Source organism: Haliotis rubra, unplaced genomic scaffold (assembly GCF_003918875.1).
Source record: "Haliotis rubra isolate DU_JTF1 unplaced genomic scaffold, ASM391887v1 Scf1717, whole genome shotgun sequence".
NCBI lineage: Eukaryota > Metazoa > Mollusca > Gastropoda > Lepetellida > Haliotidae > Haliotis > Haliotis rubra.
In genome coordinates, this window is record NW_025765689.1 from 828 (window position 1) to 72,916 (window position 72,089).

Here is a 72,089-nt window from a genome sequence, read left to right on the forward strand (position 1 = left end):
ATCAGCTTGGCTGCGCAATCGGATATTATCATCTCATCCACCAGAGTAATTGGTACGTGCTGCAATGCTCCTCATTCACGCAACGGACGTGAAACATCGGCCTTCCACATCACATTGGTTACCAATGTGTTCTTACCCTAAACCTGCAGCACTTCCGTCGTAGTAGTGTTGGTGGGATCGGGTCCCTTTAGGGAGATGATCGTTTAGCAGGAAGCACCATTCTTTGATTGTTTTAAAGTCAAAGGCTTGACCCCAGCGAATCTTTCCAGGTTTCATGCTATTGTACACTCCGTTGATGTGGAATGTACCAACCGTCATTCGCATCATAAATAGGGATCTTCTCGCATGTGATACTTATCAATCATGTTTCTCAACTTGAATCACAATAGTCACTTTCATATCTAGGATTTTTCACAAAGCTTAGCTGCATCAATCGTTTCATGGCTGGTCCGGTTGTTCGGTAAATTTGGTTCCTTTTTCAGCCGAAGGCAGGGGCATTTTCCATAGTGTTTTTATCTGTTCGTTGATGTATTCCTGTATTCAAGATCTTCAGGAATTTGCTATCATCGAAATACTTGAAGCTGAAGCTCAATGTTGGGAGACTTTGAATCATTGAAGTCAAAGTTCCATCATTGATACAACGTCTTTAAAGATTTAGCGACTTCTTGTACAGAGCTCTTCGCTGGAGATACTTCTCCAACATAGATTCCACCGCAGAGGTTTGTTTAAGTTCTTGGGAATTTCATGTCAGGTTAAATTCGTGACTGGAAACCTATCGCATTGTAGTTCTGGATCATCCTCCCGACCAATGATTCCCAGTGTTTACTTTATCGAAGGTCTATCAACCAGCTGGCGTATGGCGTAAGCTTCCTTGCAGAGGAAGACCATGGCAGGCAGGTGTCAGCTAACGCACAGGACGAAGTTGTCTATCCTCACACAAGGGGCCGTTGGATTACATCACAAAGGTTAATTTACTAGTGACATGGATGTGGCCAATCTTTAATCTTTAGCTGGTAGCTGGGGTGGATATGATCCTGTTTCACGGGGCATTGTGATGCCTTAGTGAATAGCTTACAGGAGCCGAAATTTTAGGCGAAGCGGTTCAAATCCACGCACCGCAAACCCTTATCTTATTGCTTTGGATAAGTTCATCCTCGGCTGACATGGTGGACAGTTTCAGTTGAACAGTGGGGCTACTTGGTCAGATTCTGAGGCGTCGCTGGTCTGTTGAAGCACAAATGAGGTGTTATCAGACTGGGTATCGAGAGGCATAAGACAAGTCTCTATCTATCTCTGGATTTTCATTGGTGGTGAAAGCCACGCAAAATTTTCCATCAATCAGTGGTACCCTATCACTGGTTCGCTGTTTGACCACTTGCATGAACAATCAGCTGGTTTGTCATTCGAATTGGTTCTTCCATTTGAAGCACCACATCAGTTTCTCTAGGAGTATACTTTGGGACTTATAGTCTCCATGCAAAGAGTGGGATGGTAACGAGCACAATCCTACATTTGTCTCCCTCTTGGGGACAATCTCAATTGATCTGCGCTCAGCTTTGCCAAGCATCCAAAGCACATGCACCTCTCTAGCGCAAAGTCTTTCGCGCTCTGTGAATATATATGTTCAGTGTAGTTCTTACAGTTTTCCTGATTTTATCATGCTCCTTTGAGCAAATGCTGCACTCCATAAGCAGAAGCGCAGTCGCAGCTCCTGGAGTAAGTTTGAACGTTTGAACTGGAACCTGGCTTCCATCTGGTTCCTCAAAGTTTGGTTTCCTTTGTGTTCTTGGCTTATTGACGTCACCGGATCACATATATGGAATATCGGCCTCATCTTTGGCTTACAGAACTGCCGTAAACGAGAAGATTGGGAAAGCTGACTTAGTTTCTGCGCCAATGATACAATTCTTTAGCGAGTAAGCGATCCAATCAAGGGTGGTTTGTCAGGCGTTTTCCTGTTCTCCGTTCTACCGCCGTTCGTTCCGCCCACTCAAACTGTTATGCTATCCATAGCAACTTTACTATACACTGTAAAGAAAATCAGTGAACTTTGTAGGAGGCAAGGCCAGCCTCTAGTCGTCAACCTTTGGAAAGCTGAGCGGTTTGTTCTTCGAAAAGGCACCGCAACAGCTTAACCGACGTTTTCAAATCTCTTGTCATAATATAATTCCTTTGCTTTCTCCAAAGGCAAATGTCAGTATTCAATAGAATGAAACCTTCCACGCGGTCTTTAGCAGCTCCCGGTAAGATACCTCTTTAGGGTAATAAATGCACGTTCACCTAGGGATACATCTTCTCTCAATGAAAAAGTCTCAAATGCTGCCTTTCCAGGCAGGGGTATGTTAAGGGGTCTCCACCAAACACCTAGTTCAGGGGGTAGGTGTCTCGTAGAAAGGTTGATCTGGTCGCAAATATCCTAAATAATGTTCACGCGCAAAGTTCAGCGGGAGATTCTATAACAGTTTGAGATGGCACAAATTCAGGGCTGAAGCGTCAAGCCTTGTTGAGGCCTTTGGTCCATTTCTGAATTCATTTTCTTCCTATCTGACACAGGAATGATGGGTGTTTCCATCAGTGTCTGAATTGGTAATAATGGGTTATTATTCATGATAATCTTGTACATAATCATGAGCATTCTGTGTTCTCTGGCTATCTCTTGATCCACAAATATATCCTTCCCATATAACAATGTTTTGTCCCACTGCACCTGTCTGTGATAAGATGCTGCTGATCCCCAGCCTCAATATATCTAACTCTTTCTGTACTTCAAGTTTTCTCAAGTTCAGGAGTTTCTTCTTTTGGTTTCCAACCTCAACACTTCCTTCTTTTCACCTTCTTTAAAGCTGCCGCCCTAATACTATTTGATCTTCTACTTGAAGTTCCTCCAACAACATCTTTGACTTGACATTTGGCATACAAGCTTAGAGTTACAGATATGTTGATAAGACATTTTGATACTCAATTACAAATTTCACAAGGAATAAATTCAATAGACCACCGTTTTCTGCATCGATATTGGGCCAAGTGACAAATGGTCTTTGCACCAGTTCGTTCAATGTCACAAAAGGTACATTATCACACACGACAAATCTCACATTCAGGGCATTTGCGGAACGACGTGATACTTACCGGTTGATGTAATTTGGGCCAAAGTCATGGCACGTGAAGAGTCAAATCTCGCAGGAACAAATTGGCAACTCGGGATCGGTTTCCAACAGTCGGCAGTGTCTCTGCGAAGCCACATGTTCCCATACAGACAAAGGGAACAATTCTTATAACACCGATGATCGTAGCGCTGAATGCATAGTGAATTCCTTCGAAATCGTCCAACGATACCTTCTTGTCCTTCAATTGACACAGTATCCTCTGATAATGTTGCACTGTAATGTTTCCAAGATCGAAGAACAACAGGAGGTCTCGATTCCAGTCAATTTGTATTTCGCATTTGCACATATCATCGCATTCGCAGTCCAAAAATTCAATCCCGTCACGGGCAAACAGTCTCGCAATCATAACGACTGGACTTCCAATGTTCGTGCTGGCTCTGTGAGTATACCTGACTATAAAGTACGTGCAAGCATTGTGTAATGATGAAGCTGTATCAGGTACACCGACTTTGGAAATTCGCTGAAACCACATCGCACACTCATATTTTCGCTCGCTTGAAGCATCCAATACTTTTGGGGCTAACTCCCATGTATCAAACTGTCAGCCGCTAAAACGCAGTTACAGCAGTTATGAAGAAACATGCACAAGTTTTACCGACATTTAACATGGATCTTTACGATTACAAAGAGCATCGTATTCATACATCGGCCATATCTCTTTGCCCGTCAGAGTCCTGTTCATTCAGCCCCGTCGTATCTTCCAGGCTCAGGCAAGCAAATGGTGATTTTATGATTCAGTATATCACCGTTGAATCAATATATTAACCCTGAATGGTAAGTGATCACCATCTCGAGATGATTGCCAAACAGGATAACGGGAGACAAACTATATCTTGATATCTTCGGACAACCTGAAGGCGCAGACTCGAGATGTACAAATTACCAACGTTGTTGGCCACTTGCCGAGGTGGTTAATATTGTTCTCGTACCTTTGATTGTCCAATCAGAATTGATGCGTTAACCAGTTTATGATGAAAAGTGAGGATCAAATCAATGAATGTGTATCAGTTCGAATAATGCAGCGTATGGCATTGCCAACCTTAAGGGTGTTTAATGTTTGTTTTGTAGAAAGAGCTTCGACAATTGCACTAAGTGGATGTCCTAAGCAACCAGAAGAAAGAGGGAAGCCAGAATTTCGAATCAGTTTGTTGTTACTCTACCAGAAATATGTTACTAATATACCGTCTGATCTGACATTTATCTTCCGAAGAGCCGTGGTAACTATACTGAAGGCATTTGCCTTTGGGTAAGTCGAAGGAAGACAATTTCCAGAGCTGAAGAGAAACATAGCAGGCCGCTAGGAATCAGAAACATGTTGGGAACTCCTGCCAAGCAAGTCTTTTGAGTGAAGTATACATGGGATAGAAATTCATTCAATATCATTGGCCATACAACCATTATCTTTAAGGGCGGTAGGTGGTAGCCTTAGTGGTTGGTACGATTCATGCTCGTCACGTTGAAGACCCTTTCTGATTCCACATATATTGGTACAGCGATGTGGCATAACAAGTTTAGGTGTCGCCATGAAATATTGCTAAGCGCAGTAAACCTAACCCGCTCACCACGTCTTCATTTATCGATTTCACGCGGTTGCATTTATTCTTAATAGTAGAGAGGATGGGACTGATTGACCCCATAGTTTTGTATATTACTGCCGCAGCATTAGTTAAAACTTTACCTTCTTTTTGTGATTCGTGTTTCAGTAAACAAATAGGTATACATACTCCTCACTCTGTAATCTTCGAAGGTTGGTGCAAGATTATCAGGGTTGATGTGCCGTACCGTGAACTGGATGTAGTCGAAGATCAAAGCACCGCCAAAGCCAAACAGATCAATCCGGTGGCAGACCCTTCTTATCAGGATCCGCACTGATTGGTGAAGATAAAGATCATCACTGACTCGTTATATAACTTAACGCGAGATACGGATGGCAATACTGAATAACGCCTTCTATTTATCTCAAGAACGAAGTAAACTATCTCCTACAATTGATCAAGTAGAATAATAAATCCGATATGCATTTGATATAGCAATATTTCCATCATCGGGAAACAAAGTCTCTCTGATATTCAGGCCTTCCCATAAATATTTTACAACCTGATTTTCCTCTAGGTTCCTCTCGAACTTTCAAAGTCGTGGACATTTTACAGGTGGGAACAATATATAGCAATCAGGAACTCTTCCAACGCATTCTATTCTAGCAACTTTAAGCGACCTTCAATGTAGCCTGCCAGGTGGGTATGTCAGGATTCAGTATTATGGCCAGCATCAGATACAGCATTATACTTTTAGGTTCTAAAAACAAAGTCAGTTTGAAACACTTTATAAAGTTGCTTTCCTACTATTGAGGCCATTTTTTTACCTGCAAACATATGAATTGTTTTGGGTTTTTGTATTGGTGTATGGTGACAGACAGAGTTAATGCGAAGAGCAGTCTGGGGCGCTGGCTAATTCAACTTCTACACCACGTGTGTATGTGTGCCAGGCCAGCCTGGTGATTTGATAGCACGACCAACAATACATTACGTGATAGGCTCATTGCATACACCACACCATCCCGTTTGAGGGGTCTCTATCGTTAGAGTTCCACATCGCTGGCAATATTTCAGCCATATCGTGAGGCTAAACAACTTTTAACTCGGGGTGTCAGCCGTACTGAATCATTAAAAACCTGTCAGCGAAGGACAGGTACGCAAACCAACTAGAATATCACAGACAACAAGACGAAAAATAAGTATCCACATTACTGAAACTGGATTTCAGATTAGGACAACACAATATAATATAAACGGACTATGGATCGCCAACAACCGAGAGTAGATCACCACTCTAGGGACCATGGGGACTTGCACGGTACCTTTGCTACCTGCCTGACCCGGACCTAGTTGGTTTAAGCCGCTGGCGATTGCAGGAAAGACATGGCGACCATAACTCCACACAAATGCTGCGTTTACATATTCTGGTAGGTTGACCTCTGTCGTTTGCGAGTAACTGAACAAGAATAACCTGCCAATTTTGCACCTCATTCAGCCTTAACATATTATGTGGATTCTGGTGGTTTTATTTACTGGATGAAGTTTTTTGTATGAAACTACATCCCCTACCATCAACGCACTTTATCCATCGGAGCATAGGCGTAGGTTCCAACTCCAGGCTCACGTATGGAACATCAAACGAGCTGTGATTTATATTTAGCGAAGGAAATGCTATCGAAAAATGGGTAGGTCGAAGACAGCTTAGAGAACCGTGAGGGAAAAATTTAGGAATAAAACGTCAACGCCAATTTTCAATTTAAATATTCCATGGGCTTGGAAAGGCAATATCGTCAGGTAAAAAGCATCGAGTGAATTTCACTGAGATACCTGGGCCTGTGGTCAAACCACATCTATGACTATGCTCAGCAGCATTAAAAGATAGGATATGGTAACAATTTATTGCCCCTCAGCTTCATTGTACCCACAGATTTGTATTTTGTTTTTAACATCAGAGCATCACTAGTTACATATTACAGGCACATTAAAGGGGCAATAAACATATCACTACACACATCTAGGCTATCGATACGGACGATTGTCGGCATCCATTCCTAGATCAAAGGCAACGTAGTAGGATAAACAAGCAGTGATATGAAATAAGGACAGTCCGAGAACGGGCTAGGATTTGACGGACGGTCTTAATTTACAATAGCCAGCCCGACGGTCTGGTAAATTTTAGATGTACCATTCATTTAAATTCTTGGTGTCTGGTCTGACTATAAATCCATTTGAACGGTAATAGCCTTTGAGTTTCCCATCCACTGATATCTCAAACTGGGTTTTGGCTATATACACTGGAGACAAGTGATCATAACTAGGGTGATCAATGGGGAGACGTAAGCCTGTTTGAAGACAACATCAGGTAGAGGTGCCTTAGATCTTGATGGTACGGAAGAATATCAAAATAATTATTTTAAAATGTGGTGGATCACTTATTATTTGAAAAGGAATATAATAATAACATGTTTATATGTCCAGAAAACAGGAGTTCTACAATCGCAAAACGGACTCTAACTGGATTTCTACGATAATAACATAATTTACTTGCAGCGCCGTTATGAGAATGAGTGGTAGGTTGGTCTTCGTCAATGATAATTAGTCAACAGAGAGATTGTGATACGTTGCAGAACCACTTCCTTGGTGACACTGTACTAATAATCGTATTACTATATATTATTTCAAGCACAGCCATCATTAAATGGGCGTTTATATTGAATATACAGTAAATGCGGTTACTGCCACTCATAATGCCGCGCCGTAGTTCGCTCATTTTATCGGCAATTTTGATAATCCCATTCTCCTCATTAAATAGACCCAGGAGTCTCTCTTTCACAAAGCACTAAGGTGATCCCATCAGTCACTAAAAGATTGTGCTTAATGCAATGTAAAAGGAATAGGAGTTAAAGTTGGCATAGTAAAGAGGTGCTTCGTGTAAAGGGCTAGCTCCTTTGAATTTATCCTTTCTCCCCGATGAAGAAGGCGTACACTGGCGCTATTATACAGGCTAATTCATCCATTAGTATATATAAGACTGATGAAGGATAAGGTAGTAGTCCAACATATTTTGTATCAATACCTCATCATTGCAGCTTCCACAAAGGTACTGCTATGCGGGGCCCAAACCGAGCTCGTAGAAGTCCTCCAATAAAGATGCGACCTGCCAGTCCAAAGGCAGCTGCAGCGAAGATCCACTCACTGTCTTTGATCGATGGAGTATCGACTGAAGTATGGCCCGGACGGCGTATGGGACCAGGAAATACACACTGTTGAGATCAATTAAATTGTAATTGTATATTTTGTCCAGCCAGCAGGCATTGTATGTATGTAGGTAACTTCCTCAGAAATAGGTACGGCATATTCTGTCTTAATAACTGCTTATCAGCTTCTTCTAACTCTCAACATAATGAGATGGTAGAAAAAATTTTTATTAAACCGAGAACTATTACAATGCTTTATATCATTTTCTTGTTTCATATTTCGATGGCCGGTGTTTCATAAAAGAAACACATTTATTAAAACGCGGGAGAAACTACTGGGAGGCACTAATGTAAAGTAGAACAGACCCTTCGTTCTGTTTCAAGTACCCTCACAACCCTCGCTTACTTCCATTGATAAATATAGCCTTTTGCAGTGGCCAGTATCTCCTTAATACGATACGTATTGCTTTCTCCAGCAGCCCCGTTTTTCAGACCAGCTTTGATTCCAAATTCTAAACATACTAGCACAGCAGCAATGACTGCCCTCTGCTAGAGTGAGCCGAGCAGAGTGAGTGTTGTTTTACGCCACTTTTAGTAATATTCAGGCATCCATCACGTACAGGAATTACACCGATATTGCCTGCATTTGCAGGAATCGAACCCGGAGTCGTCGACAAACAAATCGCTTTAACCATTAGGCTACCCACCGCCTCGCTTCCCTCTGCTATAGATCTCAACAGAGAAACAAATACAACGCCTTTACATTGCCTCATAGCAAGTAGGCCTATCCATATCCACTGTAGGTGCAAATGTGCAGATGCCTATTCTACCTATAGATTATTTTTCTGCAGCGTTTTTATGCGAGACGCTTTCGCCGAATATGTAAATAAATTCTAATCACTCGATGTGATCAACAGTCTATCTCTTAATCATTGAGTTCAATGAATGGGTCATTGTTATCACACAATCTAAACAATCAGCCTTGCCGCAGGCGCGGATACAACATACGTTCATGCTTGCAAAGCAAATACGTTTCACGGGGTTAGGTGGATTAGAAAACCCCCGATTATTGTAATAGCTCCGCGTTCCATGCTGTGCCTGGGACGTTACTGATATCTACGCCGCCTACATGCTGTGGCACGCACGTGTATATGTCAGCAGATAGGTTACATGTCATATCAGCTCAAGGATCGTTACAGTATCTGCTGATGATAAGGTTATCAGTGGACGTTATGTATTATACAAGGCTGTATTGTTATTCAGTATCCTTTCTTGCTTGCCTATACTTAATCTACATGCCCTACAAACGTTCTACAGGAACGGGTGGTGCAGGTGTTGATGGTAGGGAACAGAAAGGATTGCCTATGTTTAGTGGAGGTACCTGGTGTCGTCACTGCAATGCAGTAATTCCCCTATCTTCTTCGCTATTTTGCATTTTTGACTTGGGTGAAATGACAACCCGGCGGATACCTTCACATTCCAATGAGTAATTGAGTTATATTAGCCAAAATCACTTATGAAAACTGTAAATTTATAAATGAATAAGGCAAACATACGCTATATACTTACATGTCTGCCAAGGACGAGTGAAAATAACTAGTTTAATACAGATTTACGCTTAAAACTAGCATACAACCACCTATTTCTATACTGCCGCAATACAATATAGAGAGCCGAGCAGCGAGGTTGCAACAACTGAAAGGGTATATCGCCATACTAGGGACCATTGGGACTTACAGTGCTCTTTCTACCATGCATACTCTAATTGATTTACACAACGTGCATACCGGTAAATTGTGTGGAAATGTCTGGTGATGTAAAGTACTGAGTGAGTGAGTTAAGTTTTACGCCGCACTCAGTCTATCCAGCCTATATTGGCAGCGATCACAAAATAATCGAGTCCTGAACCTTTACAATCCATTGATCAACGGCATGGGCATGTCCTCTTTTGCAACTCTGGGATACGATGACGTATGTCCAACCAAGTCCAGGCGGAAAGCGACCACCCGATCCGTTGAGTCGCCTCTTACGACAAGATACAAGTTATTTCTTTAGTGAGGACGCAGACCGAAGGCCTTCATCAATGCCGAAAATGAACAATGTTTAATAGTTATTGTATACCAGGGACTAAGTAGTTGAGTTAAAAGTTTGAGGCTGTGTTTCCGTACATGTCCAGAACTATAGCTACTGAAAGTTAGACTGTCACACATGGACTCTAGCCTTGTAGCTTTGCTCTCCCGGTGCCGGAAAGGTTGTTGTATGAGCATCCCGTTCCACAATGAAGTGGGATACAATGTCACGTGTCAACCATGCTCCAGCGAAGCCTGAACACGGTATCCCGTTAGTTGCCTCGGTAGACAAACATGGGTTGAAGAACCAATTCTAACCCGGATGTTCACCGGGTAGGTGGGTAACTTATGCCGTACAGAATCACGGATGGACACTGCTGCACTTCACACAGCCCCTCGAAGATTAATTACTGAAAACTTGTTCCGGTGTCATCGTTATGAGCATTTGATCCTGAAATACCAAAGAATCTTTGGTTTGAAACGTGCCAATATGGCTAAGTTGTACTAAGTCTGTTCTATGATAGCAGAAGAAGTGGCCGTGTTTCGAGAAAATGAAAATCAATTTACAAACCCCCATCATCTCGTTCAATACTCCGAAGTTTACAAATTCACGTAATGTTGCATGATTCAATAACCATGCCAAGAGAAACCATAAGCTACAGAAATGAAAATGATCCGATACAACAAGATTTTATGGCATATAAAATAATAATCTCTCGTCAAGTATATTTTCTTGACAGAAACGTAATGTATGACCACAATTCATTAATTTGTACTTAGAAAGGTGTGTAGACCTATTGACTTTAGTCATTTAGATGCTTAGATGAACCGACTGAGATATGTATGTATGTGGTAGTTGAATAGGTATGTTGGTAGTAATGTATAAGGCGTTGCTCGGGTATAACAGAAACTAAACCTTGGAGATCTCAGCTGGAATCCAAGGGAATATTATGCTGTTGAATAATCCCTGTTACATGGTGACACAGAATTTTTTGGACGGTGCTAAGTCCTGTCTTCAGATTGTCTCGCTTCCTTAGCATACACACACGCCTCTGGACATGTTGAGATGTGTATAATTCTTGGCAAGTGCCTCATCATGAAGTGCATTAATACCTCATTGGAAGACTCCTTGGTACAGGGTGGAGGAAGGAGGGAAGGACGAGATATTGTAACATAATGGATAAAGCGCTACTCCATTTCAATACATGCAGGAAATTAACATTTCTATTGGAAGTGTGGGCAAGTTACCTTATCACTGGTGTCCCATGATAGTTAGAGAGAGTAGTTACTAATATTTTTCGGAAGAGAAACAGAAACATATGCCGACAGGAAAGCAAATAGTACAAATGTTTTTTAGTTGAAACTCGTTCTCCAGCTCTTGCAATGTAATACTTAGTTTTGCTCACTTTGAAAAATTAAAAAAGCTGAAAATAAAGTTTCGTTAGTGCTAAGTTCTACGCTAACAAATCACTAAATGCACTAGTGAGTCATGCAATTTCTGGAAAATTATTCTCGTGTGAATGGCGGGTGTTACAGAGGTGGGGCAGGACATGCTTACTCCCGTAGAGAACACCTGGTGTCCTCCTGACATTCAATGATCCATCATGTAATTTCCCAGTTATGTAGTGCCTGTTACGCCAAATTCAATCTGCTTTGGCAGATAATCGAAAAGGCTTAATAATGTTACATATATTATATTATATTGACTAATATGTACTGTAAAGTTAGCAAAAGCTTTAAAAGCAAGCTTCTTACATGGTGAAGCAAAGCAAAACGCTTGAACATCAAAACATATAATGGTTTCACAGACCTTGGACTGCCCTCTCGTTCCATATGTTATATCTTAAAAGCTAAAATTGAAATTGATCAGTTACACCACGCGGCTGCTCTTCCGATGACGTTGCCGACAAGTAACTACTTCTACTACCGATACTACTGTCAGAGCTGCCAATCCCCTGATAGCCCCACTGGAGTGAGAATGGCTGGCAGCCCGGGTCCAGGTCTTCAGCAGGCCCCCGTCAGGTCCAGGTGACAGGGGGCCAGGGGAAATCTTTATTCACCATAACTACGCACACCTAGGCTATCTCTGATAAGGTTTAAAAATGGCATAATTACATTTAGACAGAAATTTACTCACATTTTAAAGAATCGAGTTCCGCTGTAGGGAAAAGATCTTAATATTCTTTTTAATGATTTTTTCATGACTTCATCATCATTTTAGAGATAATATTTTCCAACTGTTTTGAATCTAAATATCCGCGTGAGAAAAAATGGAAGCATGGCGTAGAGAGCGTAGGATTTAGTTTGGTTGTGAAATGTCACGTGCCGTCACGATGGATGTTGACAGGCACGCATGTGACCTGTGGCTAGAACATGGTACTCCACCTGTTGTAGTGATTCTTTTCAGAATAAAGCCTCAAAACACATGCATTTTCGTGGACTATATAACGGTCCAGCTCCATATACATATACCTGCGAAAAGAAAAACAGAAAACACGAGCGGTCATAGCTGCAATCTATGGTAGACTGAGTTAGACTGCGGTTCATACATACCATACTGTGCGTCACCCATCGCTGTTCTGCTTAACAGGTCTGCTGTGTACACGTATCAGCGCCAACACTCCACATGTCAAGGTTGGTGATAACATGAACGTCATCCTACAGTGAAGCCAGGGGACAGCATACAAGGTAGCTATTCATTCATGGGAGAACATAAGTCACCACTGTATAGTTATTGAGCAAGAGATGCTGCAATTATTTTTACATTTTTAGGCACTGTAAATAAGCGCGTTTTCCGTATCTATATATTGTGGAGGCTGCGATTACAATACATAGAGAGGCCGGAAAGGAAATCTTGTCTCGTCATCTCCCAAAACAATGTTTCGTCACCTCTGCAAATTGTACCTTGGCCTCCTTTGAGACTAATCCTTGAGGAGGAAAACATGTGATTTCAACATTTAATTTAACTGAAATAGAAAATGTAACCTATTTTCGAATCTTAAATGCATGTTGTTATTTTACAGGAAATAAAAAACGAGTTTAATATATAATGGAGTGTTTATATGCTTATGCGCCAACTAGCAAAAACTTTCTAATTTCTTTGAGTGGGAAAAATATCTGTGCCAGCGAATTACTTTTCCATGCTCAATACATTTTGAAATATTCAGTTACTCGTACTTTCAAATGCTTTGCTTAAGAGCATAGACCTAGAAGAAAGCCACGCTCTTCGGCTACAAGGGCAGAAAATGTACTGTGGAGAAAGCTACTGTGAATGTGTGTATATTGTTAAGTGTAATGTCCTGGACGGATTATTTGTATCTGTAAGAAACATGTGGTGGTATTAATATAAACGTGTTGAATTCTATTCAGTGAATGACATACACTTATATATATACGAGTCTATAAGAGAGAAGGTGAACAGTTGTACGTACAACAGCTGCATCCCATTAAATGAGAGAGTTTCTATCCGAAACTTTTTGGTGAATCACCATGTATGTTATACTCATACGCAATAATGGCTGCCAGCCCTCAGCCTATCAATGAGTGAGTGAGTGAGTCAGTTTACGCCGCACTCAGCAATATTCCCAGCGCTATGGCGGCGGTCTGTAAAATAATCAGTTCCACCAGGAGACATTCAGGGATCAACGGCATGAGCATCGATCTGTACAACTGGAAACCGATATGCATCAACCGAAGATAGCGAGCTCCTGACCACCAATCCACGTTAGTCGCCTCTTTACGACAAGCATAGTCGCCCTTTGTGTAAGCATGGTTTCTGAAGACCTATTCTACACCGGATCTGTCACGGGTCGCTTATCAACAAGAATGAAGGGGTGACAACCATTAGTGGCATGGAGTATATGTATGTATGTGTATGCGTGTGCGAGCGTGCATGATATTCTAAAATTCTGCACCTCTACCCGAAATGTGTCGTAACCGAGAGAACGCTCCACGTGTGCAGATTCTACATGCAAGGTTATGCTAATAGCGATGTTCGCCACAAAAGCCTAGCAGACATTTGATTATTATTCCCTGGTACAATTGAAAAGAATTAGGTCAATTCTGAACACTCACAGAATATCTAGATATTAACTGATTTTCGTTTAAATTGCTATATTATTTAGTTTGAATTCGTATTTTATTTATTCAGTCGTCTCAAAACATATATTCCCAAATCTGATTTTGTAACAACCTCTTCAAATCCAATCCCACATACTGGACGTATGAATTATTCATTCCGATCTTACATTACCAAATTCAATGTTGCTGTTGTATGTCGATGCCAATATTGGTTCGTGCCAAGCTTATGCAACGAGGGACAGTTCAGAGTTCATAATACGCATCTTAAACTGTGAAGGGTCTACAGCTTGAACCTTCTGTGTCTAGAGATAAAGAGTGATCAAGACGGAGCGTCATATCATAAAATGGACGAGTTTCTATCCATTGCCAATTTTCATCTAATATATATATTTAGTTAACTGAATGAATCGGAGTTTTGAGACGTCGTAACGAGTGTTTTGCACAGCATGATCGTGGTGAAAAGTGAGATGATATGACAATGATCGGCTGAGATGCACTCCATATATTAAGCTCATGTCCCAGTCCCGATAACCTTTATCGGGATTATCATTATCAGAAACACTCATGGTAGCATTTGCTGGGCAACGTTTCATCTTTCATGGTGATAATACTCGATTGTACCTGTCTCACTCCAAAAGCAAAACACCCTTGCCTTGTCATGCCGTAGCCAGCATTCAGTCGTTAACATTCACCTTCGAACATATCTGGGACGTTACTGGTGGACACTGATGCGTAGAGCATGGGTCGAAACAAGAGAGCCTTGATTCGTTGTATGTTCTGATCTAGTGATTTGGCAATCTGATCGCTTCAAAGTACTCTTCAGAGTGTGGATGGGCCGACGCCTTTTGACAAAGATGTCCTAGATCTAGACGAGTACCTCAACGAATTCTTTGAGTAGCATTTTAGAAGTTTAATAAAGACATATTCTATGGATCACATTGTCATTATGTCGTGATTGAGACGTCTCAATACTGATTCTTGTACTTCTGTAAAGCAGGAATGAAGACTGTCTCAAGCAGGTCTCATTATCAGAATTTGGAATACTTTCAATTGTTGAACCAGAAATACGTAACATGCTCTCGTCAATAACCCGTTTGCAATACACGTGTCCTTTATGTGACACGACCATACATCTTGGCAAAATAAGGACACATAGCATCAGGCTGCACTTTAAAAGAAACTAATTTAGCTATAATGATGCAATCTGTGAACATTTCCTCAGCTAAATACCCAGAAATTACAAGAATGGCGAGGATCCAAAGTCTTCCAGGAACCATTTATTGTTCCTTAAACGGTTTAGGAGGAGTAAATATAAAAGTAAGTAGTGAGACGTTCAATGGCATCACAACATGGTTGTTATTTCCAAATTACTGGGCTCGATGATGTATTCCAGAAACGTAGGAATGAGTGTTTCGAATCTCGATTCGCCATGATTATTTCTAGGCCTTATAAACCCGTCCTCCTCGGATTCAGCAAACAGGGTACCTGCATCAGTCCAGGCTTTCATCGCAGCTCACGCAGACACGCCATAGATATAGGATACTCTTCCATTCACGTCAGATATAGGATAATTTGTCTTTCAGCTCATTAACACATACAGTCAGCATTGCATCAGCAACAGGCAGACAGGTCAGTCATCAGGTCAGTCAGTCAGGCCAGTCGTCAGTCAGGTCAGTCACAGACAAGTCGCGGGTCAGTCAGTCAGGCCAGTCAGTCAGTCAGTCTGGGTCAGGGTCGGTCATTCAAGTAATCGGTCAGGTCGGCAGACTGACCCACATACAGACAAAGTTGTGGTAATGGCCCAACATACATGCGTTTTACTAGACAGAAAACCCATCAGGAATCTTTTTATTTCCAAACACATTATGCATAATAAAAGGAATGAATTCATTTTATAACATGTTTGTTTGTTGAAGACCGTTGACAAAGCTGTCTTTGTGACAGAGGATGTTTCGAATAAGTTTATCCAGAAACTTATGCCTTATATCTAGGTAGACTCTGATACTAAAGTAAAACGTGTACTTTCATCTTCAATTAAATTAAAGATTACTTGTTTTTGCAAAAAGACAGAATCTTGATTCATAAAGGACATTGTTATATCTATCAACTGATCTTCAAAGCATAAAAATATAGCATGTAGTATATATCGGGCATTTTATATACAAGAATATCCTTATCACCACCACCGATTACAGCTTCTGTCCAACTTCTTCTATCATATTTGACTGAAATGAGACTCCACTATTGAAATACATATATAGAACGTCATACTAGTGCACTAGGATGTTTTGTATTGAACGAGAAGATGGCATGGGAGCAGAGAAACAACGAGTCCGAAGGATGACGTTCTATATTTATCATATACCCTCTTATCTTTCATTAATCTGTTTCTTAATAAAGAAAATCATAGTCTAGCGGCAGGCATTCAATACGGAATATTTCAGCAGTCAGGTTCTGCCTGCGACGGCTACAAATAACTCCATACAAATGTTCTACTCAAAACCGCCGTAATATTTTAAAGGAGATATAAAAAATCTCTGGGGACTGTGCTGTGATCTGCCGTTTGGTTATAGATACATCTCGACGTTATCATTTCACAACCGTTTGTTTTAGTATGCATGAATCACAGACCGGCTGTCTATTCCGGAAGTTGAAACCTCACTGAAACCATGACGTTCATGTAGTGCCCTAGTTCAGTGTTGCCAGCACCACCAGAAACTTCAGAGTTCAGTAGTCCGTTCATCTCCCAACTGCCCACACAGCAGTAGCCTATCTCAGTGGACAGGTACGTTTGTATTTTATCAACACCCATCTATGACATTTGCATTTATCTGATAACTGAAATCACCCAACCGACGATACTGAACCTAAATGTAAGACTGTGTTGTGTTAATTTCAGGACAGCGATGGAAATTCAGGTTATACTCAGTGTAGCGCTGGCGCTTTTGTCAACAAAGGGTAACGTTTGAATACATTTGGTATTTTGATTCAGTTACACCGAAATATTTAAATTTGTAGTAAAGATTAATGACATTCTGTGAACACAGACTTTGTGGCAGTAATGCAATCGCCTGTACACTTGTTTAACTGAACCCATTCGTGCACGTGAACCTTGTCATTTCTGAGTGTAAAAAATATTTCCTGCCTTTTGTTTTCTGAGTAGCGATAGTCACTTCAGTTGTGTTGGTTGTTATGAAAAATATTGGCTGAGTATACTACTCTGGATATCATAAGAAGTTTACTGATTTGTCGTACATGTATAGTGAACGTCCATCAATGGGAGGCAACATAATGCTGTCAGTAGAATACTAATGTCAACACTGATGACACCAGAAGGCCCTGCCTTTAGCACGAGTAATAGAACCGAATTGGGAATCTGGCTTTGTGTTTTGATGGATGTGTATGATATTAGATATAATTCATACAGGATATAAATATATTCTAAAATTGTATTCACTATTCAAATAAACAGTCAAACATGAAATTAATGTTTACAATGAACGTGTCTTTTACAGCGGATAAGTGTATTGAGGACCAACAGTGCTCACACTGCTCACGTTCAACACAACACTGCAGTACAGATTGTTTTTCTGGTATTTCGGCATCAAATGCAAGTTACCGTGTAGCAATCAATGCATAAACAGTAAATGTAACTTGTCACAAGATGGGATTGATATATGCTTAGACGGCTGTGTACCTGGTTTCCATGGTACTCGATGCAATGTCCCGTGCATACTTCCGAGGGGAAACTGTACAAAATGTCCTCGAAGATGTGATGGAACATTCTGCCGTCTCACATCATCTTGTGTTTCTGGATGCCATGACCAATACTATGGGTCTAACTGCAAGAATTGTTCACACAGATGTCGACATTGTAACAGGATAACAGGCAGATGTGACGTGTGTCATGATCCTTATCATGGCCTGGACTGTGAATACTCATGTGAACATTGTTCAACAACTGATTGTGTACAGACATGCGCACCTGGATTGTATGGACGTACATGCTCTAAAAGATGCAACAGAGACTGTTTGGTTTATCCCACCACTAATACCAATGATACTTTGACAAGTAACAGTTCCCCCTCCTGCATATCTGAATGTCAAAGATACAGTGGCGAGTGTATCAATGGTTGTGCAGATGACTGGTCTGGTCCACACTGTTCCTCGCCAATTAAATGTAACCCAAACTGTTTGGGTTGCAAATGAGGTTGGTGCCTGTGTTGAAGGATGCCTGTCTGGCTACTTTGGAGATAAATGTAAGCCTTGTCCGAGGACCTGTTTCAATCACACATGTTACCAAAACAACGGGTTGGGTCTGGACAATGGATGTATCCATGACAATATGGACAATCCTGTCAACTATTCTGCATCCACTGCCCGAGGTGCTTGTGATCCTAGTAACAGGAATATGCGGTAAGGCATAACGCATTTCTATATGTTATATCATTTCTTGTTTGAATGCAAATTGTGAGTAGTGTGAACAGTAGGGCATGGGGAGCAAACGACTGGTGTCAGTGAATTTCATAGAATTACCTAAATGAATAAAAAACAAATGATTATGGAAACAAACATACAAACAAACAAATAAAAGTTATATATTTTGTACATGTTGTCTTAATGAATATATCGTTTCAAAATCCTTTACTCGGAGTTGAGAAAAATGAAGTTTATATTTCAGTCGAACAGGATGTGGGAATTCATATATAGCATACTCGCCTCATATCAATTTGTATCAAACTTGGCATATATACCAACTACCCAAAAGCATCTTTTCCGAAATGAATTAGACGGATATAATTACTACCTCCGACTTGTGAATTTAAGTCTATTTACTGAAAGATGAAAACATGCGGACACAGGTTCAGCTCACGACGTGTCAATAACTGTTCTATTTTCCCTCCTCTTTTGTGCAGATCATGAATGATGCCACGATTGGAATACTGGCATAAATTCATTTATTCATTCGCATATGTTCTTGAAACTCAAAATATCATCAGTGCAATCAGTTGAAATGAAACATTTACCAATTCTCATTTGCGAAATTCATTTGTAATGAACACGGAATTGGTTAATACAATTCATAGATGTACTGACAACTGTTTTGTTTTATTCCGGTTTTCAGTTGCCATTCAGGGTGCCATGAGTTATGCAACTATTGGAGCAACCACTGCACTGATTTTAATCGTTGGAATCATTGCAATCGGGTGCATTTTTTACTTCAAGAGAGTCGCATCAAAGAGGTCAGCATGTACACCTTGTTGACGTGTTGCGCAAATGTCAAATAGAGCTTGAGCTAACATTTGATTGGAGGAGATATTATGTGTGACATATTTTATTATGCAACATTCCTGTTAAGTTAAGATCGTACATCTTCGGGAACTAGAACTGTCGTCAATCACAGTATCTCAGACAAAATGTATTTGTTGTCAATATAATAATGATATAAATGCAACACAGTTTACAATTTACTTACATACCTTACATAAATATATTAAGATTACGGAACTAACTTATTGAATATCACAAGCTTCCAAGAATATGTTCTGAAACAGGCAGAACAGCACAGCAAACTATTAGACAAACCAGCTTTGTGATACTTGTTTGCTTGTAATCAATGGTAACTTGTAGCAGTATACTCTGTACCCATGTGTACATTTTCAGGGATCGGCAAGCAGATGAGTCCATATTGACACAGAGATCAAGACAACTGAAAACAGGAGATAACTACACAGTGCATCAATACGTGGATATAGACGATTACGATGAAGTATCTCAGAGGCAATGGCAGCTACAAGGACGGGCAGAGGAAGGAGCTTACGATGAAGTATTTCAGCTGCATGGACAGCAACAAGGACCGACAGAGGAAGAAGACTACGATGAAGTATCTCAAACCCATGATCAGCAACATGGACCGGCAGAGGAAGGAGACAACAGTGATCCTGCACTTCCTGCTTTGGCTGACAACTTTCCTGAGCCACATGACAGTGAATATGATGATGGTATTCCTGTACTACCTGTGTTGGCTGAATACTTTCCCGGGGCACAGGCTACAGAAGAGAGCAATGGAGGTGACACATTACCTGAGTCAGTGAGTGGTTCCCAGTCATACACTCCCTTAATGAGGGATGTGTTTGTTGATGATGCGAGAACTGTAGTCACGTATATATCACCAACTGAAGACAACACATAGAGTAGCAATGGAAAATACTTTATGCCTGAAATACCGATACATTAAAATACGCAATGTTGTAACCTTTGTTTTACACTCTGTCAGAGTGTTTTCAACACATGTTGACTATATGAACAGGTCACCTAGTCACATGCTGTATCTTCACAGAAGGCTGGTTGTGATTCATCACCATCCTAAGACCAGTAGCATCTGTAGTTAATGTCATTATGACCAGAGTGTTGATCTGTGGTGTTCGACAACTAACAAACCTTTAAACTTGTGCGCATGATATAGGTTCACGACTACCTCGCCATGTTTGTTTTATACGCCTATCACCGACATTCTATAACACAGCGCATCACGGCTCAGATATCCACGAGCCTCTGTTGTCTGTCTGGTGACAGGAATACTATTCTTTGTAATGCTTTCCGCAGGCATCATGGGGATGAAGCTTGGGAGTAAAACAATCAGACAAGTAGTGGACATCCCCGTTGGAACTGTTGGCTACCACTTGCTGAACTCTTGCACTATGAATATCAATCAGAATTTCTGTTCTGAAGGCAAAATCTAAACAAAATAATTTGGCCAATAGGTTTAACTTAATCCTGAGGGATATTAATGATCTAAGACATGGTCGAAATCGTATCTGCTCTGGATGGATATTTCACGCCAACGTGAAAGGGTTTTATTCATTTTGTGTATTTGTTGGTGATCATCGTCTGTGCTGATTTAGCTGTCTTGTTAACTATATAACCACCCTATGAAAATAAAACTGCAAACTGTCGCCAATGCCCTTAATTACTTCCTCGCTGTTTAGTGTTTCAGTTTCAGGCTGTGATATACCAACCTATTTTCTGTCCTTTGTCGACAGGAATAATACAATGATTACCATGTTTCACCGCTGTATAGCTGTAACATTGACAACACGATGTCAAATTTCAGCTCACTTACTCACCTCAGTTTCAAGAAAACAGCTGTGTGACCACGCCAGGAGAAAACTGTTTCAGGGAACGTGTAATCCTCTGGAACTGATATTTTAGTTTATTTTATAAAAAGATAAAATACAAAGTACATAATCAAATACAATTGATGGATGGACGTACTTAGTATACATACATATCATAAATAAATTACATTCTCTCCACAATTATGCATTGTACAATATGTATGGCCCCGAAACAAATAGGGGCGGTGGGGTAGTGTAGTGGTTAAAGGCCCGGCCAAAGACCCGGGTTCGATTCCCCACATGGGTACAATGTTTGAAGCCCATTTCTGGTGTCCCCTGCCGTGATATTGCTGGAATCATATTGCTAAAGGCGGCGTAAAACTAAACTCACTCACTCACTCACTCACCGAAACAAAGAAGAACATAACATGTATCAATGTGATATAAGAGCAATTATTGCATGTCCTTATGGAAAAGTTAGTTTGGTTTTAGTTTCTGAATCAAAATCATTTGCTTGTCACGCCGAGAGGAACATGAAACGCGGTAATTCAGCCCCGACATGTTGGTTATTCTGATATTAATGCAGAGTATGTTCATGGGTCCATGACCTAGTATCCAAAGGGTTCTTAATTTAATCCGCCCTTTTACCCTGCCAGGTAGTTGTGTTACCTGTCAGTTATCCCACACCTGGGAGGGCGTTTCTTTACCGGAACTACGGTATACCCTCGTACTTCGGTCCTGACGATAAGGGATGTGCGAGAGGTACCGTGTCAGTACCCGAGGGCCCTTTGGACCTTTACCGTAGTTCCTCCAGCAACCACAAGACGATGATCTTCGTTCCACAGTTTTATTAACACTGCGTTGCTGGTCCAACCTACTCTATTTGTCACATAATTAGGAGATTTCAGCTGGAAAGCTTCAGTCTCAATCGAAATGCTGGTGCTTTGAGTTTGTTTCTTAGTACGAAAGTTAGTGAAAATCAGATGACAGCTGGTGCGCCCTAGACCCCAGGCGTGGGGTTCCTAGGTGCACACTCCTTCTCGGCTTCAGGTCTCGCACCTCTCTCACGTCTCTGAGCTTTGCTCCATCTTAAAGCTGGGTTCCTACGTCACAGCCAACACCCTTTTCCATTTTTCTATTGGTCAATAACCCATAACCTGACTATCTATTACTCTCCCCCACCTCTATGTCGTACCCCCCATACCATATTTGTAAGACCGTGAGGTGGATTCTAGGAATCTCAGAGTCTCTCTCCCCTAACCATATATGACTCGTAGAGTACCAAGAACTGGTAGCTGATCCCCGGACACGCCGCTCTGTCTTGATAGTGTAGCAGTTTTTCCCCTACCTAAGCTATGAGTCCCCTCACCTTGCCCCCATCAGCTCCAACGACCTACTTTCATGTTTATTACCTCCGCTACTGACTTCCTACCTAACAACGTTATTAATCACTTCATATCTTAAATATATTATTAAATGCTCTCATAATTTGTACCTTATCACCTCTTAATCACCCGCCATTACTTATGTCAATTGTATATCTATTATTGCAGCAAGTACAATAATCTCATGCCTATTGTGCGACCCCCTTTCTGACTAAGAGCGTGCCCTCACACTCTAAATTCTATCTTTATCAATATTATAATTTCATGCCTATAATACGACCCCCGGTCCGACCAACAGTGTGCCCTCACACTCTAAGTTCTATCTTTATCAATATTATAATTTCGTGCCTATAATACTGGTTCTCACACTTCACTCAATGATCAATACATCATATACTTTAGGCCACATGAGTGTTTACGTTCAACCCTAAATGAGCAAAGACGATATTTCAAGAGAATTTTGATCAGTTTGAGAGGCTTTATGAAAGATTCATCCTCATGACACTCTACAACTTCCTCATATGCTTGCATATTGGCAAATGGCGAAATGACACATTGGTTGTTTTGGATAACCGAAACATTGTCTGTGATACATGTAAATATTAACGAATGTGTTTGTGAATTCTTCATTGGTGTACCGCTGCTCAAAATAAGATTTTGATGAACATGGTCATGTAAGGGGAATGTCTACTGAGAGATATAACCAGCCACACTTTTCTTTACACACAGAAAGAAAGTATCGGAACACTTATGACTTCAACCCCTACGTAGCCATATATATCCATATCAGAATGATGTTTGTTTGTTTGAGTATTTTGACCCTTCAAGCGCACCATACATTGATTACATATGTGCATGCGCTACGATCAAATGCCAGTACCATATATAATACCTGCAACTGTCATTAAACAAGTACCATGTTCCAGTAAACTGTTCTTACACTTCGATAATTTGGGAAAAATAAATGGATTACCTTTTTATTAAGCAAAGAAGGAGCCTCTTCAACTGACAACTAACAACAAATAGGCAATTCATTGGTACGCGGAAAGTATGCATTTCAATCAGGGTTGTTTAGATTACAAGAGATGTTGTCGTCTATCTATCTAGAGAGCAGCAATAACGAAACCTAACCTGCTCACGTCAACACCACTACACTCACTATATCTATCTAGATAGAGGAATTGAGAACACGGGCTTTCTCACATCAACATTAAACCACACCCACTATATCTATCTAGATAGAGGCATTGAGAACACGTGCTTTCTCACATCAACATTAAACTACACCCACTATATCTATCTAGATAGAGACATTGAGAACACGTGACTTTCTCACATCAACATTAAACCCACCCACTATATCTTTCTAGATAGAGACATTGAGAACACGTGCTTTCTCACATCAACATTAAACCACACCCACTATATCTATCTAGATAGAGACATTGAGAACACGTGACTTTCTCCCATCAACATTAAACCACACCCACTTTATCTATCTAGATAGAGGCATTGAGAACACGGGCTTTCTCACATCAACATTAAACCACACCCACTATATCTATCTAGATAGAGACATTGAGAACACGTGACTTTCTCACATCAACATTAAACCACACCCACTATATCTACCAAGATAGAGGCATTGAGAACACGTGCTTTCTCACATCAACATTACACCACACCCACTATATCTACCAAGATAGAGACATTGAGAACACGTGCATTCTCACATCAACATTAAACTACACCCACTATATCTACCAAGATAGAGACAATGAGAACATGGGCTTTCTCACATCAACATTACACCACACCCACTATATCTATCTAGATAGAGGCATTGAGAACACGTGACTTTCTCACATCAATATTAAACCACACCCACTTTATCTATCTAGATAGAGGCATTGAGAACACGTGCTTTCTCACATCAACATTAAACCACGCACACTATATCTATCTAGATAGAGGCATTGAGAACACGTGACTTTCTCACATCAATATTAAACCACACCCACTTTATCTATCTAGATAGAGGCATTGAGAACACGTGCTTTCTCACATCAACATTAAACTACACCCACTATATCTACCAAGATAGAGGCATTGAGAACACGTGCTTTCTCACATCAACATTACACCACACCCACTATATCTACCAAGATAGAGACATTGAGAACACGTGCTTTCTCACATCAACATTAAACTACACCCACTATATCTATCTAGATAGAGACAATGAGAACACGTGCTTTCTCACATCAACATTAAACTACACCCACTTTATCTATCTAGATAGAGACATTGAGAACACGTGACTTTCTCACATCAACATTAAACCACACCCACTATATCTATCTAGATAGAGGCATTGAGAACACGTGCTTTCTCACATCAACATTAAACCACACCCACTATATCTACCAAGATAGAGGCATTGAGAACACGTGCTTTCTCACATCAACATTACACCACACCCACTATATCTACCAAGATAGAGACATTGAGAACACGTGCTTTCTCACATCAACATTAAACTACACCCACTATATCTACCCAGATAGAGGCAATGAGAACACGGGCTTTCTCACATCAACATTAAACCACGCACACTATATCTATCTAGATAGAGGCATTGAGAACACGTGACTTTCTCACATCAATATTAAACCACACCCACTTTATCTATCTAGATAGAGGCATTGAGAACACGTGCTTTCTCACATCAACATTAAACTACACCCACTATATCTATCTAGATAGAGGCATTGAGAACACGTGCATTCTCACATCAACATTAAACCACACCCACTATATCTACCAAGATAGAGGCATTGAGAACACGTGCTTTCTCACATCAACATTACACCACACCCACTATATCTACCAAGATAGAGACATTGAGAACACGTGCATTCTCACATCAACATTAAACTACACCCACTATATCTACCAAGATAGAGACAATGAGAACACGGGCTTTCTCACATCAACATTAAACCACACCCACTATATCTATCTAGATAGAGGCATTGAGAACACGTGACTTTCTCACATCAACATTAAACCACACCCACTACATCTACCAAGATAGAGACATTGAGAACACGTGACTTTATCACATCAACATTAAACCCACCCACTATATCTACCTAGATAAAGACACTGAGAACACGTGACTTTCTCACATCAACATTAAAGCCACCCACTTTATCTACCCAGATAGAGACAATATACATGTTATCAGTGTAACAGTGTGTAGTTTTCACTTCAGGAAAGTATCCACAAAGAGGTGAGCATATATATATATACCCACTTGACGTGTTCCTCAAATGTCAAACAGAACCTAAGCTGACAGGTCATCGGAGGAGATTATGTGTAATGACTTTAACTTTCATTATCAATGGTTCAACAGTTATTACAGCAACAGAGTCACGGAACACGACTAGTTCATTATTTGGTTTGTAATTGGCTCCAAGAACTCTTCTAAATAGATTCTATATATTGCATGCACTGAAATGCAATAAATTGTACGGATGTTTTGATTTTCGTAGTTGAGACATATGATTTACTGAGACTGATTCGTTCGATGCAGAGACGATGTCGAGAGTACTGAACGCCAATGGTGGCCACACTAGGTACTAACTTCAGCGCCACCAAGCGTCTTTGTGGGATCCTCTATCTGACTTTTTCCGACCCCTACCGAACATCAATACTGGGACATAACCTATGAGAAGTTTCGTTGCATTACGTTGATTATTAAAACCAACACAATGTATCATAATTAAGAAAACAAATTAGTTCAAATTCTTATATGCGCTTCTTTTTTGAGAGAGTATATTAATAAACATCGATGGCTTTTTAATTCTGCTGGTTTTTTTGTACGCATTGGCTGCTTGAAGGTAATGAGATGTTTCCATTTACGATAGTGCGAAGGAATCGACTTTAGTCTAATATCATTAAAGTAACTACATCTCAGTAAATAATGAAGTTCATCAGCTATTGAGGGGAAGTCACATAACTTACATGTTCTATTGTCTGTGGTTATGCCCTCCCAATGGCCGGTCTCAATAGTTTGAAGGTGGTCAGTTGTTCTTAATTCCAGAATTGGATATAAACATTGGTTAGGAGAAAAGAAGTAACGTTCTAATATTATAGTCTTTTATAGTCTTATAAAATATAAATGATTTGGGGCTATTATTTATTAAAGACCACCAACTCTGAATAAATTGGGGTTTTTTAAAAAACGAATTCTACCTTTAATGCCAGCCATTCAGTGTTATCACATTCTGGATTACAGAAAATATTACCAAGACGTACATGATTTAACGTACATTCGATAACATTTAACCACTTGTCTTAATAGTCATATTGCTTGATAGTCGAGACTTGTTATTCTCTGATGTTGATGCTTCATGTATTATTATTAATCCCTGTGTGCCACAACTTCAGTGTTTGATGTCTTCAAATCCTTTTGGGCACGTTCAAATATGTCGTATCGTGCCTACGAAGATTTCAAAGTGCTCAAGAATTGTTTGCATCAATAAATATGCCTTATGCTTGCCCGATGCAACGAACTAATCCAGATATTCACTGTGTAAAAAAGGGTTGTAATGAGAGCAACACAGACTAGCCTTTGTCCTGTGTGTGTGTTTACATTGTTTATACCTACACAAACTGTTGTACTTGTTTCTGATGACAATAATGCTTTTTCGTATTTTTGTTCCATGAAAACTGAAGCCATCAACAGTGACGACTGGCTTTAATAGTTTATGGATTGATGCTGAAACATTTGTGTCTACTACCACACCTTTATGGAATCATGCATTCTGATTGGTGAATCCTGCTGTTTGTTTGTGTGTTTGTGTTCAACGCCAGACTGAACAATTTCCCAGCTACTTCACGATGTAAATAATCGAGCTTCGAACAGACAATCAGTGATTGGCACCATGAGTATCGATCAACGCAAATAGGATACGGTCAGCACAGGAAACATATCTGCAAGTCTGCCCACTCAATCCTGATAGTTGCCTCGTATGACAAGCATGGTTGCTGAATACCAATTCGAGGCCAGATCTTCACGGATGAGAGAATGCTACTATTGATAGGCTTTAATTTCTCAAGAGGACCACCACCAGTGTCACATGAGTTCATAATATCACACATGCAGTTTCGATCACATAATGGTGTGCATAATTTTTATTTAAAATTTTAAAGTACATGTAATTTGTTATTTCTTAGTAATTTATTTGCATATTTGGCCTACTAATAACGTTCACGTGACAAGATTTTGCACTTAAATGAAATTCATCTATAAACTGTTCAGAGTTACAACACGAACACAATCTATGTTCAGTCTATTCATTTAATTAATTTTCATGGGCGAGATCACTTATCACATGGCTGCAGGTTCCGGCCGAGGAGAAGAAAATATACTCGGATATTTCATTAAGAAAACTGTTAGAAATATGATAGCAATTGCAAGTTGATAGATTTAACAAAGACAAAATGCAACTTGACTGGCGTCATACAAAGAGAGGAATAGAATTGGCGTGGCCTCCCTTTTTTGCAATCTGATCCTCTGATATGGCGTTTTCGACATTGTCAATTTCAAATTATAAAAAAGTCATAAGCATACTTCAGAGGTACAGATAAACTGCGTATCTGCGTAAATTACTCAAAACATTAAATACAAACTCAAGTCTTATTAAGTCTATTGCATACAAGTACGCTTGGATTTTTGTAAATATATTAGATCTTACATGCGTGCACGCAAAAATGTCAAATATTAGCTAGCGTACAGGTGGCGTAGATAAACTAACTGAGGTATATTGAGAGGTTCTATTTCATCACACGAACAAGGCAACTCGCAGTCTTTCTTATTCGTTTCTCATATTACAGATCAAATATAAATAACATTTAAACTTTATAATTTACAATTAATGGAAAACGACAAAATACCCAATTGAGTTTAAATGGGGTGGGTACAATTTATTTGGTTACTCAGTGGAAAATTGGGATACCCAATTGAGTTGAACACAAGCGAGTACATAACTCAATGACCCAAAACGTTATCTGTAGCTCTGATACTTACACCGACAAACATTGTCCTCCTGTGGGGGTACGTAAGTCACAAAATATTCAAGACAAGTCTATACTTACCAGATTTTTTAAACGTAGTATTTTTGTAATTTCGAATTATGTCTAGATTTGCTTACATTCGCCAGTGGCTGAAGGGATGGTGTAAATCCAACTAGGATCCATGCACGTAGCAAAGGGACTGTAGGTCCCCGTGGTCCCTGGTATGGTGATACCTTCAGTTGTTGGCGATCTATAGCCTGTTTTTATCTTGTATCGTCCTCAATAGTAAAACTGTTTGAGATTTAATTACTAGTTTTGAATACATAGATTAGTGATAGTCTAGTTGGTTATACTGCCCTTCGTCGACGGATATTTTATAATGATTATCCTGTTTTCATCGCTATTTGGCTGTAATATTGCCGATGACATGTGCAATTTTAACTCACTCACTACACGGACAAACAAATCTATGGTTATGGTGTAGCGAGTATCCATTGTTATACAATACCCGTCAGTCGCAAGGCAGGTTATAAATACATTAGCTGCACGTATCGACTTTGCAGCGAGTGTGCACAAAGCCGGGTGTAACGCGGGAGGGAAGGACAGGCTTGAATAACCGCAACCAGGAAGCTTTTCACCTGAACTGAAACTGTCTGTGTTGAAGAAAGACAACAGCAGTTTTAAATACATTAGCTGCACAAATCTGGGTGTCACGCACAAGGCAAAAGAAGGCTTGAATCACGTGATATTACCACTATCATTCCGGGACGCTACCGACCGGAACTGAAACTGTCTGTGTTACAAGAGAGAGTGGTAAGCAGCTTTACACTATGCTTTCATCTTAAAACCGACGAAACCGGCAATTATATGACTTATCACAGCTGGGTTGTACTCCACTGGCTTGAAGCTCTTCAAACATTTGTATCCTCCGAGGCAGTATGTGTATACCAGTGTTAACCCCTGTATGCCTGGGGGCGGACATGTGTCCCTCATCTACTACATATATCGTTCACATTAATACACTTTGCAATGTTGAATTTTGAGGGATATTTCCCGTTTTTGGGGTGTCACCGACTATCATCTTTGGCAAAGCAAAGATTTTGAAACTAACCTCTGGGTATTTTGGGTACACCGGAAATGTCGCCTTTTTACACACATTACAAATTCGCAGTGATATTTCGTGTATGTTTTGAAAGTTAAAATCGGATTGAATTCCAAAAATAACATATGAGTGACTACTCATGCCTGTGTTTCTTTCTTCAAATCACAAACGATACTTCTTAAACGTCTAGTTGGGATGGGATGTCGGTTGGGATGTTTAGGGAAACGCGATCGCGAACGCGGAAGTGTTCCCCCATACTGTAGTGTTTACAAAATCATATTTCACGAAGCCCGTTGATGTGACGCCTATTGCATTACGTATAGTTTACACCTTGCTGCAGCATATGTCTCACCGGATTCCCTCATCCATAAAAATTAAGATCCATGACAACGACGTTATATATTTATTCGGTTAATATTAAAGACCGTAAAACGAAAGTAGGTATTGATCGCTTCCCAAGTTCAGAGTGACACTTTGTCATTATGCCTTTTTTCACGCTCGTTCCATTGACTTGCTATGTTCGTGCACTGAGCCACACACAAGCCATTTGATTTCCTGGTGGGAAATACCAACACGACGCCGGTGGATTTATCCCTTAGGCTTCATAGCACAGAAACATGTTAAGAAAAAAATATGAAAATTATATTTCATAGTGGTTAGTTTTGTCTTTGTGATTTCTGTTTCAAACACAAGTTCTAAAATTTGATCAAATCTCGTCACGGAAGCGGGACAGTACGTGTTGACAAACAAGCTGCCTTTCAAGTCACATCTGAAAGTAAGCAAAACCAAACCGCCATTGACTAAGGTTGAAAGGAAATATGTGTCGAGCTAAAAATATGACGGTACAATACAATGATTTGGTAAATTTGAATATCATTATCAAAGTTCATACTATTCAGCTGCTTTCAGTTTCAATATTTTGACGTATATTTTGTCTTTCTTTAGATATTGTTTCATCAATCTAATTTCCTTATGTACATTTTGACTTGTTAATTATCGTGTGATATGTATATCATTGTCATAATCCATGTTTATACTTTGAACATTTTTTAACAATATTTACATCAGAAACTGACACTTTCAGTGCACTGTATTTCTAACCTTGAGACGTGGTAGAAAATGAAATATGTACGTAGTCTCTATGGTGTGTAATAATCATTATTGTAATGTGTATAGATAGGTCAGTGAACAGAGATTTCATTGAATCGCATAAATAAAACTGACTATATAACTTTAAGAAAGTGATTAATATTTTTCATTAACTGTACATGCACACACATACATAGGGAATTGTCTTGGTCATGGATTTTGTATATGGACAGAACAGTTATGTCTGATGATTCGCCAGATGTGTTGTCACAAAACGGTTCAAGATTTACTCATCGTTTCTTTCTGAAACTGTACGAGATTTACCATAAACTTGTGTCAAACATGTATCCGAGTTGTCCACATATATACACAGTAAACCTATCTCATAGTTTATCACTGCGGGATATTATTGAAATATTAATTTTATGTTCAGTCAAAAGATTGTCCGATTCTGACTAACCGACCAAGATTTTGCAGCTGAGATGTATTCTACTCAACATATTAATGTCGTCTTCTGCAAACCACCCACGTAATCTTTTTGAGTGTGGAACAAAGAGAAACTGATGTCGGAGTAGCACGGACAAGATGCTGATTCAGAAATTGGTGGACCTTTAAAGAGTCAGGCTCTCAAATTCTAAATAGAAGACATATATTTCAGGGCGACTTCTTTAGTCCTTTGCTCTTTCAACTCTTCTTACTCAGAGTGGACAACATTGACCGCCAAGGGAGAATCTACTCTGAACAAAACAGACGATCCGTCAGCGACATTATATGTCCTTTGACTTATCCATCTCACCCAACCCAGGCCAATTTCGTGATATACATCTCAGGTGTGTATTTCAATAATGAATACATTTTATTTATTTACAGGTGATCTGCCAAAAGGAAATGTCATCGCTAAGACATTGGATTTTTGGAACAATAGTATCTTTATGCTGTAAGTAACTTTGAATGTTTGAATACGTATTTCTTTAACGTCACCCTAATTGCAGCAGATGAGACAATCCAATGCACACAAAATATATATCTGCAAAATATATATGTGCACCATCTTTTCAAAACGGGTGTAAATAGACGACAAATCGTAACTGTAGGTTATATATACAATAGTCCGTATGTTGTGTGGTAAATGTAAAATAAAGCAAACAGTTCATGTGTGTATGTTCTTGTCACATTTGTACAATCAGAAGAGGACAAAAGACACTGGTCAGCAGGTATAACTATGTTTGTAATTATAGGATTTAAACAGGTTTATTTACGTATGGAAATGTCACTTGGAAACTTTAAGCAGCACATTGGAGGTGGTATCATTCTATATGTATAATGCTGTTTGTGTGGTTACTTCATAGACAGTTTTCTCTCGCAAAGCGAAACTTGACTTAGATATACAGAGCAGAGAATCAATTGTTATGACTGCACCTGAATGTTGAAAATGTATATATTTGTTTCTGTTGTCTCAATGCAGACAATTTTCAGGAGATTTGTTATGTTCCTTTGGTATTTATACGTTTCAGGTTAACACACACATTGTCATGACCACTGGAGCACCAATCGGGGATTCGATAACTGAGCATATATTTAATTCTCATTTACAACACACAACATCTACATGTAGGTTGTATATAAACAGATTAAATGTATGACATCATAGGATGTCATAAGTAGCCTATTAAATCTAGTGGGTACCATTTACGTTTGTTCATTTCTAATTTCATTACCTAAATTAGATATTGATGATTTACCTTTGTTTCCAATAAACATTCATCAATGTAGCCTTTTAACAAAGCAGGACTATAGTGGGAGAGTACAAGACATAGCTACATGTTTCCCAAATCAAAAGTCATACTAGTTATTTAAAAATGGAAATCAGCCTGTAAAAGAACTCTATGTGAAACCAACAAATGTGTATTCCGATATTAACTTTACAAATCACTACAAAGGTATTACGGTTGAAGTTCGAATTAGTGTAGCAGTGCAAATTCAAAGACAGTATACAAAAGCAGTGATTATAGCAATACAGACTGAGATACTAACATCCCTGTAATTGCAATCTCCACGTAATTGCTGTTTTCGTGTAACTTGAGAAGTAAAGATGCGACACAATCGACAACTATCTTGGTCAGGATATAGTGGAAAGTCCATAGGGTTGTAGTTCCCTGTAGAGCTGTTGTCTAAATGCTACCTATACGTATTACAATTCTACTGCATAAATTTGTAAAATTAGTTAATCTTTATATCAAATTCTTAATTGTTAAACATTTCATCGTTTGTTGATGCTTTCAATTTTCCTTGCGTTAAAGCTTTTGTCTAAACGGGTATGTAATCTGTTTTATGACAAAACTTGAAACGTGGATCACCTATAATGTGTTTCAGGTTTGGCTGTAGGTGATAAAGAAGAGTGCGAGCCTGGAAAATATGGGGATGGTTGTAGTCAAAATTGTTCTCACGGCTGTAAACCTTTTCCAAATAACGAAGTGCGCTGTCACAAGGAAACTGGAAAATGTTTCGAAGGATGCAAAGTGGGAGTGTACGGTGACCTGTGTGATCAACCATGCAACAGAAATTGCAAAGACCACATCTGTATCCAGCAAAATGGACACTGCGCTTTTGGCTGTATAGAAAATCACATCGGCGACTTCTGTGAGACTTCCCAAGGTTAAAGAAGTTTTAAACATTAAAATACGATAAGAGGAAAGTGAACGTATAATGCGAACGATGGCAAATGCAAAATTTTCTTTGTGATATTATCTCAATACATTTAACTCAAAAGCTGTATTGTAATTTTAGTAGATGTACAATGTTCAGAGTGTCATTTATAAAATATTTGTAAGAGGTGTGAAAAACATTAGAAGAACAGCTAAACCACAATCGTCTCTTCTGTTTGCAATTGAACTTCGAGGATTTTGAGTGTGTGTTCACGTTATCAGTTCTTTTATCCCTGTGCAGGTACTACCTATAGCAGTCATACAACCGTTACCACAGGTGTGACAGGCAGTTCCCAGGCTATCCTTCCAGCTGTAACCGTATCTGTCCTTATACTTATCCTTATCCTAATTGTCGTGGGCTTTGGGATTTTCTTCAGAAGGTAAGTTCTAAAAGACTGCTTCTTTCGTTCATTTACTGTTTATTGAGATAATTGGCAATATTCCAGCTTTATGAAAGTGGACTGTAATTAATTCACCATCTGATAATATTTGCCAATCAACCAGACAATCCACTGATTCATATCGTAAACATCGATCCACACATCAGGGACAGGGTGACGGCATCAGTCATGTCAACCATCTTAAATCAGATCCCATTAATCGTGACAAAAAACAAACCTCAATTACAAATCATTGTCCCGATTACAGTGATGACAAGCTATAGGGCAAAGTTATGTGAGTCATGATTTAGAGTGAATTGCGTGTCAAGGATAAGAGTGATCTGTGTATCCTTTGGCTGTCATCGTCAGGTTTAGTGGCACCAGGTGTCACAGGTGATACGAATAAGAATGAGTAATGGGCAAAATGTCCAGAAGTGTATGTTTTCATTAAACATGATTTATCATGAAGTAGAGACACAAGGGGGTTGTACCTCCGATAGGTCACTACACGACCTGTGACAGTCTTAAAACTGTTAAACCTTTTTTGACTGGCATGGATTGCTGAATACCTATTTCTAGCCAGATTTGCACGGGACAATGAAATTGTGCGCTGGTGGAGGAGACGCATCGAAATGGCAAATCTTTAAGAGTTTCACAATCTCGAGGTACGTCACATGGAAACAAACTTAAACACTCAACTCAAACCGTATTCAACATTCCTTTAACTAACTGTGATGAGAAGTTTGTTGTCACATGCACCTCGCGAGTCAAGTGAGTCAAGTGTGTCTTGGTGGGAGTAATTGGTTGTTGGTGTAGTCAGGAAGATGAGAAAAAACACATGTCACAGTTGATGCCAAGAGGAGTTATTGATATGTATAAGTGTCCCAAACAACAGGTCTGTCCACATCCGAGATACCTAGTGCTCCTTCTAAAAATAATATCATGTCTAGTTTCGTACATCACGCAATTTCAGACTACATACATCGTTTTGTTGGCAATGTATTAATTGTACACCACAAACAACAGTAGCATCTCACAGGTTCGCCCTGGCGTCCTTTATCGTACAAGTCTCCCTGACCTCAAAATGACGATGAAAAAAACACGAATCACAATAATTGTGTCTCTTTTCGACATTAGTCCTGCTAGATTGCCTTAGTGAGTGAGTGAGTGAGTTATTATTTAACGTCACATCGGCAGTATTTCAGCCATATCGTGACGAGAACATTTGACATTGAAATAGAATACAGATAGATATTGCAAAAAACCTGCCGACGAAGGACAGTAAAAATACTAGCTTATCGCAGATATGAATATAAAACTAGCGAACAAAGCTAAAACATTCCAATTAAAGAAGACAAGACAATGTAAAAAGGGGCTATAGATCGCCAACAACTGAAGGTAGATCACCATACCAGGGACCATGGGGACTTACATTACCTTTGCTACCTGCATGGACCCTAGCTGGATTTACACCATCCCTTCAGCCATTGTCGTTTACACCGATAATTAGCCATACATTAAAATTACAAAAATACTACGCTTAAAACACCTGGTATACTTAAATGTACTTGAAATGTTTGGGACTTACGTACCCTTTCAGGAGGACAATAATTTTACAATACTTCAACCCCCCCTTTGAGGATACAGCCACTAACAATCTAAGTTACTAATCAAATCTACCAATAATTAAAATACAGATATGTACAGAACATATTATTCAAAATTCAATCATTAAGTCAATTTCTTTTAAAAAGCCAATAATTAAATGAAAATTAACATTGTTAAAAAGATCCTTAACTGTTTTCACATTAAAGTATTTATCCCTTATGATGGAGAATTCAACACAGTCAAGCAGGACATACTTGACACTGGTTCTCTCATCACAAGGGATAGAAAACGGAGGATCCTCACCTTTCAATAGGTATTTGTGAGTGTATCTAGTGTGGCCAATACGACATCGTCGCATGATGACCTCTTCAAATCTGGACTGACAACCCAAGTAAGTGTAACCGATATAGGGTTTTATTTCATGTAATTTATGGATACCTACTTGGGTGTCCCACTTCTTCTGCATCAGATCACGGATGTAGGTTCTAATGCAAGCTTTGTAATCAGAGTAAGGAATAAGAAGTGGTGTCACGGATTTGTTGAGTGCTGTCTTGGCAGCAAGATCAGCCATTGTATTTCCAGAAATGCCAACGTGGCTGGGTAACCAACAGAAGACGATGTCGCATTGGCCAGTAGCAAGTTCATTGTACAATTCAATAATTTCTAATAAAAGTGGATGTTTGCAAGAAAGATTTTTAATAGCCTGAAGACACGAAAGAGAATCAGAAAAGATGACATATTGTTTATATTTACGGTGTTTATTAATATATTTAAGAGCTGTTAGTATTGCGTTTGCTTCTGCTGTGAAAATTGAACTGTCATTGGGTAACCTGGAAGAGATTGTTTTTGACCCAATGACAGTGGCACAAGCAACCGCGCCACCATCCTTGGACCCATCTGTAAAGAAGGATTTATCTGTATTATATTTATTTCGTAATTGACTAAATTCTTGTTTATACTGTAATTCATTTGTTTCTGACTTTTTAAATGTAGTTAATGTTAGGTCAACTTGTGGCCTAACCAATTGCCAAGGCGGAGAAGATAGAAGACGGGCAGGGGTTATAGTTTCAAGATCAATGCCGGCAGCAGAAATGAATGGTTTAATTCTGAGCCCAAGAGGCGGAACAAGAGAAGTCTTTTTGTTGTACAAATCCTCATAAAGAGGATTGAAAACACAGTTAAATGCAGGATTAGACTCGTTAGAATATAGTTTTGTTATGTACTGTAAGGATAATTTTATACGCCGTTGTTGAAGAGAAGGCTCATCGGCCTCGACATAGAGATTGTCAATAGGAGAAGTTCGAAAGGACCCAAGACAAAGTCTCAGGCCTTGGTGGTGGACAGAATCTAAAAGTTGAAGGTTGCTTTTGCAGGCTCCACCATATACGATGGAGCCATAATCAAGTTTTGAGCGGACCAATGATCGATATAGATGTAGGAGAGTGGCTTGATCCCCTCCCCACTTTGAAACGACTTTCAGTAAATCAAGGGCCTTCAGGCATTTAGTTTTAAGGGATTTAATATGCGGCAGAAACGTTAAATGAGAATTAAATATTAAACCAAAGAATTTGGCCTCCTTTACAACTTTGATGGGAGTGCCATTGAGAAACAGTTCCGGGTCTTTATGCGGTTTATATTTTCTACAAAAATGTATACAATTAGTTTTTGATTTAGAAAATTTAAAGCCGTTTTCAAGACACCATTTATTTATTTTATTTATACACAGCTGCATTTGCCGTTCAATAGTATGCATATTCTTACCGCGACATGAAATATTAAAATCATCCACAAAAAGTGATCCATCAATTGAATCATTTAAAACCTTTGACAAAATGTTAATCTTGATACTAAATAACGTGACAGACAAAATACTGCCTTGAGGGACACCCTGATCCTGATTATAATGGTCAGACCGGGTAGAACCCACTCGGACTTGAAATTGCCTGCCTCTTAAAAACTGTGATATAAAAAGAGGTAAACGACCCCTCAAACCAAAATCATGTAAATCCTTCAAAATGCCATGCTTCCAGGTCGTATCATAAGCTTTCTCAAGATCAAAGAAAATTGATACAGCATGTTGTTTAATTACTATAGCATTTTTAACAAAGGATTCTAAACGTACCAAATGATCAATGGTACTACGATTTTTCCTGAAACCACATTGTATATTTGTTATAAGGTTATTGGTGTCAAGATACCAAGTTAATCTATTATTCACCATACGTTCCATGGTTTTACAGACACAGCTAGTTAGAGATATTGGTCTGTAATCTGACCGATCTGTATGATCCTTGCCAGGTTTTGGTATTGGTACTACAATGGCATTACGCCACGAGGGAGGAAAATTTCCGGACGTCCATATTTGATCAAATAGATCTAAAAGTGTCATCAGACATGGTTCAGGTAAGTGTTTCAGTAGCTGGTAATGTATATTATCATCACCCGCCGCAGTGTCATGAGCTTGCTCAAGAGCAGTATGTAGCTCATGTAATGAAAACAATTCGTTATAATCTTCACCGTTATTTGATTCGAAATTAAGTTTTATCTTTTCCTGTTGTTTCTGGTATCTCTGAAACTCGGGGACATAATTTGCCGATGAAGAATTTTTGGCAAGAGTTTCGCCAATTTTATGTGCAATTTTAGATTTGTCAGTAATTAAATTGTCACCATCTTTAAGATGATGAACAGCAGACTTTAAACCTTTGCCTTTAATTCTTTGAACCATGTTCCATACTCTGGACATTGGCGTACGTGAATTAATTTTGGAGACATAATTCCTCCAAGATTGTCGTTTGTTTTGTTTGAAGGTACGACGTGCCTTCGCATTGAGTATTTTAAATTTATTTAAGTTATGGACAGTTGGGTGATGGCGGAAATAGTTCTCTGCCTTTTTCCTCGCTTTTCTGGCTTGCCTACAGTCTGTATTAAACCATGGTTTCCGTACATGTGGAGTTGTAGAGGACTTTAGTATACACTCATCAGCTATTTCATTTAAAACGTCAGAATAAACCTCAATAGGATCAGTTATATCACTGAAATATTCGGGTCTTAGTTTAGATGTGCATAACGTTTGAAATAAGGACCAGTCTGCCTTGGAAAATTGCCATCTTGTATAAGATGTAGAATCAGATTGATAAATTGCTGATAGGAAAGTTGGAAAGTGGTCACTTCCACAGAGGTCATTGTGGACTGACCAATCAAATTCATAGAGGAGGTTAGAGTCTGCAAGAGACAAATCTAGAGAAGAGTAAGTGCCGGTTGCAGGATGCAGGTAAGTGCTTGAATCGTCATTGTATATACACCAATCATTATTGGATATAAAATCTTCCAGTATTTTACCTTTTGAGTTAGTGTTTGTACCACCCCAGATCGGGTTATGGCCATTGAGATCACCCATTATAATACAAGGTTTAGGAAGTTGGTCATAGAGAGCTTGAAGATCAGACTGCTGGAGTGTCGAAGAAGGGGAGCATAGTGTAAAGGTAACATGAAGAGTAAGTCTCACTGCAACGGCTTGGAGATTACTTGAGAGTGTTACAGGACTATGGATAACATCCTGCTTAACAAGTATCGAAGACCCTCCAGAATTATATGCAACGAACTGACGTAAATTAAAAATATCTGTCTGCTTCAGATAAGTTTCCTGCAGACAGAAAGCTGATGGTGCAAAATCTTGGATTAATAGCTGTAACTCATTAAAATTGGACCTTAATCCTCTACAGTTCCATTGTACTATAGTATTATTATTTTCTGACCCTTTAGGTGTTCGATTTGATTTGGACGTTTCTGTTCTGGTCTTGAATTTCGATTTGGCAGTTTGTTTTTCATTTCTATCAGACTGAGAAGGAGTGATGGTTTTAGGAGATACGATTTGTTCGGTAGAAACTATTGTATCTGTCTGTGTAGACTGTTCAGGGGAGATAGACTGGGGAATATCTGTATTCACCCATGTCAGGTCAGTCTGACATGAACTTGACGCAGTCATTATTGGTGAAGATGGTCGTTTTGAGGATGTTTCAGGTGTTTTGGTGACGGAGGCGTACGTTTCCGTGTGTTCAGTAGATAGGACAATCTTTTTTGCTTCAGCAAAACTGATATTCTGGGAAAATTTGATTTTATTAACTTCCATTTGCCTTTTCCAAATTGGACATTCTTTATAAAAGGATGAATGACTTCCAGAACAGTTTGCACATTTTTTGTAATTACTGTCACAATCTTCTGTTACATGTGTATTCTCAGCACAGTGAGCACATGTAACAGTCAATGTGCAAGTATTAACACCATGTCCGTACTTTTGACACTTGAATCAGCGCAGAGGATTAGGAATATATAGGTCTACATTCAGATTTCAGTAACCTGCTTTGATTGACTTAGGAGGATTTGGAGCTGAAAATGAAACCAGATAGGTATTGGTTTGAACAGTCTCATTATTTTTCCGAGTTGTAAAACGTTTGACGAAAGATACTCCTTGATCTTTCATCTCAGATACAATATCGAGCTCAGTCATGTCTGCTAGAAGATGATCACGGTCTCGAACAATACCTTTGCTAGAATTCAGCGTTCTGTGAGCAGGAACTAACACCGGGACTCCGATAAACATATCAGTTGATAACAGGTTAGTAGCTTGTTGTTTTCTGCTACATTCAATTAGTAGCGATCCTGAGCGCAAGCGTTTGATGTTTTTTACCTCACCTGCAATGCCAGAGACACCTTTTGAAATAGCAAATGGATTCAATTTGAACGGAGTCTTGTCAAGAGTCTCTAGAAACCAAAAACCGAGGCCAGTAATCAATGAGTATAGAGGGACGTTGCTGATCATCATTTTCCAGTGGACGTTTGGTATTTTTGTTTGGGGTTTGGTAATCCATGATTGTTGGTATATTGTTTCGTCATCCCAGCTCCCCACCCACCACGGAGTGTCATCAAAGACGATGCTATATACAAGTGGATCTCCGACTTGCAGCACCAAGGATACTGGGATGATATACTCAAGCAGAAAGATTAAACAAGTAATCCATCTACCAGATTGGCCCATGAGCCATCGCCGTCTGGGCATAAGACTCTAGGCAATTTAAATGGTACATATTTCAAAATCAAGTGATGTTTTATAAACAAAAAATGCGTCAAGACCTAAAGTCAAAAATGTAGTACAGAATATAAATTTTGTGCAGATACAATTTAATGCACAGGGCTCGACATGACCAGCCGATAGAACCGGGCCCATTCTACCACCCGTCTAGGTGAAATAAGGGGCGAAGTGGTGTGTTGGGCAAAGGAACACTGTTCCTGGAACCAGTGCCCTCAACCACCAGCCTCCCGTCCTCCACCGACACAGGGGCGCAACCCACGGCAAACGGGTTGGTGGACCAAATATCCCCCGGGTCCACAACGGGGGGTCGAAGGGCGCTTAGCGTTACCCAGCACCCACCACGAGGAGGCGGCCCTTCATGGGTGCCGAAATTGCCTTAGTATGTAAGGAAGAAAAAAACCCTTCTAGCCCTGTCGATATATATGTTACAGGGATGTGTGAAACCAAGAATTTCACGTAATCCCTAAAAGAGTCAGTGAATTCGTGGAATTTCACGTATACCCTAAAATTTCAAGGTATTTCATGAAATTACTGACTCTTTAAGGGATTACATGAAATCCCTGGTTTCACACATTCCCTGTAACATATATACTACCATGGAAATGACGTAACACAGCATCGTTGATGCAGGATGGTTTTATTAAGGAGGGAGTACAGTTGACTTCAATGGCTCTGCTTCTGGCTCTCACTCGGGTGTGCTGCTGGTGGAGTTGCTTGGTTTGGGTCAGTTGTCTGTCTGCCTTGCCGTCTGCTGTCTCTGAAATAACCTTCGATATGATAGGAAGTAAATCGTGACTTATTTTAGATCGCCTGACACGCATTCATGACTACTTCCTTCTGGAAAGTGATCGATGTCCAATATCGCCAAGATATGTAAATTTGTTAACTGAATAATTATGTTAATCCATCTCAAAAGCCGGCACCAAACACAATTCATAGTAACATGCCTTTAAGAGGGTGGCAAGCTATGCAGTTACAAATAATGGAGTCGAAGCTGATGCAGTATTGCGAATTAGTCTTCTTCAAAGCTGAACTAGTTGTATAAACCTCATGTAAGTCATCTGGAGGCTCGGAGGTGTTGGCAAAGACGTGTCCTGAAGGTGTTTACATTTACCAATATTTCTCTTGTATTTCGTTCCTACTTTCAGGCGCAGAGAGAAAGAGAGGAAGAAAAGTAAGTTAACATATTCTGTTTTCATTTCATCGAGTAACCAATACCAATTCCAATCAGCATTTCAAGTACGCCTGAAGCTTCCGTTATTCTGTCATTGCCCTGTGTCCTCACGTCTCCCAGTAGAAATCTGTGAGAAGATTCCACTGAAGTTAAATATTTCATCAGGCGATTGATTTACTTCCTTTGATAGACAGGATGCGATGTTGTTTCTGATATCACCGACCTGTTTCTCTTGTTGATTTCGTATTTACGACTTTCAATCAAAAAGTAGTCGGCCTAACTACATTCCTGATGTCCAATGTTTGAAACACTTCCATTTTATTTTGAATGGATCATTAACAAAGCCATATCCAAACTTTCACATATGTGGGTAATGTGATTAACGAAATAGTAGTCATCACAACAATATTTCTTAAAGGTCACATGCAACGTAAAACACAACTTTGCAGATGCTGATACCTTTCGGTATGGACTTACCGAAACAAATAATCAAAAATGCAAATTCAACTTATAAAGTTGAAAAATAACGCGACGAAAAAACCGCGCGAAATCGGAGTTCAAACGATTCACTAATTTTCCCAGCGCTTGGGGGGAAAGTGGTTTTCAACATCTGGGCTGCGCTGCGCTAGGCTGCACTCATAGCACATGCGCAGTGAAATAGGTTCGCGCAGCTTGGAAGCGGGTTGTCCGGTGAATACTCGGTGAAGGCTTTGGCGTGAGCTATTTTTCTAATGTGTTGTTGATATTTCACAGGCGCGACCTTTTTATATGTTATGACAGTAGATTACCGATTTAACTGTTTATATAATTTCATTTGTCTATTTCACCACACGTTCTTCTTACCGAGTCACTTTCTCAGTTCGATACTTAAAAGCAATGTCATTATTTAGCGTTGATAGAACTTCTAACTTTGATATAGATATGTCGTTGTCACAGACAAAACTCAATGTCTTTTTTATTGACACCTATGTGTCTGCCTGCCTGTCTGCTAATGCCAATATTCAATATACAACTTCGATCACTGACCAAATGCAATTTGAACTTAACACCTATCAGGCTTTTCACCATAAACAAAACGCATTGATTTATGGCCCGAATTCGGTCTCTGTCACATTATGTAATTACACAGACAGGCAGGTGTGATACTTGTACACATGACATGTTATGATGTCTGTTGATTGCAAAATGTTATACACAAAAATGAGCATGTATTTACAAACCCCAAAATCTCTATATACACACACACAATGAACCGTGAGGGCATCTGCAAATGAACCAGCCGTTACACTTTAGTGCACACCCACCCGCTCTGACTGGGTTCGGTATCCCGGCTGCTTCGTTTCTTTGGAAGTAAACCCAAATACAAAATATTGCACTTTTGATTTGCAATTGTACGCTTATAATTTTGTTTATATGTTTTTTCATAATCAGCAATGTATATTACATGTCATGAATAAGTGATAATTGTGTTTATATTATGTTGTTTTTTTTGGTTGCATGTGACCTTTAAAGAAAATGCAGAAAATGAAAATGATCTGTCATTTGGTACCTCTTTGATAATGATATGCTCTCAGAAAATATCACATGAAATGTGTTCTGTATAGTTTGGGATGACTTACCGTCATAATCAAAATGGAAGATTTTGATTGCTTCATTTGTATTTAGACAGGGGCTGTTTTAAGGACACAACATTTTAGTCTTTGACAACATTTCGTCTAGATATTCAAGCTGGCAGTGTTTACAATATATTGAGAGTTAACACGTGTGTGACAACTCAGTATTTAGCTCGAACCCTTGGCAGCATGTATGAATTAGTGAAAACATGAGAATAAGTATTGTCCTTATGATTATGTCATTTGGTAGTGTCTCCAAAAGAACTTCTTTCAGTAAACAAGCGATTGTAGCTTCAAATTGCTTTTTTATGCACTTTCATGTCTCAGTTTGATTCTAGCGGACTTCTATCTATCTCAAACGTTTTGGGGGCTATCATGTTAAAAAGTCAAAATGGGGATCGTGGCGCTGGAAAATAGCAAAACCAGTTTGCTTGAGGTTGACAGATAGTATATAGAAAAATATAACATAAAAAGAGCTCTATTTGCATCATTTTCGAGGTGAAACACCCTCGTATTTGTGGGTTACCATAATCATATGACTTAAAATGTCCTTAAAAACAAACTTAGTCATTGTCATTGTGTCCACTAAACTTACAGTTGGAAATTTTGTTCTTAATAATACATATTAATAGGCCTAAGTTTGTGGTTGCATTCGTTTTGGTTTCTGCTTCAGAGAATAGATAAACATCAATATGCTGAATCAGTACACATCACATCTGATTTCCTTTCTCATCTTCAGGGGCACGTGACTCCAAGGTTAGGCAGAGTTGTCTCGAAGGTATGATACTTTGACAAGAATAAATTTTTAAACGTATCCTATCTCACGATTTGCACTTCTCTCTCTTGCTTCAACACTGAGTGGAACGAATGAGAACTTTCCCTGCAGGCCTTGTCCATACGCCCTTGTTCCCTAGGCTGCTCTCTTTTTTGGACAGGTCCCTGGTCCCTGGTTAAGCGTGTAGCACGCTCCCCTATCTACTCACGTGACTACCGCAGAGTGATCATTCTTCTTCGTGTCGCACCACTGTGTGGACGTTGTCAGTTTTCCTTAGAAGTTATCATGAGAAATATATCATGGGTAGCTGACCCTAAGTAGCACAATTTTGCGCGCAGTGTAAACAATATTTTCTTCCTCGGATCCCCACTCGTCATGTGTGGATTGTATTGGCCTGTGTTTCTGTAGCAAGCGCTGTCGGGAACGTGTTCCCTTATCAAAGACACTTTTAGAGCATATAGTCGAGCTTGCTCCCGTTTGCTGACAGACAGAGCTCGTTATACGCCAACAGGGCATGGTCGATCGATCACCCGACAAAACCCCACTTTCGACGACCCGTATTTACTGCTCGTCGTTCGAAGATTCCCATGTCGGAAGGTAATGATGTTTGTGCCCCAGGACATTAGGGACAAGATTCAGTACTAGTACTGGCCCAACCCAGAACTCTTCGCCAGTGGCAGCAGTTACTAGGGTGGTTGACGTCGGCACAAGTGCTGACTTACAGGGGCCAGCTGCAGTTTCGCCCTCTTCAGATGTTTGTGTGCATCCGGGACGACAACCCCAGGGGGTTGTTTCGTCTTCCTGCACAACTAGACCCAGTCCTTCGTTGGTGGCTCAACGGGCGGAATGTTTGCGGCGGAGTCTATATGGTGCCGTTAACACTGACTGAACACCTGTTCGTCGGCGCATCTCTTGTGGACTGGGGCGCTCACTTTCTCCATCAAGTGGCCGAGCAGTGGTCATCAGGAGAAAGGGCCCTTCATATCAATGAATTCAGCGCTCCCATTCTCGCCGTTCGGCATTGGGCAGTCCTCCTATCTACTGATTCAATCAGACAATTCAGTGGTAGTATGGTACATAAACCATCAGAGCTCGACAGGATCGGCAGCTCTGCTTCTGTGGACGTTTCGATTTTATCATGTAATCAGTTTACTCAACATAGTGGCCAGAGCCCAACACATTAGCTGTACGTTCTCTCCGATCAAATGACCAGTGTCTTTTGACAATTCCTGTGACTAGGACAAAAACATATGGTGACAGGTCACTTGAGATGGCTGGGCCTCATCTCTGGAACAATCTTCCATCTCACCTCAGAACACAACCAGATTTATCTGTTTTTAAATCAAATCTGAAGACATGTCTCTTTGGTGAAGCATTTGAACTATATGTGATATCTTGACCATCTTAGAGCCAGAGCGCCTTTGAGCGGATTACGGATATTGGCGCTATATAAGTATTTGTATGTATGTATGTATAGAGTAGCTACTGCTATAACATCTGTGCACAGGACATTGACCCGATTGTTGTATGACGATAAATGGAAGAAATTTGAACATTACTGTGTAATTAGGAGAATTGATTCTGCCAACACTGCATCACCTCAGGTTGTTGCGGAATTTCTCCAGCATTTACATTTAAAGAACCTTAAAGGTACTACATTGTCAACCTGTCTAGCTGCCATTAATTCGGTTCTAGCCACTATTGCTGGAACCAAGGTGTCTACTACCCCTGAGCTCCAGTATCTGATTCGTTCGTTCAGACTCACTGACCAGTCTAGGAAGCTCAGACCTCCTGCATGGGATTTGTGAGTTGTCCTCCGTCACTTGGTATCCAGTGACCATGAGCCACTACATGATAAGGAGGGGTTGGAACAAATAACGTTTAAACTTTCTTTTTAGTAGCATTAGCTACTGCAGCTCGTATTTTGGAGTTACACGCACTCAATGTGAAACATGTGCATTTTGAATGGAAACGACATTTTCTGGGACTGCCTTTTGACTTTGTTGCAAATAACCAGTTGCCAGGACAACCGGATAGGATGTTCACTATCCCACCGTTGTCAACCATCCTTGAGTCCATGCAGGTAGCAAAGGCACTGCAAGTCCCCATGGACCCTGATATGGTGATCTACCTCCAGTTGTTGGCGATAAATAGCCTGTTTTTATATTGTGTTATTGTGTATAGTGATATATTTTTTATGATAGCGTGCTAGTTTTAAATTAAGAGCTGTGATATTCTAGTAGTTTTACTGTCCTTCGCTGACAGGTTTTTATGTTTTCAATTTATTGATTCTTTTATTGATATAAATTAAATTGTTCTCATCACGATATGGCTGAGATATTGCCGATGTGACGTTAAATATTAACTCACTCACTCAACCATCCTTGAGCCAGATGATGTTGAAGATGTGTCTCTCTGTCCTGTCCTGTCATCTTCCTAGCTGCCTCCCAAGAGCGTCGCCATCTTAACAAGAGACTATTCATCGTGCTGTCTACTAAAGCTGAGGTCTTTCAGACATCCTTCCGGATGCGCTACTATACTGAGGGCGTACGCTTTTGCTGGAATTCCACCCCCGACCCAATTCATATGAGACCCGGGCGTTAGCCTCTACGATGGCTTTACACAACAACTGCTCCTTGACGGCCATCATGGAGGGTTGCTTTTGGCGCTCGGATAGAGTATTTTTCCTCACATTATCTGAGGGACTTACCCGTCACTGACGTTCAGGGTTTCCAACACTTTGGACACCTTGTATTGGCCCAGCAGGTGTCATCAGCCAATCAACGCAGATGAGTACAGTGCGCGTCAATTCAGTCGATCTCCAATACATACTGAATAAAATTCTGAATTGTCCTTCTGAGTTTTGTTCGCAATTCTTCAGGGATTAGAACTCTTCACTCAGTTTTATTGTGTGCAATTAGTGCCTATATACGGATCTACAGTTGTTAGTTCTCGTATTGGCGATGTAGAAGTGTTCGACAATCTCGCTTGCTGACCTCTACTCCACGGAGCAATCATGTCAGTGTAGTGAGTTCTTCCCGACTTTATTTTGGATTTCGTGGCGTTCTAGCTCCTAAGTACCTTAGCACACCGTTGTGACCTAACTGTGGTAAGTAGTGGAAGTCATGTCTTGTTGGTTTGGTACTGAACGTTAAACTTGGGAGCTTTCCGATTCAGTTTCATTTTCCCCTCTTCGAGATGGGGTCTGGGGAGTTGTCTCGAAGCAGGTACAGGCCCGATTATTAGTAGTAAGACTTTAATTACGGGGATACTCTGATAAATCGTGACAAAGCAAGGTGACTTGCATAGTTGCATCCCTTTGCGTAAGCAAGGGTTGCGGCCAAACACCACATCGCTCGGGAGCACCCACGCCTTATGAGCGTTCGTGCCTAGTAAGCCAAGGGCTTCAGGAGAACCCATCACTATGCTAGTTGGATCCGGCCTGTCTTGTTCCTTGCTATCTACGGTTGTCTTCAGCCTATACAGTGTATACTGTCAGTGCTTTGTCCTGGGGTAATCTGCTACCTGCCGTCCAACTGTGGGATAAGTATAAAAATTTGGAAATTAAGTTTTTTAAATATAAATTGTATATTTATATACTTATCCTATCTCACGCGATGGATGCCCGCCCAGCCTCCCCACTTCTCAGATTACAGTGGCTACAGTTAAGTATCATTGACTCCAATAAGAGAATGATCACTCTGAGGTAGTTACATGGGTAGATATGGGCGCGTGCTGCTATAAAGAGAGCAGCATGGGGAACACGGGCGGCGTATGGACAAGAGAGGCCTGCAGGACTCCCATTTGAAAATGACTTAAGACCACATTGAAACATCTTTTTGTGCGTTGGCGGAGCCAAGAGGTGTTCAGGGGGTTTTAACCCCCTGAACCATCCCCCCTTTCAAAATTCCTGGATCAGCCCATGAGTTCTCATTCGTTCCACTCAGCGTCGAAGCAAGAGAGAGAAATGCAAATCGTCAGATAGGATAAGTATATAAATATACAATTTAGAGTTAATATTTCTCAGTATCCCCTTTCAAGGCTGTTCCATCCAGGTTACAACATCCATCATCGTTCTAGGATAAAGCCTTCCATCATCAATTGCAGTGTAGCAGCAGCAACTTCCGACATTGCACAATAAACACCACCCTCAACATCACAAAAGCCGGAAATACTTGACCATTTAACGAGGACAGTCCCGGTTCTCTCTGCTAGAAGTTAGATATGTAATAATTAATTTTCATCGTCCAGGTAGTAGGGATGGTTTGTGGCCTTTGTCTTATCGGATGTAGTTGTTCACCAATATCTGCCGACTACATGTGAGGATGGTTTGATGCAATGCTGTTCTATATTATACATAACGGCTACCCCCCTATATCCATGATTAAAGTTAACTGCTTTAGAAAATGATTTCGCCTCAATCATAATCCAGGTCACAAGGTTTCTCTTTACATTGTTATATATTGTCTTTTGGACAATGCGTTTGTTCACAGACCCTCACAATATAGCTGGAATATTGCTGAGTGCGGTGTTAGACAACAAACAAACCGGGTCCGCTAGGAGATGTTGACATATGTTACTAACGCTTCTTGCAGATTCGTCACATGACAACTGTACGAGAGGACGAACAGTAAACATTAAAAATGGCGACCAAACTGCTTGAGTGAATGGGTTAGAATTGATGTTCAGTAACCCATGCTTGTCGTAAGAGATGAGTAAAGGGATCGGGTGGTCAGGCTCGCTGGCTTGGTTGACACATGTCATTGTATCCCAGTTATGCAGGTCGATGTTCATGCTGTTGATCACTGGATTGTCTGGTCCAGACTCGATTAATTATAGACCGCCGCCATATAGCTGGAATATTGCTGTGTGCGACGTAAAACAAAACCCACTCACTCACATAAGTGAATGAGGATGGTTTTATGCCGCTTTTAACAATATTCCCGCAATATCACCGCGGGGATACCCAAAGTGGTCTTCACACATTGTATCCAATGTCCTAGAATAATTTTTTTAAATAGAAATGACAATACCCTTTCCACATCCATAAGAAATCTCTCCTAAAACCAGGGTCAGTTGTTAATTCTGACTATATCATGGGTTTGTATTTGTTTCAACAATATTAAGTAAACGTATTCTGTACCCATTTCATGGAGTTACCAATAACAATTCCAAGTGTATCTTACAGTTCTGTTAATCTGGTGTCTCCCAGCGGAAATCTGTGGGATTTCCATGATAGATTCGGTGACATGTTATTGTCGTTAGATGCCACTGAAATCAATAATTTGATCAGGGTCTGAGACCCTAGACATCATAGTCGGAAATCCAGTTCTTGCCAGTATATATTGATAGCCCTAATTTTTGTGGTTTCAATATTTTAGACACATGAACATAGCATAGATGCACAACAATTTACTGAATCAATATACATTACATATCATTTGCTTTCTGATCTTCAGGTGCACGTGACTCCGACGACGTTGAGGAGGGATTACGCCCAGGTATGCCAATAGCGATACTTTGACAAATGTATCTGTTTCCTTTCAAAGCTGCTCCATCCAGGTTACAAAATCCATCATCGTTCTAGGATAAAGCCTTCCATCATCAATTGCAGCAACAAATTCCGACATTGCACAATAAACACCACCCTCAGCATCACCAAAGCCGGAAATACATGACCATATAACGTGGACAGTCACAGGTCTCTCTGCACGATGTTAAATGTGTAATTATTAACTTTCATTGTTCAGGTAGTAGGGACGGTTTGTGGCCTTTTAATTAACGCATGTCTTTCTTCACCAATATTTGCGGACTACATGTGAGCATGGTTGGATGTAAGAATGTTCCATATGATATATTCACCACAATCGCGGTTCAGGTCTCAATCAACGTTTCTCCTTGCGTAGTTATATGTTTGCTATCCTGTTTAAGACAAAATACAATACATTGAAAACCAGACAGCTCCAGAGTCGATACTCGTTTGTTCTCAGACCGCGTCACAACATAGCCGGAATATTGCCGAGTACGGTGACAAACATCAAATCAGATCCAATAGGCTATATTCACATATGTTACTAATACTTCTTGCAGATTTCTACACTCGACAACTCTACGAGAGTTCGAAAAGTAAAAATAAAAATGTCTATCAAACGTCTTGAGTGAATGGACGCCTGAACATCCGGGTTAGAATTGATCTTCAGTGACCCATGCTTGTCGTAAGAGGCGAGTAAAGGGATCGGGTGGTCAGGCCCGCTGACATGTCATCGTTTCCCAATTGCGCAGATCGATGCTCATGCCATTGATCACTGGATTGTCTGGTCCAGACTCGATTATTTACAGACCGCCGCCATACAGCTAGAATATTGCTGAGTGCGGTGTAAAACTAAACAATGAGGATGGTTTTATGCCGCTTTTAACAACATTCTCGCAATATCACGGCGGGAGACACCAAAAATGGGCTTCACACATTGTATCCAATGTCCAAGATTCTTTTAAATAGAAATGACAATGCTCTTTCCACATCCATAAGAAATCTCTCCTAAAGGACGACCCTAGACATCATAGTCGGAAATCCTGTCCTTGCCAATATATATATTGATAACTCTAATTTTTGTGGGCGCAATATTTTAGACACATGAACATAGCACAGATAAACAGCAATATACTGAATCAATATACATTACATATCATTTGCTTTCTGATCTTCAGGTGCACGTAACTCCGACGACGTTGAGGAGGGATTACGCCCAGGTATGCCAATAGCGATACTTTGACAAATGTATCTATTTCCTTTCAAAGCTGCTCCATCCAGGTTACAAAATCCATCATCGTTCTAGGATAAAGCCTTCCATCATCAATTGCAGTGTAGCAGCAGCCGGAAATACTTGACCATTTAATGTGGACAGTCACAGGTCTCTCTGCACGGTGTTGAATGTGTAATTATTACCATCATCAATTGGAGTGTAGCAGCAACAAATTCCGACATTGCACAATAAACACCACCCTCAGCATCACCAAAGCCGGAAATACTTGACCATTTAACGTGGACAGTCCCGGTTCTCTCTGCTAGAAGTTACATATATATGTAATAATTAGCTTACTTTGTCCATGAAGTAGTGATGGTTTGTGTATTTTTTCGTAACGGGACAATATCTGCGAACTACATGTAAGGATGGTTTGAAGCAATGATGTTCCATCTCCATGATTAACTGCTTTAGAAAATGATTCCACAACAATCACATTCCTGGTCACAATCAAAGTTTCTCCTTATATAGGTTTATGTTTCCTATCCTGTTTAAGACGAGATACAACAGAATACATTTAAAACCAGACCAATCACAGCTCCAGAGTCGATACTCGTTTGTTCACAGACCGTCACAACATAGCTGCAATATTGCCGAGTGCGGCGTTAAACAATGAACAAACCAGGTCCAATAGGGGATTTGGACATATTTTACTAACGCTTTTTGCAGATTCTTCCCGTAACACCTATACGCAAGCTCGCGAAGGGGGACACCAGAAATGGGCTCCACACATTGTACCCATGTGGGGAATCGAACACGGTCTTCGGCGTGACGGGCGAACGCTTTAAGCCCTAGAATTGATCTTCAGCAACCCGTGCTTGTCGTAAGAGGCGACTAACGGGATCGGGTGGTCAGGCTCGCCGACTTGGTTGCCACATGTCATCGGTTCCCAGTTGTGTAGATCGATGCCCATGCTGTTGATCATTGGATTGTCTCGTCCAGACCCGATTATTTACAGACCGCTGCCATATAGCTGGAATATTGCTGATTGCTGCTAAAGCTAAAATCACACATTTACTCACTGATCATACATTATTTCTGTTGCACAGTGTATAACACATCAACAACAGCATTATTGTGCGCCTGGTTAATCTAGGGTCCTAATAGTCCTAATAGTCGTTTTAAGTTATTCGAGATTTCAGTATCTCGATTAAAATGCTTCCATCAACCTATAATGCCTTGCTGTATACTGTACGTTAATCTTTATTGTACCATACTAGTTTTGTATAAACAATGTGATAGTCTGGTAGTTTGCTGTCCTATGTTGACAAGCATTTAAGTACTAAAATGTATTCATTTACATGAGTGAGTGAGTGAGTGAGTGAGTTGAAGTTTATAGTCACAGCGGCAGTATTTCAGCCATATTATCATGACTTAAAATAGTTATAAATTCATGATAAATGAGCAAAGTGTAAAAACCAGTCGAGGAAAGACAGTAAAACCAACTATTATGTCACAGTAATAAGAAATAAAACTAGCATATATCTCTAAAATAGGATTTCAAATTAGGACAATACGATATTAAAAAGGCTGAGGATCACCGACAACTGAAGGTAGATCACCACTGTAGGGACCATGCGGACTTACAGTACTTTGGCTACCTGCATGGACCCTAGCTGGATTTATACCATTCCTTCAGCCATTGATTGTACTGATGTTTAGCCATAATAAAACAACAAATATTCTACGATTTCAAAGGTATGTAGAGCTAAATTGACTCATTTATATGAAGCTTCAATAGTCATGATATGAATAGACAATTTGGGAGTATAATTTCTTAGTACATAATGTACAAATATTTGCACTTAAATTTCTCCCAAAACACATCTTGTGGTAATGGAAAGATCATACCTTTGGAAGTATGATTGTTGTCACTGACGGGGGTCTTAGCACTATATAAAAGGAAAGACGTCAGCACATCAAGTCCTTTTCACCAATGTTTACTGTATATACACTTCAGAATCATTAAAAGCCAATAGATTTACATACACAATGAGACAAACATGACAAAGTCAATGGGTGCTTCCGATGCTCGAAGAATCGTAATTTTTCGATTCGGAGTCTCCTTGCTCAGAAGTTATTCCGCTGACCGAATTTCTTGCGTCTATGTTGGTCACGTCACATTACAAGAAGACCAGTATTTGCCATTCGTGGCCAACTCGTGTTATACCGGGTCAAGACTCGGGTGCCTCTGGATGGATTTCATATATGAACTCAAACAAGTTAAACAATTCTGTTGCTGTTTAATTCCAACATGCTAAACATTACCGGTGCACACTAAAATTATTACCTATAAAATATTTAATCTGTTTCAAACATTGATGATGATGATGATGATGATTTGATGAAAACATATTCTAATGTTATATTACCAGCTGTTACCACTTTATATATCCGAATGTGTATTCCTAAAGAATAGCAAATGGGATTTTTCCAACAATGAACAGTCTGACAACTTCTGAAGGACCTAAAAAAACGTCAGTCTGAAATATACCTAGTGAAGTGATATGTATGCAGGGTGTATATTTTGCTTAGTTACATAGAAATATATTATTTGAAACCCGTAACTGTCAATAATTGCATTATTGAAAAGAAAATTCGCACGTAAAATCTGCAAAGCAAGCCCGCAAGATCGTCCAGGGAAACACTCGGTTGGAAGCACGAGAGCCGTTATGTGGCAAACGCACGTGTGTGTATTTAAACCGTTGTTGGCCCTATCTGTATTAAAGAAATTCAAATTTGGCAACAAAAGTATGTTAGTTATGCTCTTTGTAGATGCAACACGACGATATATATTTTTCATGATTTCTTAAACTATCATATGATGCCATAACCGAATTTAAGTACTCGAGAATATAATGTTTATCAAAGTACCTCAGCCCTCACGCGCATTCTGACTGGTTTCAATATAACTGATTCTATCCACCACTCAGGTCTTAGACTTTGTCCTCTCCAGTCTTTACGTTGAAGCAGATGTGCCTTTGCACCGTGTCAAAAACTATCATCGAATAGGTCCAACTATGCATACAATTGTTTTATTAATACTCTCCAGGAGGATCTGTATAACACAAAATCTTCACATGTTCCACCTCTTGGAATACGAATAAATCCTTTCCTTTCTCCTGCTAACATTGAACTAGAAATCATATCTCCTTTCTTCTTATCAATTGGTGAGGCCACAAGTCTAACACTGACTACTTAAAAACCAGACACAAATGAATTAGAGTATAAACAGTAATTTAATCAAATAAGAAGTAAGTATAATATATATTTATTTATTTACAGATTGATCTAAAAACGGCGAGGCTGCTGCTTGTGCCACCGTCATTAGATCTAGAACAATATTCTAGATTACTAGATAATAGCTCCATTTTCACAGATAAAGCAACCTCCGTGCTAACATATCTTAAATATAATTACAAACAGCTCTACTTCGACATTGTCCTCTGTTACCCATGTTGAAATTTCCATTGACACAATAGCTGATTCTGCTGCTAAGGCACCACTCGTTAAATTTGTGACACCACTTCTCATCCCATTCTCCGATTTTATACCTGCCATTAGATCTTACATCCGTGATCAAATGATGAAGAAGTGGGACTCCCAAGTTGGTATAAATAAATTACATTAAACAGACCATCTATAACTACTTGGGTTGTCAGTCATTAGAAGAGGTCATTGTTTGACGATTTCGCATTAGTTATACAAGATATACTCCTGAATGTCTATTAAAAGGCGAGGATCCTCTGGTTTGTATCCCCTGTAATGATAGAATCACGTTCAGGCATGCCCTGCTTGATTGTATTGATATTTTCATCACAAGGGATAACTATTTTAAGGTTTCAACATTCACGGATCTTTGAAATGTTTATTCAAAGTTAATAATTGCCTTTTTCATAAGAAATAGAGTTATTAGATAAATTTTGATGAAAACTGTTTAATTAGATAAATATTTTATAATTAGTACATGTAGTTTAAATTATCAGCTAAGATTGTTAAGAGCAATATCCTCCAAGGGGCTTAAAGTACTGTAAAATTATTGTCCTCCTGAGTGGGTACATAAATCCAAAAACATTCACATTTATCAAATAGAAACAGAAAAAAAGCAGTAATAGTGCCTTTTGCTATATGCCGGGGTTTGGCAATTGTAAAATATCCATGGAAACGATTTTTACTTTGTCTCAAAAAGGTGGCGATTGTTTTAACCAAGGTTGCATAGGTGCATTTTCCTATTTAGGAATATTATGAAAATGTTCTTGTTTTATGTTGCCATGACAACAAGTTTGACTTTGACCCTGTTAATAGTGGTGTGCTTCACTGGACCATATCTTTTAAAGTAACAGGTATTCTTTCATGGAGCTGTCTGGACACAAACACCAGGTGGGGAAATGTTGCTTGGGTTGTTACTTATGTTTTGCCATGCAGGTAGCAAATGTACTGTAAGTCCCCATGGCCCCTGGTATGGTGCCCTACCTTCAGTTGCTGGTGATCTCTAGCCCGTTTTTATATATTGTGAGGTGAGGTGAAATTGGGTTTAACGTGGTGCTTGAGAATATTTCGCTCAAATGACGACGCGTATGTGTATGTGCGGCTGCTTGTACTAGCCCAGACTGAAGCTGGTTTTATAGTGCTAGCCCACTGAGATACCATGTTATGTGACAATTCCGCATTAGTCATACAAGTTATACTCATGACTATCTACTAAAAGGTAGGGATCCTCCGGGTTGTATCCACTGTGATGATAGAATAATATTAACATAATACATTATTACATAGCCATAGCTGTTGCTTTGATAATAAACAGATTTAGTGAATCATGACAAATTCTACTGATGATATTTCCGTACACAATAGTATGTATATATTGTATGTATATATATCATTTAATCTTTTCGTTTTATGTGCTCCTCCAGATGGTCAGGATGTGATGAAAGATATACAAGAGATGAAAGGTACGTCGTATGATTGGAAGGTTGAATAAAGGCGATAAAGCCTTTTCCATGTCCATGAGAAATAGCTGCCAAAAGCAAAGTCTATTTATTCACATATCATGTGCTTATGAATCACAAAGTGATACCAGATGTTTGCAAAAAAGATCAGCTTATAGTCCCACCCTTCACAGGCACATTTTATTCAGACAGAGCATTGTAACTGGTTAATGGAGATTCTAATCACAATATGCATCCGTATTCTTAGTTATGAATTTGATTTAGCCATGGATATTTATATAAATGTGTATGCGATGCTCACAACAATATGTATTCTCTGTCAACAAATTCACATATTGGTTGCTTGTAGATGGATTACATCTTTAGCTTTCGGATCTTCACAGAAGCAAACACTTCAAAGACACAAAGTAGTGCACTATGTAGCCAGTATATGCTGTGACGAGTGTCCGGCAGATATATATTAATGACATGAAATTAGCACAAGTATACATTGATGCAGTGGGTCAGCCGTCCCCCACCTAATAATCTCAGATACAAAATAGGGGAAGGCAAAGTAATGTAACTATGAGTTGGTTAAAGATTTAACTGGTGGTTATTTGAGAAATACTACCGACTCATACATTTATGTTACAGAAATATATTGTTGGTAATATGAAAATACAAAACTAAATCTTGATATCAAGTGGTAACAACTGTGATGGTGTCATTAAAATGTTTGCAATTACTGAGATTTTCATTGTTAAATATTAACAGTAACTTGACCTCGCTTATGACACTTCCAATCCCGATTTTCCGCTTACAGTATTTTTCTGCGTTATTTTAAGTCAGTTCCTAATTAAGGAGGAATGTTTGAAATAAGATGCGACTTACATCAATGCAAGGGTATTTCACGATAACACTATGAGGGTGCAGGCGACTTACATCAATACAAGGGTATTACACGATAACACTATGAGGGTGCAGGCGACTTACATCAATACAAGGGTATTACAAGATAACGCTATGAGGGTACAGGCGACTTACACCAATACAAGGGTATTACACGATAAAGCTATGAGGGTACAGGCGACTTACATCAATACAAGGGTATTACAAGATAACGCTATGAGGGTACAGGCGACTTACACCAATACAAGGGTATTACATGATAAAGCTATGAGGGTACAGGCGACTTACATCAATACAAGGGTATTACACGATAACACTATGAGGGTACAGGCGACTTACATCAATACAAGGGTATTACACGATAACGCTATGAGGGTACAGGCGGATAACGATATGAGGGTACAGGCGACTTACATCAATACAAGGGTATTACACGATAAGCGCTATGAGGGTACAGGCGACTTACATCAATACAAGGGTATTACACGATAACGCTATGAGGGTACAGGCGACTTACATCAATACAAGGGTATTACACGATAACGCTATGAGGGTACAGGCGACTTACATCAATACAAGGGTATTACAAGATAACGCTATGAGGGTACAGGCGACTTACATCAATACAAGGGTATTACAAGATAACGCTATGAGGGTACAGGCGACTTACATCAATACAAGGGTATTACAAGATAACGCTATGAGGGTACAGGCGACTAACATCAATACAAGGGTATTACACGATAACGCTATGAGGGTACAGGCGACTTACATCAATACAAGGGTATTACACGATAACGCAATAAGGGTACAGGTGACTTACATCAATACAAGGGTATCACACGATAACGCTATGAGGTACATGTGACTTACATCAATACAAGGGTATTACACGATAACGCTATGAGGGTACAGGTGGATAACGCTATGAGGGTACATGCGACTTACATCAATACAAGGGTATTACACGATAACGCTATGAGGGTACAGGCGACTTACATCAATACAAGGGTATTACACGATAAAGCTATGAGGGTACAGGCGACTTACATCAATACAAGGGTATTACAAGATAACGCTTATGAGGGTACAGGCGACTTACATCAATACAAGGGTATTACACGATAAAGCTATGAGGGTACAGGCGACTTACATCAATACAAGGGTATTACAAGATAAAGCTATGAGGGTACAGGCGACTTACATCAATACAAGGGTATTATTACACGATAACACTATGAGGGTACAGGCGACTTACATCAATACAAGGGTATTACACGATAACGCTATGAGGGTACAGGCGACTTACATCAATACAAGGGTATTACACGATAACGCTATGAGGGTACAGGCGACTTACATCAATACAAGGGTATTACAAGATAACGTTATGAGGGTACAGGCGACTTACATCAATACAAGGGTATTACACGATAAAGCTATGAGGGTACAGGCGACTTACATCAATACAAGGGTATTACAAGATAACGCTATGAGGGTACAGGCGACTTACATCAATACAAGGGTATTACACGATAACGCTATGAGGGTACAGGCGACTTACATCAATACAAGGGTATTACACGATAACGCTATGAGGGTACAGGCGACTTTACATCAATACAAGGGTATTACAAGATAACGCTATGAGGGTACAGGCGACTTACATCAATACAAGGGTATTACACGATAACGCTATGAGGGTACAGGCGACTTACATCAATACAAGGGTATTACATGATAACGCTTATGAGGGTACAGGTGACTTACATCAATACAAAGGGTATTACACGATAACGCTAATGAGGGTACAGGCGACTTACATCAATACAAGGGTATTACACGATAACGCTATGAGGGTACAGGTGACTTACATCAATACAAGGGTATTACAACGATAACGCTATGAGGGTACAGGCGGCAAGGGTATTACACGCGATAACGCTATGAGGGTACAGGCGACTTACATCAATACAAGGGTATTACACGATAACGCTATGAGGGTACAGGCGACTTACATCAATACAAGGGTATTACATGATAACGCTATGAGGGTACAGGCGACTTACATCAATACAAGGGTATTACACGATAAAGCTATGAGGGTACAGGCGACTTACATCAATACAAGGGTATTACAAGATAACGCTATGAGGGTACAGGCGACTTACATCAATACAAGGGTATTACACGATAACGCTATGAGGGTACAGGCGACTTACATCAATACAAGGGTATTACACGATAACGCTATGAGGGTACAGGCGACTTACATCAATACAAGGGTATTACAAGATAAAGCTATGAGGGTACAGGCGACTTACATCAATACAAGGGTATTATTACACGATAACACTATGAGGGTACAGGCGACTTACATCAATACAAGGGTATTACAAGATAACGCTATGAGGGTACAGGCGACTTACATCAATACAAGGGTATTACAAGATAACGCTATGAGGGTACAGGCGACTAACATCAATACAAGGGTATTACACGATAACGCTATGAGGGTACAGGTGACTTACATCAATGCAAGGGTATTACACGATAACGCAATAAGGGTACAGGTGACTTACATCAATACAAGGGTATTCACGCGATAACGCTATGAGGTACATGTGACTTACATCAATACAAGGGTATTACACGATAACGCTATGAGGGTACAGGCGGATAACGCTATGAGGGTACATGCGACTTACATCAATACAAGGGTATTAAACGATAACGCTATGAGGGTACAGGCGGATAACGCTATGAGGGTACAGGCGACTTACATCAATACAAGGGTATTACACGATAACGCTATGAGGTACAGGCGACTTACATCAATACAAGGGTATTACACGATAACGCTATGAGGGTACAGGCGACTTACATCAATACAAGGGTATTACACGATAACGCTATGAGGGTACAGGCGACTTACATCAATACAAGGGTATTACAAGATAACGCTATGAGGGTACAGGCGACTTACATCAATACAAGGGTATTACACGATAACGCTATGAGGGTACAGGCGACTTACATCAATACAAGGGTATTACACGATAACGCTATGAGGGTACAGGCGACTTACATCAATACAAGGGTATTACAAGATAACGCAATATGAGGGTACAGGCGACTTACATCAATACAAGGGTATTACACGATAACGCTTATGAGGGTACAGGTGACTTACATCAATACAAGGGCATTACACGATAACGCTTATGAGGGTACAGGTGACTTACATCAATACAAGGGTATTACACGATAACGCTATGAGGGTACAGGTGACTTACATCAATACAAGGGTATTACACGATAATAACGCTATGAGGGTACAGGCGGATAACGCTATGAGGGTACTTTACATCAATACAAGGGTATTACACGATAACAGGCGGATAACGCCATGAGGGTACAGGCGACTTACATCAATACAAGGGTATTACACGATAACGCTATGAGGGTACAGGCGACTTACATCAATACAAGGGTATTACACGATAACGCTATGAGGGTACAGGCGACTTACATCAATACAAGGGTATTACACGATAACGCTATGAGGGTACAGGTGACTTACATCAATACAAGGGTATTACACGATAACGCTATGAGGTACAGGTGACTTACATCAATACAAGGGTATTACACGATAACGATGAGGGTACAGGCGGATAACGCTATGAGGGTACAGGTGACTTACATCAATACAAGGGTATTACACGATAACGCTATGAGCGTACAGGCAGATAACGCTATGAGGGTACAGGTGACTTACATCAATACAAGGGTATTACACGATAACGCTAGGACTTGACGAGGGGGATACATCAATACAAGGGTATTACACGATAACGCTATGAGGTACAGGTGACTTACATCAATACAAGGGTATTACACGATAACGCTATGAGGGTACAGGCGACTTACATCAATACAAGGGTATTACACGATAACGCCATGAGGGTACAGGTGACTTTACATCAATACAAGGGTATTACACGATAACGCTATGAGGGTACAGGTGACTTACATCAATACAAGGGTATTACACGATAACGCTATGAGGGTACAGGTGACTTACATCAATACAAGGGTATTACATGATAACGCTATGAGGGTACAGGTGACATCAATACAAGGGTATTACACGATAACATCAATACAAGGGTATTACACGATAACGCTATGAGGGTACAGGTGACTTACATCAATACAAGGGTATTACACGATAACGCCATGAGGGTACAGGCGACTTACATCAATACAAGGGTATTACACGATAACGCTATGAGGGTACAGGCGACTTACATCAATACAAGGGTATTACACGATAACGCCATGAGGGTACAGGTGACTTACATCAATACAAGGGTATTACACGATAACGCCATGAGGGTACAGGCGACTTACATCAATACAAGGGTATTACATGATAACGCCTATGAGGGTACAGGTGACTTACATCAATACAAGGGTATTACACGATAACGCTATGAGGGTACAGGTGACTTACATCAATACAAGGGTATTACACGATAACGCTATGAGGGTACAGGTGACTTACATCAATACAAGGGTATTACACGATAACGCTATGAGGGTACAGGCGACTTACATCAATACAAGGGTATTACACGATAACGCTATGAGGGTACAGGTGACTTACATCAATACAAGGGTATTACACGATAACGCTATGAGGGTACAGGTGACTTACATCAATACAAGGGTATTACACGATAACGCTATGAGGGTACATGAAGGACTTACATCAATACAAGGGGTATTACGATAACGATAACGCCGGATGACAAGGGTACAGGCGACATCACATCAAACAAGGGTATTACACGATAACGCCATGAGGGTACAGGTGACTTACATCAATACAAGGGTATTACACGATAACGCCATGAGGGTACAGGCGACTTACATCAATACAAGGGTATTACACGATAACGCTATGAGGGTACAGGCGACTTACATCAATACAAGGGTATTACACGATAACGCTATGAGGGTACAGGTGACTTACATCAATACAAGGGTATTACACGATAACGCTATGAGGGTACAGGCGACTTACATCAATACAAATACACACGCTATTACACGATAACGCTATGAGGGTACAGGCGACTTACATCAATATAAAGGGTATTACACGATAACGCTATGAGGGTACAGGCGACTTACATCAATACAAGGGTATTACACGATAACGCTATGAGGGTACAGGTGACTTACATCAATACAAGGGTATTACACGATTACATGAGGGTACAGGCGATTACATCAATATAAAGGGTATTACACGATAACGCCATGAGGGTACAGGCGACTTACATCAATACAAGGGTATTACACGATAACGCTATGAGGGTACAGGCGACTTACATCAATACACGATAAAGGGTATTACATGATAACGCTATGAGGGTACAGGTGACTTACATCAATACAAGGGTATTACACGATAACGCCATGAGGGTACAGGTGACTTACATCAATACAAGGGTATTACACGATAACGCTATGAGGGTACAGGTGACTTACATCAATACAAGGGTATTACACGATAACGCTATGAGGGTACAGGCGACTTACATCAATACAAGGGTATTACACGATAACGCTATGAGGGTACAGGCGACTTACATCAATACAAGGGTATTACACGATAACGCTATGAGGGTACAGGCGACTTACATCAATACAAGGGTATTACACGATAACGTTATGAGGGTACAGGCGACTTACATCAATACAAGGGTATTACACGATAACGCTATGAGGGTACAGGCGACTTACATCAATACAAGGGTATTACACGATAACGCCATGAGGGTACAGGCGACTTACATCAATACAAGGGTATTACACGATAACGCCATGAGGGTACAGGCGACTTACATCAATACAAGGGTATTACACGATAACGCCATGAGGGTACAGGCGACTTACATCAATACAAGGGTATTACACGATAACGCTATGAGGGTACAGGCGACTTACATCAATACAAGGGTATTACACGATAACGCTATGAGGGTACAGGCGACTTACATCAATACAAGGGTATTACACGATAACGCCATGAGGGTACAGGCGACTTACATCAATGCAAGGGTATTACACGATAACGCTATGAGGGTACAGGTGACTTACATCAATACAAGGGTATTACACGATAACGCTATGAGGGTACAGGTGACTTACATCAATACAAGGGTATTACACGATAACGCTATGAGGGTACAGGTGACTTACATCAATACAAGGGTATTACACGATAACGCTATGAGGGTACAGGTGACTTACATCAATACAAGGGTATTACACGATAACGCTATGAGGGTACAGGTGACTTACATCAATACAAGGGTATTACACGATAACGCTATATGAGGGGTACAGGGTATTACGATAACGCTATGAGGGTACAGGCGACTTACATCAATACAAGGGTATTACACGATAACGCTATGAGGGTACAGGTGACTTACATCAATACAAGGGTATTACACGATAACGCTATGAGGGTACAGGCGACTTACATCAATACAAGGGTATTACACGATAACGCTATGAGGGTACAGGCGACTTACATCAATACAAGGGTATTAATGATAACGCTATGAGGGTACAGGCGATAACGCTATGAGGGTACAGGTGACTTACATCAATACAAGGGTATTACACGATAACGCCATGAGGGTACAGGCGACTTACATCAATACAAGGGTATTACACGATAACGCCATGAGGGTACAGGTGACTTACATCAATACAAGGGTATTACACGATAACGCTATGAGGGTACAGGCGACTTACATCAATACAAGGGTATTACACGATAACGCTATGAGGGTACAGGCGACTTACATCAATACAAGGGTATTACACGATAACGCCATGAGGGTACAGGTGACTTACATCAATACAAGGGTATTACACGATAACGCCATGAGGGTACAGGTGACTTACATCAATACAAGGGTATTACACGATAACGCTATGAGGGTACAGGTGACTTACATCAATACAAGGGTATTACACGATAACGCCATGAGGGTACAGGCGACTTACATCAATACAAGGGTATTACACGATAACGCTATGAGGGTACAGGTGACTTACATCAATACAAGGGTATTACACGATAACGCTATGAGGGTACAGGTGACTTACATCAATACAAGGGTATTACACGATAACGCTATGAGGGTACAGGTGACTTACATCAATACAAGGGTATTACACGATAACGCCATGAGGGTACAGGCGACTTACATCAATACAAGGGTATTACACGATAACGCTATGAGGGTACAGGTGACTTACATCAATACAAGGGTATTACACGATAACGCTATGAGGGTACAGGCGACTTACATCAATACAAGGGTATTACACGATAACGCTATGAGGGTACAGGCGACTTACATCAATACAAGGGTATTACACGATAACGCTATGATGAGGTACAGGTGACTTACATCAATACAAGGGTATTACACGATAACGCTATGAGGGTACAGGCGACTTACATCAATACAAGGGTATTACACGATAACGCTATGAGGGTACAGGTGACTTACATCAATACAAGGGTATTACACGATAACGCTATGAGGGTACAGGGCTATGAGGGGTACAGGCGACTTACATCAATACAAGGGTATTACACGATAACGCCATGAGGGTACAGGTGACTTACATCAATACAAGGGTATTACACGATAACGCTATGAGGGTACAGGTGACTTACATCAATACAAGGGTATTACACGATAACGCTATGAGGGTACAGGCGACTTACATCAATACAAGGGTATTACACGATAACGCTATGAGGGTACAGGCGACTTACATCAATACAAGGGTATTACACGATAACGCTTATGAGGGTACAGGCGACTTACATCAATACAAGGGTATTACACGATAACGCTATGAGGGTACAGGCGACTTACATCAATACAAGGGTATTACACGATAACGCTATGAGGGTACAGGCGACTTACATCAATACAAGGGTATTACACGATAACGCCATATGAGGGTACAGGCGACTTACATCAATACAAGGGTATTACACGATAACGCCATGAGGGTACAGGCGACTTACATCAATACAAGGGTATTACACGATAACGCTATGAGGGTACAGGCGACTTACATCAATACAAGGGTATTATTACACGATAACGCTATGAGGGTACAGGCGACTTACATCAATACAAGGGTATTACACGATAACGCTATGAGGGTACAGGCGACTTACATCAATACAAGGGTATTACACGATAACGCTATGAGGGTACAGGCGACTTACATCAATACAAGGGTATTACACGATAACGCTATGAGGGTACAGGTGACTAACTTACATCAATACAAGGGTATTACACGATAACGCTATGAGGGTACAGGCGACTTACATCAATACAAGGGTATTACACGATAACGCTATGAGGGTACAGGCGACTTACATCAATACAAGGGTATTACACGATAACGCTATGAGGGTACAGGCGACTTACATCAATACAAGGGTATTACACGATAACGCTTATGAGGGTACAGGCGACTTACATCAATACAAGGGTATTACACGATAACGCCATGAGGGTACAGGCGACTTACATCAATACAAGGGTATTACACGATAACGCTTATGAGGGTACAGGCGACTTACATCAATACAAGGGTATTACACGATAACGCTATGAGGGTACAGGTGACTTACATCAATACAAGGGTATTACACGATAACGCTTATGAGGGTACAGGCGACTTACATCAATACAAGGGTATTACACGATAACGCTTATGAGGGTACAGGCGACTTACATCAATACAAGGGTATTACACGATAACGCCATGAGGGTACAGGCGACTTACATCAATACAAGGGTATTACACGATAACGCTATGAGGGTACAGGCGACTTACATCAATACAAGGGTATTACACGATAACGCTATGAGGGTACAGGCGACTTACATCAATACAAGGGTATTACATGATAACGCTATGAGGGTACAGGCGACTTACATCAATACAAGGGTATTACACGATAACGCTATGAGGGTACAGGCGACTTACATCAATACAAGGGTATTACACGATAACGCTATGAGGGTACAGGTACAGGTGACTTACATCAATACAAGGGTATTACACGATAACGCTATGAGGGTACAGGCGACTTACATCAATACAAGGGTATTACAAGATAACGCTATGAGGGTACAGTGCGACTTACATCAATACAAGGGTATTACACGATAACGCTATGAGGGTACAGGCGACTTACATCAATACAAGGGTATTACACGATAACGCCATGAGGGTACAGGCGACTTACATCAATACAAGGGTATTACACGATAACGCTATGAGGGTACAGGTGACTTACATCAATACAAGGGTATTACACGATAACGCTATGAGGGTACAGGTGACTTACATCAATACAAGGGTATTACACGATAACGCTATGAGGGTACAGGTGACTTACATCAATACAAGGGTATTACACGATAACGCTATGAGGGTACAGGTGACTTACATCAATACAAGGGTATTATTACGATACGCTTACGAGGGTACAGGCGGATAACGCTATGAGGGTACAGGTGACTTACATCAATACAAGGGTATTACACGATAACGCTATGAGGGTACAGGCGACTTACATCAATACAAGGGTATTACACGATAACGCCATGAGGGTACAGGCGACTTACATCAATACAAGGGTATTACACGATAACGCTATGAGGGTACAGGCGACTTACATCAATACAAGGGTATTACATGATAACGCTATGAGGGTACAGGCGACTTACATCAATACAAGGGTATTACACGATAACGCTATGAGGGTACAGGCGACTTACATCAATACAAGGGTATTACACGATAACGCTATGAGGGTACAGGCGACTTACATCAATACAAGGGATAACGCTATTACACGATAACGCACGATGAGGGTACAGGCGACTTACATCAATACAAGGGTATTACACGATAACGCTATGAGGGTACAGGCGACTTACATCAATACAAGGGTATTACACGATAACGCTATGAGGGTACAGGCGACTTACATCAATACAAGGGTATTACACGATAACGCTATGAGGGTACAGGCGACTTACATCAATACAAGGGTATTACACGATAACGCTATGAGGGTACAGGCGACTTACATCAATACAAGGGTATTACAAGATAACGCTATGAGGGTACAGGCGACTTACATCAATACAAGGGTATTACAAGATAACGTATGAGGTACAGGCGACTTACATCAATACAAGGGTATTACAAGATAACGCTATGAGGGTACAGGCGACTTACATCAATACAAGGGTATTACACGATAACGCTATGAGGGTACAGGTGACTTACATCAATGCAAGGGTATTACACGATAACGCTATGAGGGTACAGGTGACTTACATCAATACAAGGGTATTACACGATAACGCTATGAGGTACATGTGACTTACATCAATACAAGGGTATTACACGATAACGCTATGAGGGGTACAGGGGACTTACATCACATACAAGGGTATAACGATAACGCTATGAGGGTACATGCGACTTACATCAATACAAGGGTATTACACGATAACGCTATGAGGGTACAGGCGGATAACGCTATGAGGGTACAGGCGACTTACATCAATACAAGGGTATTACACGATAACGCTATGAGGTACAGGTGACTTACATCAATACAAGGGTATTACACGATAACGCTATGAGGGTACAGGTGACTTACATCAATACAAGGGTATTACACGATAACGCTATGAGGGTACAGGTGACTTACATCAATACAAGGGTATTACACGATAACGCTATGAGGGTACAGGTGACTTACATCAATACAAGGGTATTACATGAGGGTAGGTGACTTACATCATGAGGGTACAGGTGACTTACATCAATACAAGGGTATTACACGATAACGCTATGAGGGTACAGACTTACATCAATACATCAATACGATAGGGTATGAGGGTACACGATAACGCTATGAGGGTACAGGCGACTTACATCAATACAAGGGTATATTACGATAACGCTATGAGGGTACAGGTGACTTACATCAATACAAGGGTATTACACGATAACGCCATGAGGGTACAGGTGACTTACATCAATACAAGGGTATTACATGATAACGCTATGAGGGTACAGGTGACTTACATCAATACAAGGGTATTACACGATAACGCTATGAGGGTACAGGTGACTTACATCATACAAAGATAACGATAACGCTATGAGGGTACAGGTGACTTACATCAATACAAGGGTATTACACGATAACGCCATGAGGGTACAGGTGACTTACATCAATACAAGGGTATTACACGATAACGCTATGAGGGTACAGGTGACTTACATCAATACAAGGGTATTACATGATAACGCTATGAGGGTACAGGTGACTTACATCAATACAAGGGTATTACATGATAACGCGCCATGAGGGTACAGGTGACTTACATCAATACAAGGGTATTACATGATAACGCCATGAGGGTACAGGTGACTTACATCAATACAAGGGTATTACACGATAACGCTATGAGGGTACAGGTGACTTACATCAATACAAGGGTATTACACGATAACGCTATGAGGGTACAGGTGACTTACATCAATACAAGGGTATTACACGATAACGCTATGAGGTACAGGTGACTTACATCAATACAAGGGTATTACACGATAACGCTATGAGGGTACAGGTGACTTACATCAATACAAGGGTATTACACGACAATAACGCTATGAGGGTACAGGTGACTTACATCAATACAAGGGTATTACACGATAACGCTATGAGGGTACAGGTGACTTACATCAATACAAGGGTATTACACGATAACGCTATGAGGGTACAGGTGACTTACATCAATACAAGGGTATTACACGATAACGCTATGAGGGTACAGGGTGGGTGACTTACATCAATACAAGGGTATTACACGATAACGCTATGAGGGTACAGGCGACTTACATCAATACAAGGGCATTACACGATAACGCTATGAGGGTACAGGTGACTTACATCAATACAAGGGTATTACACGATAACGCCATGAGGGTACAGGCGACTTACATCAATACAAGGGTATTACACGATAACGCCATGAGGGTACAGGTGACTTACATCAATACAAGGGTATTACACGATAACGCTATGAGGGTACAGGTGACTTACATCAATACAAGGGTATTACACGATAACGCTATGAGGGTACAGGTGACTTACATCAATACAAGGGTATTACACGATAACGCTATGAGGGTACAGGTGACTTACATCAATACAAGGGTATTACACGATAACGCTATGAGGGTACAGGTGACTTACATCAATACAAGGGTATTACACGATAACGCTATGAGAGGTACAGGTGACTTACATCAATACAAGGGTATTACACGATAACGCTATGAGGGTACAGGTGACTTACATCAATACAAGGGTATTACACGATAACGCTATGAGGGTACAGGCGGATAACGCTATGAGGGTACAGGTGACTTACATCAATACAAGGGTATTACACGATAATTACAGGCGATAACGCTATGAGGGTACAGGTGACTTACATCAATACAAGGGTATTACACGATAACGCCATGAGGGTACAGGTGACTTACATCAATACAAGGGTATTACACGATAACGCCTATGAGGGTACAGGTGACTTACATCAATACAAGGGTATTACATGATAACGCTATGAGGGTACAGGTGACTTACATCAATACAAGGGTATTACACGATAACGCTATGAGGGTACAGGTGACTTACATCAATACAAGGGTATTACACGATAATGCTATGAGGTACAGGTGACTTACATCAATACAAGGGTATTACACGATAACGCTATGAGGGTACAGGCGGATAACGCTATGAGGGTACAGGTGACTTACATCAATACAAGGGTATTACACGATAACGCTATGAGGTACAGGTGACTTACATCAATACAAGGGTATTACACGATAACGCCATGAGGGTACAGGTGACTTACATCAATACAAGGGTATTACATGATAACGCTATGAGGGTACAGGTGACTTACATCAATACAAGGGTATTACATGATAACGCTATGAGGGTACAGGTGACTTACATCAATACAAGGGTATTACACGATAACGCTATATGAGGGTACAGGACTTACATCAATACAAGGGTATTACACGATAACGCTATGAGGGTACAGGTGACTTACATCAATACAAGGGTATTACACGATAACGCTATGAGGGTACAGGCGACTTACATCAATACAAGGGTATTACACGATAACGCTATGAGGGTACAGGCGACTTACATCAATACAAGGGTATTACACGATAACGCTATGAGGGTACAGGCGACTTACATCAATACAAGGGTATTACACGATAACGCTATGAGGGTACAGGTGACGACTTACATCAATACAAGGGTATTATTACACGATAACGCTATGAGGGTACAGGCGACTTACATCAATACAAGGGTATTACACGATAACGCTATGAGGGTACAGGTGACTTACATCAATACAAGGGTATTACAAGATAACGCTATGAGGGTACAGGTGACTTACATCAATACAAGGGTATTACAACGATAACGCTATGAGGGTACAGGCGACTTACATCAATACAAGGGTATTACACGATAACGCTATGAGGGTACAGGCGACTTACATCAATACAAGGGTATTACACGATAACGCTATGAGGGTACAGGTGACTTACATCAATACAAGGGTATTACACGATAACGCTATGAGGGTACAGGTGACTTACATCAATACAAGGGTATTACACGATAACGCTATAACGCTATGGTACAGGCGACTTACATCAATACAAGGGTATTACACGATAACGCTATGAGGGTACAGGCGGATAACGCTATGAGGGTACAGGCGACTTACATCAATACAAGGGTATTACACGATAACGCTATGAGGGTACAGGTGACTTACATCAATACAAGGGTATTACACGATAACGCCATGAGGGTACAGGTGACTTACATCAATACAAGGGTATTACACGATAACGCTATGAGGGTACAGGTGACTTACATCAATACAAGGGTATTACACGATAACGCTATGAGGGTACAGGTGACTTACATCAATACAAGGGGCATTACACGATAACGCTATGAGGGTACAGGGTGACTTACATCAATACAAGGGTATTACACGATAACGCTATGAGGGTACAGGTGACTTACATCAATACAAGGGTATTACACGATAACGCTTATGATAACGATAACGCTATGAGGGTACAGGTGACTTACATCAATACAAGGGTATTACACGATAACGCTATGAGGGTACAGGTGACTTACATCAATACAAGGGTATTACACGATAACGCTATGAGGGTACAGGTGACTTACATCAATACAAGGGTATTACACGATAACGCTATGAGGGTACAGGTGACTTACATCAATACAAGGGTATTACACGATAACGCTATGAGGGTACAGGTGACTTACATCAATACAAGGGTATTACACGATAACGCCATGAGGGTACAGGTGACTTACATCAATACAAGGGGTGACTTACATCAATACATGGGTATTACACGATAACGCTATGAGGGTACAGGCGACTTACATCAATACAAGGGTATTACACGATAACGCCATGAGGGTACAGGTGACTTACATCAATACAAGGGTATTACACGATAACGCCATGAGGGTACAGGTGACTTACATCAATACAAGGGTATTACATGATAACGCTATGAGGGTACAGGTGACTTACATCAATACAAGGGTATTACACGATAACGCCATGAGGGTACAGGCGACTTACATCAATACAAGGGTATTACACGATAACGACTTACATATGAGGGTACAGGTGACTTACATCAATACAAGGGTATTACATGATAACGCTATGAGGGTACAGGTGACTTACATCAATACAAGGGTATTACACGATAACGCTATGAGGGTACAGGTGACTTACATCAATACAAGGGTATTACACGATAACGCTATGAGGGTACAGGCGGATAACGCTATGAGGGTACAGGCGACTTACATCAATACAAGGGTATTACACGATAACGCTATGAGGTACAGGCGACTTACATCAATACAAGGGTATTACACGATAACGCTATGAGGGTACAGGTGACTTACATCAATACAAGGGTATTACACGATAACGCTATGAGGGTACA

General features: G+C 40.2%; 2 protein-coding genes and 1 long non-coding RNA gene across 6 annotated transcripts; all 3 read left to right on the forward strand.

Annotated features, from left to right (window-relative positions):
* The first annotated feature begins 16,761 nt into the window (after nt 1-16,761).
* Nucleotides 16,762-17,641, forward strand: LOC124272675. The gene is made up of 3 exons (XR_006897402.1): nt 16,762-16,833; nt 16,948-17,006; nt 17,564-17,641. It is a non-coding gene; the product is annotated as an uncharacterized LOC124272675 (long non-coding RNA).
* Nucleotides 17,642-18,373: 732 nt separating this feature from the next.
* Nucleotides 18,374-21,004, forward strand: LOC124272673. The gene is made up of 3 exons (XM_046707856.1): nt 18,374-18,464; nt 19,174-19,291; nt 19,713-21,004. Exons 1-3 carry the CDS (start codon nt 18,374-18,376, stop codon nt 20,239-20,241), a joined length of 738 nt encoding a protein of 245 aa, XP_046563812.1. The 3' UTR covers nt 20,242-21,004.
* Nucleotides 21,005-29,204: 8,200 nt separating this feature from the next.
* LOC124272677 (platelet endothelial aggregation receptor 1-like) lies at nt 29,205-56,095 on the forward strand. 4 transcript variants are annotated; one of them, XM_046707858.1, is made up of 10 exons: nt 29,205-29,448; nt 30,431-30,512; nt 31,697-31,763; nt 33,200-33,481; nt 33,773-33,911; nt 41,757-41,782; nt 44,135-44,173; nt 49,630-49,671; nt 50,879-50,920; nt 55,887-56,095. In XM_046707858.1, exons 3-10 carry the CDS (start codon nt 31,715-31,717, stop codon nt 55,952-55,954), a joined length of 687 nt encoding a protein of 228 aa, XP_046563814.1. In that variant the 5' UTR covers nt 29,205-29,448; nt 30,431-30,512; nt 31,697-31,714; the 3' UTR covers nt 55,955-56,095. The 4 variants fall into 4 exon arrangements, with proteins under 4 accessions (XP_046563814.1, XP_046563813.1, XP_046563817.1 ...); XM_046707857.1 differs by lacking the exon at nt 30,431-30,512 and having other exon boundaries at nt 29,206-29,448; XM_046707860.1 differs by lacking the exon at nt 30,431-30,512 and having other exon boundaries at nt 29,217-29,303; nt 31,695-31,763.
* Nucleotides 56,096-72,089: the final 15,994 nt, after the last annotated feature.

Excerpts from the sequence above, each read along its gene's own strand:
- LOC124272673 (XM_046707856.1), top strand. The coding sequence starts at position 18,374 with ATGGATGTATCCATGACAATATGGACAATCCTGTCAACTATTCTGCAT. Across the intron at positions 18,465-19,173 it reads CCTAGTAACAGGAATATGCG|TTGCCATTCAGGGTGCCATG; the intron begins GTAAGGCATAAC and ends TCCGGTTTTCAG. Across the intron at positions 19,292-19,712 it reads AAGAGAGTCGCATCAAAGAG|GGATCGGCAAGCAGATGAGT; the intron begins GTCAGCATGTAC and ends GTACATTTTCAG.
- LOC124272677 (XM_046707858.1), top strand. The coding sequence starts at position 31,715 with ATGTCATCGCTAAGACATTGGATTTTTGGAACAATAGTATCTTTATGC. Across the intron at positions 31,764-33,199 it reads AACAATAGTATCTTTATGCT|GTTTGGCTGTAGGTGATAAA; the intron begins GTAAGTAACTTT and ends AATGTGTTTCAG. Across the intron at positions 33,912-41,756 it reads TTTGGGATTTTCTTCAGAAG|GCGCAGAGAGAAAGAGAGGA; the intron begins GTAAGTTCTAAA and ends TCCTACTTTCAG.